This window comes from Aphis gossypii, chromosome 1 (assembly GCF_020184175.1).
Source record: "Aphis gossypii isolate Hap1 chromosome 1, ASM2018417v2, whole genome shotgun sequence".
NCBI lineage: Eukaryota > Metazoa > Arthropoda > Insecta > Hemiptera > Aphididae > Aphis > Aphis gossypii.
The window spans coordinates 9,346,995-9,419,083 of record NC_065530.1 but is presented as its reverse complement, the minus strand read 5'-3'; the positions used below and the strand labels follow the sequence as shown (position 1 = coordinate 9,419,083).

Genomic DNA, 72,089 nt, shown 5'->3' with positions numbered 1-72,089 from the left:
ATTTTATGCTATATGTGTTTGGGTATAGTATAATGTTATTGTCAAGATATATTTTTTTATTGATTTGAAAATGTTATCAATATAGATTGTTACTATACTAACTCAATTAATATTACAGAGTTTGAAAATAATACAATCTAATCGAAATTCAATGATTATATACAACATGCACCGTTAGCAAACTTATAGCTATAAAATATTTTTTTAAATGTCACTAAAAAACGAAAAGTGCAGTATGACATTGGAATTATTATAATTTATATAAATAACGGAGAAAGTTATTTTGTATTGATTTAAATAATTGGTAATAATTTATCACATTGATGAACCAAATAAGTGAACATTATTTAATCTAAAAGAAAATTCATTGTCATAAAGGCAAAAACATTATTTACAGTTTGTTTAAAGAAAAAAATCTAATCAAATATTATCAACATTTTATTTTTTACACATTTTAAAATGAGTTCGGATTAACAGAGAAAATTGAGGGAAAAAAGAGTAGGTATTATAATTTTTTTTCTTATTTCCAAGATATTATTATTGTCTTAAGATGCATAACATAATATTTATTAATGTATCTTTTTTATGAGCAAAATAAATATTTTAACATTTGATTTCATTCTATTTATGCTATTCTAATTCAAACATCAGAATGTAAATTAGTTACATCCTGAAAAATAAGAATAAGATTTTAAATTATTTCTGAAAGGAGAAATCTACTTGAAGATTATAAGACACGGGTTGTGTCGTGACTTGTGGCTCGTAAACAATAAACAAGAGAATATAAAATATTATGGTCTCCGTGAGATTTTGAGATAGTTATTTCAAAACTGACAAATTTAAAATAAAAATCTTTTAGTTTTGCATTTTGCATCATTGTTATGAATGAATAAATGCACGTTTGATTAAGCTCGTCAAGTGTTATTTGTGACGATTTAGTAGACCAATTTTTTTATTCGTAATAAATTCAACCATTTAAAAGTAAATCAAAACATTGTCTTGTTGAAAAATATAACACATTATAATAATAATATACCAGTGTCGGTTTCATTTAATTTAATATTTAGTACGCAAATGTTTAAACAGTCTACTTTATTTTTGAGAATAACACTTTACATCCATAACTGAAAGGAATCTATAGCAAGACAAAATACATTATATGCTATAGAATTTCAAATATGCAAATCTATACATTATATGGTTCAAATTATTTCACTTTATTTATCTCAATATTTCAACAATGATAAAAATCTATTAAAAATAATTTTATGTTATGGATCTAGATATTTAAAAATGGAAATATATTCTCGAAATCTAAAAAATAAACCAAATAAAGGTATCAAATTTAATAGGTAGTTGGTTAAACATTTAAAAAGTACTTTCAAATGATAATGAATGAATAGTTGGAATTTAATAATTCTTAATTTTGTATTGAACCTATTAAAATTAGAAAACATTAACATTTTGTTCTTAAGTCATATTATAATTTTTAGACTAGGTATACAGCTATATTCAACAGCGTAAAAGTACTAATTTATAAGACATTTAATACACAATAATAATAATTATTGTTTATTATTATGAAACGGTACATTTTAGTTTACAATTTCCAACTTTGATTTACATTATAATAATTAATTTATTAGATAGTGAAAACGAACGTTCTTTTATTGAAGCAGAACTAATTGTATTAGTTTTCTGTACGGTTTCACTACTATGTATTGTATTATCATTGTTAGTTAGGTAGGTATATTCTTTAAAAGTAAATATAATTTTACGAATCATAATTACATTAAAATAATTTTATATCATTGAAATGAAACCAAACGTCTAACTGTGTACACAGAGTTTTAAATATTATCTGTTTCTTATGGACAATTGTATACAACGATTGGTAAATAATTAGCTGTAAATACCTAACAAAAATAAGAGCACAAAACTTTTCAATTTATTTAAACGTGTTACCGTTAATGACGGTTCAATTGCCATCATAATTGAAATCATAAAAATCAATGTTCAGACTTTCAGATGTGGTACTTATTTACTGTATGATGAAATACTCGTAAAAAACTGATGATCTGAAAAGAGATACTAAAAAAAAGTAAGAATAATACTTTAATTACAAAGCATAATAGGCATTGTTTTAAACAAATTAAAATAACTAAAAATACAGTCAGATTAAGCTGAAATTCAAAAAATAAAATTTCCATAAAACTCAAATATTATGAGCATAGATATTATTATTATAATAAATCATAATAATCCGTATCTAACTTATTATATTATAATTTGTGGTGATAATAATGTCTGTTGTATTCATTTTTAACGTTATTCCCTTGTGTCGTTTGAACGGTGTTTGATTGTGTGTAAGATTTTTTAATACATACCTAACTTATAAATAAATAACAATTAATAACTATAGATAACGTCAAATACATTAAACTATGTTGATATAATTCTACGAATATGACGCGCAACTCAAAAGAAAGTACCCATGTATTTTAATAATTATTTAGACACACGCAGTTGCTGTTATTGAGTTATTATTATAATTATTAAAAATTCAAACAATGTTTTTTATTTTTTTTTTTTGTTCACGTCCATTAAGTTTTCGTTAAAATATATTTCTAAAATAATGTCCTTTATTTTTTTCTTACTACGCTCGGTTGAGTATACTCGCATACTATCTATAATAATATTATAAATATGCATACACGTACATTATGGTAACGATGCAACAATGCCGATTCAGTAAAATGTCTATCGGTATAATAATTTCGTCTGTGATGACCCATGGTCATAGTCGTTTGGTCGAAGTGAACGTCCCGTTTAATTATAGGTATCTAGAGGAACATAATTTCGTCGACTAGACGACGAGTACACCTATTAAAATGTATCGCTTAAAATCGATCACAGGGTGTGGAAAACCGCATGGATCGTTGAGCTCTTTGTGTAAACACTATTCGCGTGTATTCTTTTCTGCAGATATTATAATATATCATACTTTATATAGCCTACTTTCACGCAGGTCGTCGCATTCAGTCGGTCTTAAAGATAATGATAAAATATATATTCATATTCATATTATTATTATTATTATTGCTATTATAGTCAACGCGTCTGTGTAGCTCAAGCAGTCAAACTGTGGGAATAGTGCACGTATACGGATATTATTATACGAGTACAGCCAACAGCTGGTATAATAATATGTACGAATCTCGTCTACTTGGCCAATTCGTTAATTCGATACGTCGTATCGATGAGTTGAGATCGTAAACACACGATCGATTTTGGCCAAATCATCTCCGGTATCTATGTATCTATAATATACGTACATAAGTATAATGACTACCTATACTAATAGCTAAGTACCATAATACGACCATTGTAGGTGCGATGCGTTCGTCGAAGTCGCCTCCGGTGGAACTCGCGATTTTCTACCACTTGTCTACAAGGTGGGTCAAAATTATTAAAATCTCCAATGAGGCCACTGTATTCAATTTTTATTCGATTTTAATTAGTATTTTAACCTTTGTCGTGTGAAAAACTACAATTAAGTGGAAACAATTATGTGATCATCATCGATACATACACATTAAAGTTATTGGTGAAAACATCAATTAAACTGTTCTACGAATAATAGAAAATTATTGTTATTTTATGCGTGCATTTTTAATTTCATAAAAATTTAAACTTAAAATACAATTTTAAAAACCAGAAGCCTCCCTTGAAGTTTTAAATTAAAGCGTTATTTCGATAATTTATACTGTATGTGTATACAGACAAAAAAAAACACACATCATTGTAAAATCAATATATTTCTCACTCCGTTCAGAATCTAAAAAAATGTCATTATAGTGTTATTATTTATAACATTTACATAGGAAAAAATCAAAAATTTTAAAATACTAAAAATAACTAAAAATTTGTCTCAATATTTTAGATTCTGAACGAAGTAATGAATGTATTGAATCAAAAATAATGTGTTATTCTTGTGTACAACAAAATTTGTCGAAATATTGCTTCAATTTCAAACTTCGGGGGTATTTTCCGATGGAAAAGCGAATATTCTTGGTGTATCATAGCATTATAGAGATCAAAAGTAAAAATTTTAAATAGTTTTTAAAAAAATAAACAAAAAAAAGTGACGGAAAACTGGAATTTTTACGCAAAACAAAGTTTTCGACAAAATTGATTTTTTTATTTGGTTATAACTCAAAAAATAATCACTGTAAATACTTGACAATTTTCACCAAATGTTTATATTAGTGTTATTTATATACAGTTAAATTTTTAAAACATTTTGAATTTTTTGAGCTATGTATAGACAGCTAAAACTTTCGATCTTCTGAGTATTTATTTTTTTGAAGTGTCGATAAAAAAAATTTGGGTGTAAAGTAATATTTTAGATGTACAATGGATTAATTATGACAAGTAAAAAATAATATGTTTCTTTTCTATCACAGAATTATTAAAATAAAATTGATAACATACAGGTAAGTTTTATTTATCTGTGTAATATAAGAAATAATTTCAATAGCCTTATTTGAGTTAAAACTACCCATTTTAACAGTATAGGTAACTAATATTATAATATTAATTTATATGTATTAATTATATTTAATTTAGCTTTATGTGTACACATATTATATCAGTATTGGATTCAATAGACAAAAATATATTAATATGAACGAAATAATTTATCAATGTTAATATAATATAATATTTTAATTGTCGAGTTTTTAATTTACATTTTTTATAAATTTATAATATTTAATCAGATTGGAAAACGACGATTACCGTTTATTAGGTATAACCATTAATATAATATACATCTTGAATTCAGCACTGAAAATGAGGATAATAGGAGATTTTCGGTCACATAAGAGATACTATTTCATTAAAACAAAAATGTATTTTGGACATTATCATTTTAGCTTAAAATATGCATAACACTATAAATCGTGACAATTTCATCTAATATAGCTCCCCGTAAGTTTTCCATTATCCTTTGTGTGGATTAGGCCTAGAGTTTATACTCGGGGAAACCACATTAAAAAAAACGCGCCACATGCAATACCTCATGTAACATTAAAGTTGATATTATATTATCGATTTTCATAATGTGCTAAGGTGGTGAGGAAACTTGCATTGAAAATTGAATACAAAATTTTTCATAAGTTAGTCTTATAGTGATTCAAAAATTATAAGAATACACAGGCACATTTTTTATTTTATTAGTGTTGGGAGTTCAAATCTTAGCAAAAATTTGTCAACAAATCATGAATATATGCAAATTATTTTGTAGTTAAAATTTATAAAATAATGTTGTATAATTTAAATAAGTTAAATAAATTAAATACGTTGATTGTAAATAAGTTTAAAATTTAATACAAGATTTTCCATAAGTTAAGCTTACAAATGTTATAAAAAAATAAAATTTTGGGGTATTCAGGTCATTAAAATATAAATCACCATTTTCACCACCCACTGGAATTATATTATAGGCTGACAAATCGTTTCCTTTCAGAATATTTTTTCGGATCTTATAATACCTATTTATGATTAGATTTAAATTTAATACATCAATTATAGTAAACTACAATACTGTAGAACGTTACTCACTTGACCGCCTTTTTTTATAAATAGTATTTGTAAAAATGTACGTATAAAATGTAATCCAATCAAGGTTCCGCTTAAATAGCTAAAAAATATTAAAACGAATTTTTATTAGACATTTTAATATTCAATTTGGACAAAATTAGATACCAATTTAATGAAGAAGATTGATTTTAATTTGGAATTTATTTGTGTTATATTTCATAAGTATAATACTATAATAATAATTAAATATCAATAATATAATAAATGCGATTTTGTAGTCAAAAACATATCGTAAAACATAGTAGGAATAATATAATGAAAAAATAAAACATGAATGTATAATAGTAATTTAAATGTTTCATAAAATATACTTAGTTATATAGACTGATAATGATTGTAACCGTATGCAAAGATTAATCATTAAATTAAAAAATGTATTACAGTGACTTCCTCATAGATTAGGTACACTCAACACTTACTGTACAACAGAGTGATTACCTACTTTTCCCAAATTTAAGCTTTTTGTATACCTTTTCATTTTACATCTAATGCTTTTCACAATCGTTGTCTACACTAAATATTGTACCCGATTCAATTAATATAATTAATCGTCAAATCACATTATTACACATGAGAATCTGTCCGAAAATTATCTTTACGGATATTGTATAGTGTTTCCGCTAATACATTTTTATTGGAAATTGTTTTCACAGGTAGATATTAAAATATTAATATCGATTAACTCGCGTATATGATTATCGGGATAATATTTTACATCGTGTATGTCTTGTAATTTTCAACAAACAATTTTAAAATATCAACGGTAAAAACGACGGGCGCAACACCTTCGTTACGGTTTCGCCTAAACGCCACCGCCACTGGCTACAGTCACGCGCGGTCTTCGCGGGTGTCGCTTAGGAAGGGGAGTAGGCCACAGCCACTATAATACTAGAAGACCCGCTCCAACAGTCTCATAAAACGTCTTGGGCTCGTGTCCGTCGTAGTTATATTGCTCTGGTAACGTTCGTGTTCGGTACCCAGTGATCTATTGAAATTCGTCTTCGTACACATCTCTTTCGTTTCTCCGGTTTGCGTTCACGATTATTATATACATTTAGTTTTCGCCAAATACATTTTTTTACAATACATAAACTCGCCATCTTACTTCCGTCTCCGGCACGACGTACGATATTACTACCATGGTGTCGTGCGCTGTGTCAATGTTGTTGACCGCGGCGGTTTGGTGCGCATCTGCCAGTGCCCTTGCCGTCCCGGAGACCATGGCCGAGACCGCGTTAGCGAACGGCTCGTCGGTGACCGCAGACTGGACCACGCCGTCTGTGATATCCACACCAGAAGTCACTGAATCCACGCCGACCATAGTTGTTTACAATAGCAGCAGTGTTGACGACGATACCAGGGACTCGAGGTTCCTGAGTTTCTCGATGGGCTCAGACCAGGCTGCTGGAACGGTCACCAATTCGCTGTTGCAGGAGAAACAGGATGACCCGACCACCGACCCGAGTGCCCACCTTGTCGACATCTACACCGATTGTCTTATGCAGCTGTCGTTCCCGTGCGTCCAGCGCAAGTTATTGTTGTTCCTCGACAAGCTTGGCAGGATGAAAGGTAAGTTTCGGAGGTTGTTGTAACTATATAATATCTACTATTTGGTACCTAATCGGCAGTAACAAGATCAACAGTTCATGATAGTCTTTAATTCAGACATAATCAATTCGATAAATTCTTTAGTCTTATATTATTACTTTTATAAAGCATTTAAATGCGAAGGCCCCGAACCTCGAATAACATATTAACTAAAATGTGTTTGTCGTCACTCATGCTGACATGGTACACTTCTAACCTGCAAAAGTACGCATATAGCTTCGTCTGATGATCGAGCGAATAATAATAAAAAAAAATTATAGATATATATATATATACATAATATGTATATGGTTGTGTGGCGTTATGCCGTGAAAACGGTTTTGTGCGAAATCGGTTTCTGGGCGTGTAACGCGCTTTATTCGTTCGAAACACAAATTATCGGTCTGTGTATTCCATCCGTGAAATCTGTTAAGAAGTTTTTTCCATCCACCACAAATATATATATATAAACAAAAATAATATAAGTGTCATAACACGGCGTATCACATAAAAGTAAAATAAAGACGACGGTAAATTTTATTAAATTAAAAATATTACCGTTTAACCAGCGAATACCTATAAGTACAAGTTCTTATCCAATATGATATTTTGTAATAAATTTGAAAAAATTAAAATCTCCCATCGCTAAATTATTTTTTCTCGTGCATAATATTCAATATGCTTAAAAAAAATGTAGACAATAAAAGTTTAATTCGAGTATTATTAGATTAATGCCGTTAAAAATTTGATACGTGTTTACATTATAATCATTATAGGTATAGGTATATAATATATTATGTAGTTTCAAAAAATCAAAAATAAATTATATTATATCATCGTAAAAAAATAAATAATAAAACATAAGTATCGTTGTAATAATATTTTTTAAGCAAAAAAAAATGCTTTTTTTATCTATTTAAGTACTTAAGCATGAATACGTAGAATACATAGACCATAATAATAACGAAGTTACACGTTCGCCCAATTTGATGATATTATAGAAGCATACATGGTAACGTTAGGAAAATCGTTGCCCATTAAACACGGTTGATATGTAGGTATTTAATATATTTATATTCAATCTATTTTATTGCTATTATAAAAATTATTAACCTTTCACCACAATATTTTTCGTAATTTGCGTAATTTTTTTTTACATTATCAAATTACGATGGTATATATAATATATCACGTTTACCGATTATAAAAACTTTTTAAAAATATTATTAAATATCAATGAGTTTTTTATATACCTATTTACTTACATTACCCAAGTATAATGATAGCATTGGCACTTTAAACATGTCGCATAATATTTACAGTTTTAAAAGCCTACATCAGCCTAATTTGAGGGTTATTTTAGTACCTTTATGTACAACTTCTAAGAAAATTTACATTGAACATATTATACTATAATATAGTATACAATATATATTCATTTTTTTTTAGTACTATTTTTATTAATGTATAAATTGCTCTACTTTTTTGGGGTGGAGACGAATAAAAGGAATATTGATTGGAAATGCTCGTCTTATTATAAATATCTCAGATAAAAGATAACAATAACAATAACAATATGTAACTTACACGTCTAGTGTTTGTTTCTAGTTTATCAATATTTAAAGTCATCGCATCATAATTTTTACGTGCTTTGATATTCTTAGTCGAATTTTACCGTCATGTTTGTCTAAATGTGTTATTCTATGACAAAAAAAAAAAATGTATAGAAAAGCCAGAAAATATTTCAAGTAACGTATAGTTAGGTTATAGTTAGTTGTTAAACTAGTACCAAAATATCTATTCACGAACTTGACAATAGATCTTACTGAAGTGAAACGCTTAATACCAGTGGCCGAAATATAGGCGTAGAATTCAACAGTTTACTTTCGGATAGATCTGAAAATCTTTTTTTCCGACAACAATCATCATTGACCAAATTCGATTTTTCGTTTAAACGATTAGAAAGCCATGGAGTAATATTCATATATTATTATCAATATTTTATTAATACCTAATAATATTATTATCAATGTTTTATAAACAATTTTAATGTAAATTAATTATTCAGGCCTAGAGAAAAATTAGCACGTATCTACCACTCTTTAACAGATAAGATGCAACCTGACAAAAGAAAAAAATTCGATTGAATTGCGTAACAAAACAAAATGTATAAATGACTCTATAATTTGACACTAATTTCAGACGAATCCATTATTTTAAACAGTAAATACACAATGATCAATTCAATACCTAGTCAAACAATTGTTTAGAGACAGACGCAGGTTCCCGTGGAAAATGTCAGAATTAAGTTGAAAGCATGGTGAAATCGGCCTTGGTTTTCATTTTCGGTCGAACCAAATGTAAAACATTTAAATATCATTCATGATGTATATATTATATATATTATATTTTTTTAAGATTCAGCGTGATTCAATTTTAAATACATATACATAGGTACGTCACGGTTCCCCGCATTCATTTTACTAAGTCAAGCGCACATTTTGTAGTTTGTTATAATAATATATACGACGACGTTCTGATCTTTATTGAACGTGATTTAATATTGTTGTGGTCAAAGAACAATATATTATTAAATATTGGTATTAAAGGTGTATTATATTTTTCTTTTCAAATAACAATAATGATGACACGTTCCTACAATATTCGTTATACTTAATAATATATTATTTACTACACACAATAATCTCGAGTATGCATTATAATATTATAATATTTGTAGGCTCGTTTAAAGCGTACGACGACGTGACGTCCGAATTTCGTCATACGTGACGTGTCGGATTTGTATAACCGTCAATCGCCGAATTTTATTTCATTATGGAAAAAATAAACACACGTTTTGTACACAATGCGATGTCCAAGATATTAGATAATACATCTCAAACGTGTTGTCCGAATAAAGACTGTAGGTATTTGGGCTTATTTTTTAACACCCGATTAATCGTTATTTTTTCTTCAAATAATATTTTCAGCATTTCTATTATAATATAAATGTACAATATAATAACTCGTTCTCGTTATAATAATGTTCTGTATTTACAATCGATAAAATAAGCACAATGACGTATTTCAGTGTAAGGTATGTTTAATATATAATATAATGCACCGAATGTTTTATTGTGTTCTGTGCCATAAATTACTAGGCTATGGGGTGATGGAATTTTTATATAGTTCTCTCACCACTGGAATAGGAAGAGTGAAAAAAAATCGAAACATCATCGCGTATATGGTATTAAAGAGGAATGAATAACATAAAGAGAGGACTTAGGTATACTATGTCTATGCACTGCAGGTCTGAGATGATTCATATCAAATGGTATTTTTATTAAAATGTGTTAAATTGTAACAAATCAAAAAAAAAAAGTAGAACTCTTTGAATACGAGTCGGTTGATAGGTATTATTATAATTGATATATTATATTTGGGTACTTAGAGGTACTTATAAGGTTTATCTGAGAAAAGATTAATTGTGATTAGATCGAAATTGAAAGATGTTTAAAACTTTTTTTTTATGATGTGGTAATGGTCGTCATCAATAATTTTTAATAATTGATTTATGATGACTTTTATTGGAACATTTCGAGATCAAATTATCTTAATGCATTGAAAGAGCAAGAGTGACAAAACCAAATAGAAATTGAAATTGATTTTCCCGACAAAATAAAATATAGGTACTTAAATGTCTTAAACACAATACCTATGAAACTCATTCAGCACTATTATAATCGAACGATTAAGATCAAATTAGATTTCTACGAGTCGCGTTGTCGAGTGTTAAATATTGAATGTTTATAAATAAATGAATTAAGCAAAAACAATACGAATTGAAAACGTTATACTAAAAATACATGTAAAAACATATATTACACTCGTAATTGTGCATATTTGTCAATGGAAATTTAAAATACAGTGTTATTATTAAGAAAAAACATAAATCTTCTTTCCTATTTGTCAATCATTCCATTGATGCATTTAACATTGACACTGTAATAATAGACGATTGTAATAAACTATGTAAATACATACACAAAGCAATGAATAATATGATAGCGCGTGTCTTATTATTCCGAGAACCTATAGAATTTAATTAATAATTACTGCTATTTATATAAATTATTTACTCTGAACTGACAAATAATAAGAAATGATGTACTCCACGCGATAGTTGGGCATCATAATGGACCGTCATTTTAAAAGGGTCTACAGAAAATGATAGAAGAGTTTTAAAAAAAAAAATGTATTATTATTGTTTTCGCCTCCGGAAATTAGCAAAATCTGTCAGTTTTCCCGGTGAATTAGAAACGCCTAAAAACTGCAAATATATATATAGAATTCAGCTAGACGATATTGTTGTTATTATTATTATAAGCGTTGTTGTTTACTTTTGTTTTCACATTCAATACTATATTCTAGTTTTCGTCTATTTACCGCGGACCAGGCCATTAAAATATAATATAAAGGATCCGCTGCCGTCATTCGCGACGGTTTCTTCTATGGCGAGCTGCGATTTCGATTGCCGCGTAGGACGCAGGAAAAACAGTCGGGGAAACTCCGTAACCCACATCGGCCGACATAATACGCCGATGTCGGGTCCTTATAATATGTGATAATGATAATTATAATAATAATAATATATTATAGCTATATTTTCATATTTATATCGTCCACACGACTCTGTACGACAACTATTATTTATCTACTATTATTATTGTCGTTGCTGTTATTATCATCATTATCGTCATCATACTGTCACCTCTTCGGATCCAACGTGTATATAAACACCATTAATGGGTCACACGACGCCGCAAAGACGAACCATTGTGTTTTTCATCCATTCACATTATAGCACTAAATATAAATCCCATTTGCCGTGTCTATAGCAAGTACAATAATATTATTATGTAGTGTACACGCGTGTGTGTACAAAACCCTTTGTAATGGTAATTTCATCAGCTACTCGGTGTGGAAGTTTTTCTTTATTTTCTTTTTGGATTTTTTTCCATACAACATAAGTTTGCGTCCGATCTTTGACCAGTCACGATGTCGTCGTTCCTTCGCTCTTCTCTAAACCTATATAATATTATAATAACGCATTACTCTTCAACTTTCTTTTTTTTTTCATGTGGGAACCCTATGGACGCATCGCCATTTTCTCAATAAACGTCCGCCGGATGGTATAGTCAGCCACTATAATATTGCGTCCGTTCAAATAACAATTGCACAATTTTTTCCTCTGTCGAGATGATGGGGAAAAAACTTACTTGTTACGTCCAAGAATGTTAAAAAAATTATGTAGACAAAATACAGAAATAACATTTATAGAATAATTTGATTAAACGGGCGTAACAAATCTTCACTCTAGGGCAAGGTTATCGAGCCGTTTCTTTGAAATATATTTTATATTTTAACAGGAAACCCTCTAGGTTGATAAGATTTCTCCAACCAAGAGTCGCGAATCGAGATTATCGACAACAATACCACAATTCTAGTTGATAATAGTATTAATACTACCTGACCGGTTCGACGTTTTAAATCTAGATCAATAGTATTAAAAAATTATGACAATAGTCCGATTGGTGTCATTGTCGGGATCATGCGCTCAAATCTAGTAAATTATTTCTTTGAGTCACGTATTAATTTATATTCAAATCAGTCAAAAGCTGAAAACTATAACCACTTGTTCGTCTTTCATAATGAGCTGTATTAAAACAAAAGAATAACACAAACTACTCATAAGTTGGTTTGTGAATTTAATTAATTGTAATTATAATCCTAGTCAATTTTTATGACCTTGCAGTCAATAATAATTATCATTTGTGAAATACGTCCTAAAAATAAGAAAAATGCGTTTAAACAATTATAATAAATTGAAAAATCTATACCTAGATAATTTTATGTTATCTAAGTTTATATATTTTGTTGTTTATTTACAAACGGTGATATTTTTACAGGATTCAGCGTTTTGGGTGATCTATTATCAGTGGTCAGGATCAAGAGAGACATGCGACCGCCGTTAAACGAGACCGACTTAATGGCCAGATTAAACACTGTTGATGAACAGAGCGCTCTGTCTGCTCTCATGGTGCACACCCTCGATCGTTTTATCGCGTCGCACATACTCCGTGTAACTTTGCCATCTGGAATCACAGCGGCACTAAAAGGAAACGCTCGATCCATTGCCGGCAACACTTTGGACATAAACTTGTCTAGGGCTCTTGGAGAAGGTATGTGAACGAATTCAATGTAAGATATAAAAAAAAAAAAAATAAGTCACTAAAGACATTTTTCCGATCGTGTAAATTCTAATACGCATAGGCGCCCAAAGGTAACATTTTAGGAGGGGTCAAAATAAAAAAATCTCAAATATAAGGTAATAAAGATAATTATAATGTTATGGTAATATTAATTATTGAGCTACAAGTTTTTAATATTTTTTGTCAAGGGTTGCCCTATCTTGCCCTCCCCACAATGGCCTCCCATGCTAATAAGTCAATAGTATAATTAAAACAACTATAGGAAGTATTCTCAATATCTAGAAAAATAGGTACTTACATGAGTATGTAGGTTAAAAATTAAAAATAATGCACAATATAATGAGATAAGAGATTGACAAATAGATAATTTTTTTACCAAGAAGTAAAAAATCATATAATCAAACAACTGAATTAAACGCGAACATGTCAAACAAACGAGTATTATTATTTTTTTTATTAAAATTTTACTTTTATTTTAATAATTAATATATTGTTAAACATTTTTTAACTGAACATAATATCACAAAAATGTTTTACAAGAAACGATTTGTATTATTATAGTATTTGTTCTCACACAAGCCACTAAGAGTTGCAGCGTCACACTGAAATTTCACACCACTGTTCTTTAATAACGTGATAAAAATAACATTTCCCACATTGTTAAAATTAAAGCTTTAAAATTTAGTTTTTTACAATGCCCGTGACATACCTTTAGGAACTAAACACATCTATTGTACCATTTTATATTTATACGTGTACATTATAAGTTGTCTCTTACGTCCGAAACTGATAACACGGTCTATGACTGTGATTTTGTTTTACTATTAAATTCAACAAATATCAGTTAAGTATTTGGCCGGCGGGGAACCGTTTTAACATCTTAATTGAGACGCGCGCTGAGAAAGTCTTTAACACTCGAACGATAATCGTGAACCGCGGCCGTACGTAATTAGTAGTTAATAATAATTACTACATTCGTATAAAGTTTTCAGTGGGTATATACACTTAAACACCATATTTTGTATTTTTATTTTGCTCTTTTCACTATTAATTTTTTTTATTATTCCTAGCTATCGTAGAATAAAATTATATAATTATTTGACGCGATATTATCTGACCTGGATCCGACTTTTACAGGCCACCGATCACATAAATTACCATCAAAGTATATTATATGATGTAGTTGTTTGGTACATAGTATGGTACTCACAACAGTCACTTGATTACCGCTTTTTAATCGTCACAGTTCTGTGTATCGTATAAAACTCCATACATTTTGTCAATACGCCCTGACGAATTGAGTCGTTAAATTTTTGACGAAACGTCAATTATTTTTCCTTAATCGACCGGCGTGCAAGTAAACGACTGCGGTGGTGTCCAAATTATCGATAAGCGTCTCCCGATCGGCTCCAAAAGAGATGAAGAAAATAAAACAGACGTAATCCACGACGGCGATCGTCTTGGACGATGGACAAACTACAAATAATAATATGATATATTTTACACTCAATATTGAATTTTCACTTTTAGGCGTCGCTGCGATTGGATTCGGAGTATTAAAGTTATTCGAAAACCCGTAGCATACGAAGACAACGACGACGGAAAATTACTGATATTTTTCGTATAGCTTAATTAACGATATTATTAGGAAATTCTTCAACGAAAATGTAAAATGTGTTACGAATTGCAACACATTATAAGGCGAACGACGTATACTTTTTGCATAATTATTTTAATATTTAGGCACACATTATATTTTTAAACACCCATTGTACTTTCAAAAAAATAGCTATGCCACAGTACGTGCCAATAATTGCAGTACCTAAATAACATACGAAATTGTTATTATGATAAAACATATTTAATTTCATACTTAATTTTCAATAATACACTATTATAAAATTCCATTTCGCCAGTACCTACTTGAGGAATAACTATCATCAATAAACGCGCATTAATGATTACTTAGTAATTATTAATAATAATACACATACCAATTGAGATTGAATACATTAACTCTGTCAAACTATTGTAATTACTTAATCGTGTTTTGTATTTGTATTTTCATTTTTGTTGGAATCAGGTCGAGGAAAGAGTAAAAAGTACAAGAAAATGATGCACATGATGATGATGGGGCTGATGGGTAAAATGGCACTCATGGGTCCACTCATGATGTTGATGATCAAGATAAAGGCCATTAAGGCACTTCTTTTGAGTAAACTTGCGTTGCTGATGAGCTTGGCCCAGCTGATGAAGGGCAAGAAAAGCGGTGCATCTGGTAAGTACATATCACACGCGGGTAGTAAAAACGACAATGCCGGTGACAAACTTACGTCAAACGACTTAGGCAAAGAAGTGATCATCGTACACGACAACCACGGGGGAGGCGGAGGCGCGGAGTATGGTGCTGGGACTGCAGCAGGATGGGTGTCCGGTCACACAGCAACAGGTTGGTCGACGGGCGGTGGTGGTGATAGCTACTCGGCAGGATCACACATCGGCGGTGGCGACAACACGTATGCCGGCGGCCAGGATTCCTATTCATCAGGTACGAGTGAAAATAAACCATGATTAGCATTTTACACAGACTCATCATAATAGCGAATAGCCGTCCCACTAATTGATGTGATTAACATTGTTAGTAAAAAAAACATTAGTCATCTCGCTCGAGGTGTATAAATATTTCATTTTATTTTAATATTTCTTCATCAGTTTTTGGGGAGAAAAATTATTTTTAATTGATAAAAACGATACTAAACGACTATAAAACCTTAAATTTCGATAACACCACACACTTCAACAATCAAACTAAAAATATTTTTTGGTACATTCATATAATCACTTATCGTATTATAATATATAATATTGTGTCAAATCGATATTATTGTTTACCTTTATAATAATTTAATTTGTTGTCATTCAAAACCAATTATTACGTGCTCAACATCTTAATTATATAATTATATATTAGCGAAAACAAAAAAGTCACCATTGGTAAGACATAATATATTATTATATCGTACCTTTATAATAGCATTACACGACCCTTTCAAAAATCCTTATTTCGATAATATTATGTGTATTACAAAGTACGCTCACATATTTTTTCCCCAATCTGGGGTAGAGATTAGAAGTGTGAAGTCGTATTGATATTGGTGGATTTTCTTACACCGCAATGATGATTGTAGATTATCAGTGGTCTATTTTAATATTATTGTTGTACAGTACATCGGGCCAGATCTCAGTTTTCGTATACGGGTGTCGGGTACATTATACCTACTTAGCTTCATCATAGCAATCTCCATGTAAACCAGCGCGGCTGACGTGACAATTTTCTAACTTATTATGGATTTGTTAACTTTTAGGCGCAGGAGTGCCAAGTGGCTGGGCGGGCGTCAACGGACACGGCGGTAGCGGCTGGGCGAGAAAGTCCATGGTGCACGAACCACATTGGGTGGCTTACCGAGCTTACATTCCTACGCCCGAAGACGACCACGCCAACGAAAAATAATTCGAAAATTTAGACTAAGACACATGAAGCAATGCATATTATATTATTGTAGCGTATAACGCGTACATCGTATTATCATTATTATGTACGTATTATTCGCGATCACGCAAAGTATATACAACATTATATATAAGTTATTTTTTTTTTTAATGGTCAATGTGTACGTGTATGATATTATAATTTATTTATGATATATGCAGTATGTACGATTTGGATGAAACGGGAGACTTTCAAATAGGTACATACCACGGGCGTTGGGAATTAAGCGACCCGTGTAGTACGTCGACAAAAATATCCTTTTCGTCATGCCCCATATATTGTTATAATTTAATATTATGCATTATTGTGACTACGTCGATTATTATTTATTTTATATTTATTTGTAAATATTATTTTTTATCTATATACTCTCAATATTTATTATTTATTGAAGTAAACCATATTTATATATGTAAATTATTTATTAATATTATACATATCGTGAAAATTACAAGCTCAATTTTTGTTATTTTAAATCCGTCGGCTTTTAGTACCTATTATTAGAGTTGGTATTCTAAAAACCGACATAACAATATTATTATATACTAAAAGTTTATACGAAATAAATACAAAAATACAAATTTTGCCGTTAAGAAAATTGTGTACCTACTAAGACAAATAGTTGATAAGTTTATCAATCATTTTAATTTTAAAAAATGATAGCGATAAACGCAAACGTTACACGTCAGTTTAATTCTAAATAATGTGCAACGAATTTTTACTTAAATACATGTCCTGGTATATTATAGGTACTCATACACAGTATAGACAGCACTAAAAAAACATCACCTGTACCGTGACATAATTTTAATGAGGATTAACTTTATTAAGCCTATTCGTTTTTTATACGCATTCCGACCATTATTGATATGTTGACATAACGGATTTAGCGGTATCGTCGATACCAGCGTGTATTTCATGATAAATTCTATTATTGGTATTAAATATCCAACATTAGGTATCGTGTATTATTTATTGATTATTCTTGTGACACATCTCCAGTAACAGTAGTGTGGCAATATGACATACACACATTCAACGCTTCAAAAAATATTAAATATAAATATATCATATTAGTCTGTCTTGTAAAAATCATTTATTTCCTTATGAGTGTAAAACGTAATTACAAAATATTGGAACAATAAACATGATAATTTGTTACAAAACATTTTTATAAAATTTTTCGATCGTTACAATGTTTTCAGTGAACGTTGTCTGGTTTTTTTTTCATTACCGATGAAAACAATAAGGTCGTCGTGGACCATGGAGTTTGAAATACATTTATCCATTGAATGTTGTAAAAACTGTATCGTAAAATAATTATATCTACCTGATATATTTTTAACTAAAATTACAAACAAATATCAATAGTAATAATATTGCAGAAAGTTATGTTTAATAATAGTAGGTATATTTGGAAATGTATAACTATGAATGTTAAGTTATCGGCGTAATTTCAGTTGTTTTATGAATGCGAGATTTCAAAAAAAAAAAAAAATCATATAAATAATTGGTTGTTATACCAATAGAAGCCAATAAAAGAAAAAACGAATTAATCATTACTGATATATATATATATAATATATATATCAGTAATGATTCACCTTATAAATTTGCATTGCTTTCACTTTTATAATAAGATTACTGTTATGTTAAATCAAATAACAATTTCTTTAGATAAAAAAAAAAAAAAAACTATAAAAGAACCATAATAAAACTAAAATAAAAAAATAAAAAAAGTGTAAATACGTTATAAATTATTAATACTAAAATTAATATTAGATAATTAATTAATCACAATATAAAATATTATATAGGTAATTATAATAGTGTAATTTAATGTACACATAATTTTAGAACGCTAGCAGCATTGAGACAATTGTAATGGGGGTGCAACTGTCCAATCCAATCATAGAAATGTTAAGTCAGTTTATATAATATAATTATAGGTTTTAATATTTTGAAGTGTAAGAGTTTGGAATATTCTTTATTTGACCTGTAAAGACCTATAAAAACTTTTTCTCAGTGTTTTAATTTCAGCCATTTATGATAAATTCAAATATTTTAATATTTATTTTATATAAAATATTCAATTGTGTATAATGCGTATACAATAATACAATTATTTTTTGTTCAAATATGTAGACAATCGATTATTTATATATTTTATATTAAGTATAAGTAATACAGTCGAGTCTCGATAACTCAAATTTCAAGGGAGGTAAAAATTAATTCGACTTATGTATTTTTCGAGTTACAAATATTGCATTAAGTGTTTAAGAATTCCATAGGGACAAAAAGAAATTCGAGTTATAGAGGTTTTCTAGTTATCGAGGTTCGAGTTATCGAGACTCGACTATATTATTTTATAATATGTATAACCATAATATTTTAGATAATGGCTTCTTCCAATATTGAAAATTAAATTGAGTAGATTCTAATTTTAAGTTGTATTTTTTGTGACTCATATTACATATAATATTATAAGTACCATAAATATGTATATAATATAATTATAACATTAGGTATTTTAATTCTGTTGTAATTTCGATATCGAAAACTAACTTTATTGTTTTATCTTATTATGATCAACTATAAAAATACAAAGTATATTATTATTATTATTATTATTGTTTAACATTGAAAATCTGTTAACTTAATTTTGGTTTTTATACAACAAATTTATGATATAATAATAAACAATTACATTTATTATTATTATTACTTAATTCAATTACATCTAAAGACACTGAGTCCAGGTATAGATTAATTAAGTAATAAATTCGTAGATAAAAAAATGAAAATGAATATAAAGTAAAGCAAATAATATTAATGATAGATATATATTATTAATATCACTTATTTTAAAGAATTTTAAATATTAAAAAACTAATTAAGATGAATAAATAATTACATATATAAAATATACCAGTTAATAATAAGTAATATAATGGGGTATTATTTTTAATTCATAATTTTTATTTTTAAACAAGTTTTAACTTTTGTAGAGAATTGAAAAAAAATCAAATGTTTTCAGTTTTTTTCCATAACAGTAACATTTGATTAACCGGTGTAAAAAGACATACGTTTATCTAGTGCGTTGGATCGTGTAATGTGTGATTGGAGCATAGTATAAAATATGTGATACTAAGAGGGATAAAATACGTAACTTCAGGACAGACTATTTTGAAATTTAACAAGATTTTATTTTAAATTCGTTAGATGTCATTGTCTGTGGTAATATTCATCTTAATGACATTTATGTACTAACGCCTAACATACATAGAATTCGATTTTGATATTTTTCTTATTTTTTTAAGGTAATCATGATTATACTTTTTGCAATAAATAGTATTCCAGAATATACCATATCAAATTAATAATAAAGAATTCATAAGCACTTAGGATCATTGATGTCTAGAAATTTTGTTTTAAATATCTAAAGACGAAAAGAACTTTATTACATATTATATTAATATGATCAGTAAATGTTAAATATTTCATAAGAGTAATACGTCATACGTCTTTAACAGAAGCCACTTTAATAAGTTTACTATTATTAATGTAATACTGAGATACAATATTATTTTATATCTAGATATTTGTGAATATTAATTAATATTAAAATAATATTATTTATACCTCAAAGTTGATATTGATTTGAATCTTTTTGTTACTTAGTACAATCGTCTATTCTTAAAAGTGAAATAAAAAGTTTAAAAAACCATCTATGTCCCTGAATAATAAAAATTTGAAATAACGAAATGACAACCCAATATCATTGATAAATAAATTAAATAATAATGGCATATATTATAATATTGTATTACTATCATAGCACTCTAGACGATACAATGATATTTGACAAGTAAAAACTCTTTTAAAAACTTTTTACTTGTTGGGTTCTAGCAGATAAATAATTATACCTAACAATTTAAACCACAAAATAATTTAACCACTGACCACATTGATTTTAAATAATTAATTAATTAAAAATTTATCTACTATGTCAAAAGCTCTTTTAATATTTGTATAAATGATTGAATTGAATTATGGACATTATTACTTACTGATTTTACTAAGTCAGAGGAAATTATAACATAATATACAGTGTATTATAATGGAAACCATACGATAAAAATATGTTCTTGTAGAAATTATTATTTTGTATAATGTGTATCATTGCTTAAACATGTTTGAATAGGTTACTAAAATCAATGTAATAATTTTAATCAATACACTTTACTAAAAGTATAGTGAAAATAGTATACTACGCTTATATACAGTAAGTATATAAAACTAGTACTTATTATTTTTCTACTCGTTGGAATTTAATTTAAATATTATATTATACAATTTAAAATGTTATAATTTAGTCTATTTAATTTTTTCAATTTTGTTATAACTTTATAAGGGTTTGGATATAATGATTAATGTAACATTTATGGTAAAAATAATAATATCATGTCTTTCAAATATCATTATTATAATTATATTATCATGTTAATATCATATAAAATGAATCTAAAAAAAAATCAATTTGTAGTGCGTGGTTTATAGAATTTAGTTTTTATTATTATTATTACCTTGCCATTCTATAAAAAAAAAAAACAAATTTTCTATGTAATCTATTAATAAAAATATTTAATTTTTGTAGTTTTCTTACATATCTATTAATGATATAATATGTAATATAATACGTTTCATAAAATTAGTAATTTAGTAATTTTCATACAAATATACTCTTCAAATAAAAATAAGATTGAAAGAAATTAATATTAGTTCTATATACTTGGTTATAATTTTATTATTTTCAAATTGAATGATTTTAATATCATGCTTTTTGATTGAAAAAGAACAAATTACATTGAAAATTTTGGTTACATAATTTAAATATCATATTTCTTTACATAAATACATAAACCAAACAATTTTAATTTGTTTTTTTTAAATATGTTGTCTTTCGTACTATTAAGTATTATATCTGCAAGTTAACAGTATAACGATAGAAATGTGATATATTACAATAAGGACTGTGCACGAATATGTACATATGAATAGATGAATATTAATATAACCGCATTGCACCGTTATAAACTTCTTAAGTTGACAAAAAATAATAATAAAAAATACAATTGAATTCACTGTGATGTATATTTTTTTGTTTTATTGCAGTTACTGTTTTTATGATAAATCTGATGAAAAAATTTCAAATATGGTTGTTTTGTAATAAAATATGAAATAATTTTACGTATTTTACTTTAGTTTAATCCTGTTTATTATTATGCTGATTAGTGAAATTTGTTAGAACGCAGTCACGTTAGAATACAATATATCAAACTTTGTCTTCGTCGTCGAACGAACAACGCTGACATAACGTTATTTTTATATTGGACTCCGAGTTATGTAATTTAACTACATATATACTTACGTACTTACATTACTGTGTTGAAAAAGAATAAACATGTAAGTTTAACCATTTTAACCACCCTTTTCATAGGATTGTGCGCTTTGATGTCAGACGTTTTTTTTTTTTTGAAACGCGACGGGCGCAGGATACTATTATTGTAACAACACTATTGTCATAGTCACGACTGGCTCACTAGCGAATTCGCTCCACGCGGCGCACGTTGACTATAGAACGCGGTCAGTCGTTTGCACTGCACCGAACAATTGAAGGTACGATAATATTATTAAACTTTATGCCATAATAGCGTAGTTTTTGTGCAAAATACCACATCTTGATTGTGAATATTTTATTTTATTATTAATTCTATTTTTTCATTGTTGTACAAATGATAATAATAAGAGTGATCGTGGTAAAATTTATTTATTTATTATACTTTCGTCAGTACTCCGTAATGTTGAACGGGATAAGTCACGCCGGTTGTATACAATAATATTATTTAAGTATATCAAAATTAAAGTAAAGTAATTAATAATGTTATATCGATATTATTCTTGACGATAATTTCTAGTGATCACTATTATTGTTATCATAATACGACACTGCGAAAGTTTAAATTGTTTATTGCTTAATATTTAACGGCGCTATAATACAATTTATAGACTCTTGTGGAACATCGGCTGCCAGCTGTCACATCATCTCGATGTGTATTTGACATAAGAACTGATTAAAATTTAAAAAGAAATTGTTTTGACATAGTACCTGCTCGGTTATGTATTGTTTAAAAAACAAAATAATACTGTCGGTTTTATTTTTACAAACGACGCTAGATTTTTTGGTAAGCTTAAAAACAATATTTACACTCACTAAATTGCCTGTCTGTTGTTCATTTTTAAGAAACTCGATATTTCAAGAAAATCAATTTTAATCTATCGCGGTTTAATGTCTTATTTTTTAGAGATTTTTCGTTCAATTTATGAAACACGCTACACTGGTACATGCAATAATATCAGTGTTGAAATTTCTTTGCAATAGTTAAAATTTAATTATCTAAACATTAATTGTTGGTAAATAATTAAAATCAATATTCTAGGTTTACAAATTATACAATAATATGTACCCATGTTTACAATATTTTATAGAACGATTCAGAGTACTAACTAAAACTTAAAATAAAATTCAAAACCTTAAATGATTAATATTTTTTTTTCTAATTTAGTCGTGAAAGTAACATATTTTGACCTACTATTAAATTATTCACCTTGCACGTAGACTAATATTGTCGATGACATTCGTTTATGATTTATCCACAAATTCATGTTTTAAGCCATGTTGATAACAAAAAACATCAAATGTGCATGAGATATCCGTGTCCAATTCACAATGAACATTCGCGGGGCAGCTGGTGGGGGTGGCAACGGCGGAGATTCCGGTTCGCTTTCCGATGCCGGATACTCAGCCGCTCTAGTAGACGTTGGCCGGAAAATGTTAGCAATGGATGCGCTACAGCTACCGCCGATTAGGACTACAGGACCATCACCGGTCGCTCACAATGGACGTTATTGGACGCCGGACAAACGCAGGGACAATGCGGAAACAGTCAGGTACATTCGGTGTTTAGTGCAGACCTGTGAGGCCATCAAGCCGTGGATCGCGACTGATAACCAAACATCGTCACCACCCCACACCCGGACCAAGGTAACGATGGACCAGTTGCCAAAAATAATGCAAAAGGTAACTAACATGGTTTGCACTAAGTAGTGATAGGAACTTATCAGTTAGTGGATAGATAGAAATCATTATAGTCGCTAAAGAAATCGGACAAGTATAATGGATCTAATAATTTCTTTCTTGCTGATGTAATCTCATTACAAGTTATATACGATCTGCCATACATCAGACTATTACTAACTATAGTACAGACAATATTATGGTTTGTAAAAATGAACTCATGCGTTCAAGAATATTATTTAAATATCTAATACATGTTATATCAGAACATAACAATATACGATTCAGTGAGCAATTTTAATATAACTAGATAATGTCAATTTTTCATACTACTCTGTTTATAAATTCAATTTTTATAAATCATGAACGTCTAATTTAACAAAGTAATAACTTTTAATGTGTAGTGACTACATAGTAGTGAAAAAAAAAACTATAACACAACTATGTAACAGTTCTTAAGCGTATATTATTATTCTTGTACTAAAAAAATACTGTAATAACCATTTATTATTACGTTCCCATAATCTGAGGTCACATAATTAACTGAAAAATAAGGATTTCAGCACTCTCAGCTTTTAATCGAAATTTCAGACCTAACGATAGTTATATTTAGTTAAATTACATTAATGTATAATTACTGTATTAACATTATTTATACTTAACGACAACGTCCAATACAAAGAATATCAATACTCAAAATTAATAAATCTATGATATGCCATTGATAATATGAAATAAATATATTTTATTTATTATAATTTATAAGGTAATTAATTTTTTATATAGACTTAAATATAACATATATACAAGTATTATATGTATTCGTATGAGTAGACTTATTCAAAAACCGAGATTTATACATGGTGGTAATTTATTTGAATATTCTTATTTTTTTACCCCGGAAACAAAAATAATAGCCGCTGGTTTAACGACTCACGAAATCGTTTCAAAAAAGTTTGCCTAAAATCTATACTTTAGTCATGCAATGGTAAAAATAAGAAGCGTTTTTATTTACATTGCTTTTGCATGCCGATTATATAGGTAAATTAAAACGTTTCAACGTCACGTATAAAGTATGTATATATTGTGTATTTACATGCGTCACAATATTATACAGGATGATACATTTTTAATTATCCTTGTACGTTTGATTATTTTTTTTTTATTCAAATCTACCTTAGCGCATTCCAATGAATGTTCGAAAGTAGATTGTTATTAAATAATACTCCGGATAATACTGCTTTATGGAAATAGTTTAAAGTTTAAACAAACAAATTGTGAATTTTATTTAATATATCTGAGTAGTAATTTGATAGGATATAATTCTGTAGCTAATAGTTCTAAAGCACCACTCCGCGTATCACGTCCGATTTGGAAATATTGTTGTAATCGAAAAACAATAAACTATAAAAATGTATAGATATATAATATAATAGAAACATATAAGACACGTAAAATAATTCTCGAGAATATCGTACACGTAAATCGTAAATAGAAAATACGAATGAATAAATGCAATTTAGAAATGGTTTTATAACACGTTGAGAAATAATAAAAACGCTGTTGGTAGGTAGGTAGATGAATACATGTCATTAAAAGTAACGAGAAACAAAAAAAAAAAAAAATACACACTAAAATGAAGCGTCAAGAGTATAATAAATATTTCAAAATAAAACACGATCTATTTGAGTATAAAAATAAAAAAAACACTATAATCCTATTTAATCAGTATACTAATACGCGTTGTATTACAAAGTAGTTTTAGATAAGAAAAAAAAAAATACGAAAAATTAACACGTCGACTATGAGATAATATTATAGCCCACGCGAGTGAGCTCGTGTAAAGCGTCGTGCACTGCGCCTGGATCGCGTGCGCAAATGGATAATATAATATAATAGGTACATGTAGTTATGTATTATATTATGTATATTTTATTTGTTGTTATTATAACCAACATTTTCGTTTGCTGTAAAATAAGTGCGAAAAATTCAAGGTCTCACGACACAGAAGAGCCATCTATTTGTATAGTACCTGAAACACAATATTATTGGTGGATACTTTAGTAGTTTAGTGGATCTTTTTAGTACCTATGCATAAATGAATACTATACTATTATCATTGTTGTATGGCTCGAGTTATAAAGTATTATTCAACACTCCGTATTGGAAACGTCTCGACAATATACAAGATATCAAAGAAAAAACGTAAAATCAAAAATTATTTAAATCCTAAGTTTTAAAGACCTATTTTTATTGAAATGTTTAAAAAAAAATCGTCAAGAATTATTATCATTTTACTTACAATGAAAAGTTAAAAAATAGAAACTTTAAAGGCAGGAACCTTACGATCGTTTTCATAGAATAGAAACGTTAATAATTTTAAAGTCATAATATTAATATATCAAACGACACTTAGGTATTATTAAAACGTTTTGACGTTGAGCTGTGCCCTTCTAGAACGAAGGTACCTGCAATTACCGAGTATATTCTATTCATACTACTCTTTATCGATCGTTGCGTAGTATTGCAGTCGATACAAGATTTAATTTTTCATTTAGAACTACCGAGCAAAGTGTTTCTGGATCAAATTTATTTTAACTATAAAATTATATATGCAGATCAATGATGTATTCATTGGCTATTGTTTACAATGCCTTGAATAGGTACCCAACAAACGTTCCAATGCTTTTTGTTTTGTATTATTATACCTCTGAGAGCTACACAAGTATACCATACTATTATTGCATTCTACTGAGCCAAAGACGATTTAGGTTTATTCGTTTTTAGCACGACGTCCCGTTAACTCGTCCAACCGATAGTGAACGACTGGTCGAAATAGCGTGCCGTAATTTTATCGGCTTGACGTTCGTCCTTATCTATTTTTCCGTATAATCTCCTTACCTTTAATATTATTATTCAGCTGTTACGAGGTGCAGTGGATTGGGGTGCATGACGGCGCCACACCGTCCCCATAAATCACGCGCGGTGCAAGGTCCTCGGCGATTAAAACTACCTACGCATATATGTATATTGTATATACTATATATACATTACCTAATACCTATATATATATGTATGTAATATACATGTATTATAATATATATTATACTCTGAATATTATTATCATCATATTATATAATTATTATTATTATTGTAATATATTATACACTGACCTTAAGGGTATAATGTTCATGACTGAAAGCAATCACGGTAAAAAAAAAACGTGGAGACCTCTATTTATAAAATATAAATTAACGTGTAAGATATATAACTCACCACAAATACCTCACTGTCGATTCTCTGTTTGCTAGTATATGTAATATCCAATATAATAATTGTTTTCGTTTTATGAAGGTACTCGGGAACAAGATCCGGAGCAACAGGGATCACAAGTTTGTCAACTACTGGACGCCCAGTGATTTCGTTAAAAACTGTTTGTTTTGGCACAATTTCTACAGACATTTTCATAGATCAACCGAATTAGTCTTGAGTCCACACGTGAGTCGTAATCTTGAGGGTAGGGGTACGTTAATATATTACAAAACAAACAAAATACCGAATATTTCATAACTCATGGGTAATGCGTCTTGTTTTTGTTAAAATATTTAAGTTTGGTTTTATAACATCGCCAATATTAGTTGTAACAGATGATAATGTGTCGTTCAATTCAATTATAATAATTCATTGATTAAGTTAATTATAAAATAAATGTAAATGTTTACAAACAATTAAAATAACATGAATTTTCAATCTAAATACACTGAAAATATTTTTAAATCTAATATATTATTAATTTACATAACCTTTAAAATATTTTATTATAATTAATTAAGTTGAAAAAGAAAAGTAATGTTTTGTATGTCTTAGCCCTATAGTATAATACATAGTGTTATTATTATAAGCATCAAACTCAGTTCAATGGTTTATAAGTAGATAGGTACATAAAAAAAAACTATTTTTTTCTAGGTTTATTTTTTTTCTATTTCATAGGATACTGAATAATAGTATATTTATTAATTTTAGTTAACAGGAATATTTGTTATTTATATAGTGTTATGAAAATATAATAATTTGTCTCAAAACTTAAATTATTATTTTTACGTTATATCATAATTATATACCATAATAATAATATAGAGATTAACATACATTATTATATAAGAACACGATAATAGATATTAAGTACTTAATTAAATTAAAAATATAATATACGTTTATATATAATATTATTCCCTCTAAAGATAAATTAATGTAATTTATAAAATAAATATTTAAATGATTATCCATCTTAGATGTACTCGTGCAACCATGGTCGAGAATTGTACTTATAACTGTTATTATTATATTTTAATGTAAGCGTGGTTCGAATTGCTATCTGGTTTCATGGAAATCCGTTTTGTTATAATTTAATTCGCTTAAATGTGATTTAATTCCACACGCACCATGGTTTTCTACTAGGACACGCCCTAAAAAGGTAAATCGAAATTAAAAACGGTGACTACACGGCTGTTCAAAATATAAATAGTAAAATTTAGACGTTATAAAAATGTTAATAACTGCAAATATCAATTAGGTACCTACCTTGTGGAAAGACAATCCTCACAACTTTATAATGGTTAATGATTATAACTTATAGAACTGTTAAGTGGTTAAAAACAATAATATTGTGTTAGTTTCTCTATGAATAATAGGGGACCTATATTGTAGTAGATGTTCAAGAGACTGATAATTTGATCGAAGCATAAATAATTTAGGATTATAATATTATGTCAAAGAATAGTCTATACATTTTTAACAAAGTTTTTAATTATTATATTGAGATGACAACAAATCACCTAATATACATGTTGTACTTACTATAATACCGATTTATTATACCTCTTAAATTAAACTCTTTGGATTTTATAGTTATGCGAAGAAGCGCAAAACTGGGCTAATCATTTAGCTCATACGGATACTTTTGCTTATCAGAATAAAAGCAATTACGGACAGAATCTATTCTGCAGGAAACCGACTACAACTGAAATCGAGGGTAAATATTTTTGACGCAACGCATTAAGTTAAGACCAGGAAAAAATACATATTTGTTAAATTATATTTTTATTTAACTGAGACGCAGGAAAGGACGTGGTTCGTGAATGGTATTCCTCTTCGAGAGTTTATAAGCCAAGAAAAAATCCGAAAATGTACTCGGCCAACATAAATTCGGGTAAATCAGTGTCGTTGATCTACGGCATATATTTTTTTCTTATCATGAAAATAGTTTTAAATAGCAATAAAAAAATCATCAATATCAAGATATAAATTAATACATTATACATAGGTCCTTTTACACAACTCGTTTGGTCGAACACGAAAGAGTTGGGTATTGGAAAAGCGTGCAGTCGGTCTGGTCGGATATTCGTAGTGGCTAATTATTACCCGAAAGGAAACTTGAACGGACAATACGCCAATAACGTGCATATGAACCAATATTTTTTGCCAGCCAACAAGAAGAAATTAGAATTCATAACTAAACATGGAGAATAAAAATGCAGCAGCGACGCTAATGGACTTTACGCTCAAACACTGTTTAGAAGTCGCAAAAGAAAAGAAATACATAAATATCATCAGCTGTTTTCGAACATTGCTGTAATGCAGAGGTTCTCAATCTGTGCTCCATATTTTTGTGGACACATCTATATTAATTTAATTTAAATTATTTATATATTATATAATATGTTAGTTAAATTTTTATATTTATATTATTATTTTTATAAATTATTTTTGTCTCAAATAGACATTCCTGATTTTTGGGGCTTATAAAATATATAATTTTTTTTTGGAACATAAGGTCTCCGCGAAAAAAGAGTTTGAGAATCACTGCTATAATGTAATTATGATTTCGTGAGTTTATACAGTAAATTATCAACACCATTTTTTGTGATTATTTTATGTTTATGTACGTCCAATCAACCGGAGGACCCGACACGGTATTACTTCATAATCGATTTCATACAATATTGTATTATTATTATTAAATTTAACATACGACTGATCGATACGTATTGAGTTTTATATTATGTATAATATGTACAATATACAATATACATAAACGACTGTTATATTCTTAAGTCTTAAATATTATTGTATTCTTGTATCGATCGTAGTTCTTAATAACTAGTTTTTACAAATATTTTATGTTATTTATTGATCGTATAGTAATGTATTTTAACCGTTTTTTTTTTTTGTGAAAAATCAGTCACATACACATAAAAAATAACATTTTGTTTTCAGTTGGTCTAAACTGATTGGTTTACTAAATTTTATGGAATGTATCTAAGTGAAATATTTTGTTTTTATGTTCTTTTATAGAATTTAATAGATATCTCACACTTTTGAAACAAGAATTTCTGATCATTCGTTTATGTTGCACTGTAACCATAAATTTATGTTTAAATATTGATATTAACCATTTATGATTATTATTTATTAAGTGTTTACTATTAAAATGTGATATGGAATTATTGAAAACGTATTATTAAAATATTTAAATATTCTGTAAATTTTAACGACTTGCATGTAATCTGATCTACTCTATAATTATTTCTTAGTTTCGTATAGGTTTCCCTCCCAATATTCCATGAAAATATATACAATTAATTTTTGTTATAAATACAGTTTTATGTGAGAAAGTGAGAAGTATTAAGTATAAATGTATTTAATATTCATAGTATTCATCAAGTATGGTATTATAAATTGATTGTGTGGTAATGATGGAATCTCTCAAATAATAATGAATTTTCTAGGGATCATAATAATATATTTTGTTTTATATTAGACTTATAATATATTATACTAAGATAAGTGAATAAAATCGAGTACTCTGTAACTTTACTGATCTTTTAAAATCATTAAAAAATCGATAAAATTACAACATGGCGCATTGTATAGGCAATACAGGTACATAACATAGTATTAGTGGACAATATTTTTGGTTTTAAACGGAGCAAAGATTGTATTGATTTTACAATCTACATTCTACATGCTATCTATTTTTATGATAAAATATAGTAAAATACTTTGATCATTAACTTTGAGAATAGTTTCATATAGTAAATTGGATTTCGTTTGTATACAAAAAGGTTAAAATTAAAATATCCCTGTATTTTTCAAAGTAATAAGGAAAAATAAACAAGACAAATAAGGAAAAACGAGTCTTTATACACACAATTGGTTTTTAGAAAAATCAATTTCGTTTTTTTTTTTTTTTTGGTATATTTTAAAACAAATATTTTTAAATCAACTAAATATTTAACATTTTCACCAGTTGTTTATGTTAGCTTAACCTTCATATAGTATAATTGACAATATATGTTGATTATTTTTGAGCTATTTATACATATTTTTTTTTATAAATTTTTAAAATAAGTTACTATCATGTATGTATACATCTTTTATGTCTGAATTTGGACGAAATTTCATATTTTTATAATGAAAAACAATTTTAACAATTTTATTATTATTTAAAAACATTATTCGAGGAGGACTATTATTTTTCGTGTACTATGATTTTTTTTTATATTTGGCCATGTTGTTAATATATTAAATAGATTAATATTAAGATATTAATTAATTATGCTATGGACTTATTTATTTGACTTTAAGGTAATATAAAATTAAAAAATAAATACAATGAATAGGTATAAGGTATATTATTCATTTTTATAACAATTAAATGGTAATAAAAATAAATGCAATGTTTTTGACCAAAATTAAATCAAACTATTAGTAAAATGAATTAATTTAAAAGAAATATCAAAAGGCATATATTTAAAATGTACTTGTAAAGAGCTGATAAAAAATTTTCAAAATTATTTTTAGTATACTATAATGGTATTTAATTCAATTCAAATTAAACGAATTCATTACAGTGCTCAACGCAATGCATATATACTATATAATATATAGCATAGTAGTAGCAATTTGCTAACCTAATCTAAAAAATAACATTGTATATATTATCTGTGAGAAGGAGTAAGTTTTGACTTTTGGAACTTCACATTCATGCGGATAAGGTGTATTACTTAAAAAATAAATGTACATAAAAACGAAAAAGTAAAATTTTATAAAGAGTGTTATTCCAAAATCCAAATGCATGCATTCTACCTCTTGAACTTTAAAATGTGTCATATATGTTCTTTTAAATTCTCTGTCTGTAACTTAATATTAAATGTAGAATTCTTAGACATACAATTAAAAAAAATTATGGATTTCTAAAAACAATAAATAATTTATACATTTTTGAAATGTTGATAAGTTTTTTAAAGTTCTAACTTTAAACTCTTAAAAAAAATATTTTGATTGTAGATTTTTGATATTTCTTAATAGAAAAAAAAACTCATGAAGAAGATCGTTGTGTTAAATTTTCAATTATTTCTATAAAGCAAATAATTTTTAAAAAAAATTTCAGAAAAAAAATGTAAAAAAAAAAATTCATGCTGTTTTCCTTATAATTTTAGGAGATTTTTACTACTGATCTTTCAAAACACTAACTAAATAAAATTTTCTATCAAAACCCTGCTTTTCATTTTAGAAGATGAAAGTATTTTTAGACTACTTATCGTGTTATAACAGACATACACACACACACACATACACACAAAATAACACACCATTGTAAAATCAATATATTTATCGCTACACTCAATATAAAACATTGTAAAAAAGCATATTATCTACTTACTAAATTTGTATGCTTAGTTTGATGTAGGTACCTGATGTACCTTAATTTATATATATATATATATATATTTCGTATACATGGAAGTCTACGTACAATTAATAATATAATAATAAAAATACAAGTATAGCTATTTATTTTGGTGCTGGCTGAAAACAAACAATGCGCAACCAAATACTGCCGATGGTCGGTTTCTACGTAGCCGTATATAAATATTATATTCCTATTGGTCATAACAGTCTAGTTCTATAAAATTATTTGTTTTGAGTTCCGTTAATATAGTGTTTATATTTAAAATGGAATATTATACAAAAACATTGTACTTCCTAAAAAGGAAAAGGCAAATAGAAGACGAGCATAATTATCCCAAAAGAATAAAAAATATTGTGCAAACTATAGGTAAGTAATATCTCAACGTTTTCGTTGTTCAGTAACTAAATAGTTTATAGTTCAAATTTGAATGACCAGAAATTCTCAATTATAATTTGGATTTTATTTAATCTCCGCAAGTCGATCAGAGAATTAAGAATTAGATTAGTCTATTGATAGTAGTGCTATACTATTTTTTTTTTACACACAACCAATGACACAATTGGAATATCATAAAATAACCGTTTTAGGAAAGGGGGTGCATCACTGTACAAGACATAAAGTTTGCTTGTGGGGTTTCCATCCTATAAATAAATAATTAAATATATATTTAAATTATAAATATTCAATGTTAATTATTATGTTCTATGCTGCAAAACATACACTTGAAGATGAGGATGATGTACTTCTAATTGATTCGGATTACAGATTTTCCGATGAGGAAGACAATATCGAATATCGTGATCTATTAAATAAAAAAACACCCAAGGAGAACGAAGTAAGTATTTTTACTTAAATATAATATATTAATCACTTTCTGAGTTGATACTTATTTATTATTTTATTATTGAATTCTAACCATTTAATTCAATTATTTTGTTTTTATTTTGTTTTAAGTGACTTATTATTTTACCATTAAAAATTATAAAATATATTTATTATTATTATGATAAGTAAAGGTAGTCATAGTAATACTATAATATAGTATAGCATGGTAAAAGAAAAAAATACAATGCATTCTGTTCAAAATTTATACATACAATAAAATTATCAATTTTTGAAAATATTGAATTTATAACGCTTTAAAAGATTAGTAAATGCAGATAGATTTATTCAGGGCAAGTATTTATTATATGCACTCAGTAGATGAGCGTTGTTCATTAGGTGTGCTTTCAGGATACATTTTTGCCAAAATATACCATTTTGGTAGACGAATCTTACGCACTTGTGTAAGGTTAAAAATTTTCTAATTATTTATCACCATCATTTCATTTTTGAGATTTAAAGACTATAATATACTTAATATAACTTACATGAATGTAAAAAATCTACAAATAATTTATAGAACGCTGCATTAACAACAATTAAATCACGTAAGTCATTAAATATTGAATTATGAAATTTAAATTACTAACCTACACATACCTATCTAGTGTAGATACGAGTAACTTTTAATAATGATCGTGATAATGGAAGCCTATATTTTTATATATATTTTAAATATAATATGTATTCTTAAAAAAGTAAAAAAAAAATTACAAATATAGGATTCAGAATATTATGTAGTCTGCGTATAAGTTGATTCCCGGGTACCTGTTTACTTACACCAATACAGTTAAATTGTTTCCCGGATCATTTAGAGATATGAAAGAGTAAATTTGCTATTGTTAAATTTCAGTAACGAAAATGGAAAAAAAAACAAATTTTTTTTGAGAGAAGTGATGACTAAATATATTATGACTGATAATCTCATTACCAGTTACCAGTGTTTAAAAACAATATATTTTAAATAATAACTTAACTACAAAACTTTTTTAATCAATAATAAATATAATACAATAAATAAGAATGAATGACGCTAATAGGCTAAATATTATATAATAATATATTATAATATTTCCATTAATAGTACACTAATAATAGGAGAATCAATTCATATAATATACCTCAACAATAGCGATAATGTGAACTAAAAATCTCTAAGATATGTAATTTAAATTATTAAAATAAACCACCAATTTTGTTAGTAAAAAAAATTAATAATACAAAAAAAAAGGAAAAAGTCTAAAATAATTTAAAGTTTATATAATAATTGTGGCCTAGAGACCTACTAAAATAAAAAAATAAAAATATAATAATTGATAATTTATAAATTTATGTTGAACTATACATATTTGTTAATTTTTTTTTTTTTTGGTGAAATGTATCAATTGATTGCAAATAGTATAAATTAACCTGTTAATATTAAATAAAATTTCTGATAACATATAAGAATTTGTTACATATATTTTTTATCATTAATACTTCAAAAAAAAAAAAAAAAGATTATTATATAATATCAATCCGTTACTCGTTGGTTAAAAATCTAAAATAATAAAATTAAGATGGTTTTCAAACTATTGGTTTTACTTGAATCTTAATAAAAATTGAAATATAAAGAAATAAATACCATAATATTATCTACATGTGACTGGTGAGAAGGGCATAGGATAGATGATAATTTATTGATATTGTCTTAAAAGGATATAGTGCCATGACATCCTCCCTGAATGACAAATCTATATTTATATTATGTTTTAAATTTCATAATGCGAAACGGAATAGGCTTTCCAAACAAATTGTCATACATCATAAATTATAAAATAACAAAATTATAAAAAAATATAATACACTTTCATGATAATGATTTAACACTTATAATAATTATGTTATTAAAAAAACAAACAAGTATAAATTAGACAACATTTTGAGATTAATATTAGACAAGTCAATTTTCATTAAACGCAGTATCTTTTATTTTCAGTTTTTCTTTATTTATAATCTAAAACAATTTAATTTATAAATTATTTAAAATGGCATGTATATAGTGGAGTAGTGCCATAAAACATAATTTGCAGTTGATACACTCTAGTATTCATAATCTGCGTATAAATTTATCAAATCTAAACAATTTAAACATTTACTTTTCTTTTCCAAAGTTAATCAATATTTAAATATATTTTATTAATTTGATTTTGAATATGAAATTTTAAAATTTTTAGATTATTAGATCTTCTATAGTCGACCTCACCGGAGATGACGAAGCCGGATCAATTATTTCAATCGTATGTACCTGTATTATTCTAATATTTTATTAAATAATAACAATAAGTATAATAAGTACCTAAGTATATTTAAAAAAATGCATACAACTATAATTTGCACATGTTTGTGTGTGAATTATGCAAAAAATAATTCTTATCCTGAATTGTATAAGGCACGAAGTGGTAAATACATCGGAATTCAAGCTGTACGAAGGCGTTTTATAAATCATACCTACGTTTGATATTTAAATATAATTCTGTAATTTGTACACCAAACGCAATAGATTAAATACTTAATAATTTTATTAGTTAACTTAGTCATGTTTTCTGTCCGATTTCATTTTCCAATTAATTATTTGATTGATTCTTAGACGTAGTACTAGGCAATTAAATAAATTGTATATTTAATTTTAGTTTACGGGACCATATTTCCTAACCTAACCTAGTGGAGTGATGGAAAATTTTTGCCTGCGGAATTAGTTACATTATAGTTAAAATAAAAAAATATTATATTAAAATTATATTAAGTCATAATGATATTTGTTTTACTAAATTATGTTGATTAAGCGTAGGTAGGTTCTGAAATATAGGTATATCTATAAATATATTTGTAAACACATAATATATTAATATTTTTAATAAATATATATTATATATATTATAAATAACTTTTTTTTCTATAAATTGTATATATATTCCTATATTAGGTCCTAAAAATAATTCTTGTAATAATACCACAATTAGAAAAAGTCACATGTTCTCATTTTGCTAAACTATTATTTATGATATATATTATATTTTTTTGATATTTTAAATTTAATTAGACAAGCTCAGTTGAGGAATCTTCATCTGATGAAGATAATGATGATGATGATTTCAGTAGCACATCAAATACTAATGATTCTTACAACGCACACGATATAATTGATCTGACTGTAGAAGATGATGACATTATATCAATCGTATGTACCCATATATTATTCTAATATTTAATTAGCTAATAATAATAACTTTAATGAGTATTTATATATAAATATAATTAAATACTCATATAACTACAATGTACAGATGTTTTTATGTATGTTATATAAATTCCATATGCTGAGTTTTATAATGCTCAAAGTTTTAAATACTTCAGAAATCAAAATGCACAAAGGCGCATTATGAATCATATACATTCGTTCGATGATTAAATAGATAATATAATTCTGTAATTTGGTCACCAAACGGCAATAAGCTTAATACAAATACATAAATCGATTTAAGATATCTTATCAGCCGTTAGTATTTTCTTAAAACACGAGTAATTGGAAACATTTTAATTTACGAACTTTGGTCCCAGTTAGTGGAGTGATGGAAATTGTTTACCTGGGTGATTGGTTATATTATAGTTGTCAAAATTATATCAACTCATTATAATTATATTTATTATACAAAATATAGATGATAAAGGGTAGTTAGGTACTAAAATATATATTGTGAATCATGGTTTATACTTGTAAATGTTTAACACGGCACCGGACTCTAAATAGATCAGTCTAACAGATGTATGATCTTAATAACTAACTAATAAATATAAAATATTGATACGTTTTCTTCTATAAATATATCTGTAAATACATAATATATAAATATGTTCAATATATTTATATATATTATATTATAAATAGATAAGTTTTTTTTTATAAATTGTATATAATATAAAGTCCTACAAATAATTCTTGTAATAATATCATAATTAAAAAAAGTCACATGTTCTCATTTTACTATACCTACTGTTATTTATGATAATATATATATGTTTTTGATATTTTAAATTTAATTAGACAAGCTCAGTTGAAAAATCTTTTTCTGATGAAGAGGATGATGGCGATGATGATTCCTTTAACGCTGATGATGCATTTTGACGACAATAATACCAATTTTGACACTTCTAACCGATTAAGACGAAACCCACCGATAATGACAACCCCCCTTCAATTTTGACTCACCTTACCTATTTTGACAACCCTAGCCAATGATGACTTATTTTACCTATTTTGACTACCCTCACCAATGTTGACTCACCTTACTTATTACAAAAACCCCCACAAATAATGACCAAACCATACTGAAGAAAAAGGATAAAGGATAAATTACGTACGGATCGGTTAGTAAATCCTCTTAGAAATATTTATTATTATTTATAATTAATCTTACTGTCTTAAAACGAAGGAGGTTAAATAAAACATACATAGTAAGTTTTGAGTGTGTGAAAATAAAAATGATTACTCAATCATTTTAAAATAAAATTACTTATTATAAATAATCATTAGATTAATTTAACATTTAAATTTATTGTGCAATATTAAATTATATAATCAAAAATATCAGTTCTTACGTGTTTTGTTGCAGATATAATTTAATGCAAACATGTTGAAATATACAGCTTGAAAAACGTCAAAAATTCAATACTTTATACAAGTTTTAAAATCATATATGTACTATATAGCTATATAGTATACATATTATTATGCTATGACAATTTCTGTTTCTTTTCTAATTTTGAAGTGTTTATACTTTTTGTTTTTTTGTAAAGTTTTTTACCATTTGCCCTTTTATATTTATATACCAAGAAACATTTTTTTTAGTATTAATGTTGTTTGTTTAAAATTTAATATTACGATTGTAAACACAAATTTTTATTATGTGTTCTTCTTCTTCTTATTTTTTTTTTATTTTTTATTATTATATTTATATATCAAACAAAATATTTTTAATATTGATGTCGTTCGTTAAAAATTGAATATTAAAAAAATAAAGTGAACTGTGTTCTTAAAAAAAAAAAAATGTATGTATTTTTTTTAATAATTGAATTATTTTAATAAATAGAACTTATAAAATAACAACTATACGAAACTTTTACCATACAATATTTAATAAAAAAGTAGATAAATTCTACTTCCATTAAACGGTAGATAATGAGTGGGTTACTGTAGTAATGAGTATGTTTACTTTGAATTTGAATATTTGTGATTTTCAAACTCTGAATTCATCCGTAAAAATTTAAATATATTATTACATACAGTTGTGTAAAATTGGTCTATTTTGTAAATTTCACTATGGGTATCTTACACAATATGATTGGACGTAGATGACTTTTATTTGAACTATAAAAGTTATAATATTAACATTTGGTAGTGTACTAGTGTCTATATATATTATATATACATAAAGGAAAGTGTACTTTAATAATAATAAACGCAGAGCCGTTACCGCTGAAGATGTGAGTATGAAATTTGGTCAGTAGTTTTGTGATTCAGACACCCACTAAAAAGAAAGGATTTTTAAAAATTTTTGATTTTAAAGGGTTGAAATTGGTAAAAATAAGTTTAAAAATAAAATAAAAAATAAAGAAATAAAATAAGCCAGGTTGTTACACCAAGTTTTTAAAAAAAAGTTAAAATTGAAATACTAGTATTTATAATAAATTATATAACCAACTTAATTGAGTTAAAAAAAAATACAATACCGCATTCGAATCGTTATCAAAATGACACGTCATCATCTGTGTCGCCAGTATCATCATCAGAAGTGTTGATATCAGTAGAATCATCAGCATATGATTCTTCAAGTATGTTTGTCTAATTAAATTAAAAATATTAAAAAAAAAATTATATTTTAATTTTGATTTTTGTATTTATAAAATATTTACATAAGTACACACTGTCTTTCCCAGCAATGAGAAGAAAAAATCAATTTATTAATTTGGCAATAATACATATAGAACATGTATTAGTTAAAAGATTAATTGAATCAAAGCAAATTTCCTAAGATTTTGTCAAATGTTGTTCAAGAAGAATTCAGTTACCTAACAGATTAATACTTAATAATTTATATTAAATTTATATATATATTTATATATATAATTCTAAATAATTCATGGTTCATTAACTACTACTCATTTATATTTATTTTGGGAATTATTCTTTTATCATCAAGATTCCAACTCCTAATTTAATTATTATACATTTATTTGATCTAAATGTTTGTTTATTTTTATAAAACAAAAATTTTCTACAAGAAGTTAAAAATACAGTTAGGGGTTAAGTAAACATTTATGTTAACTTGTTATTTTTAGTTTTTTAGGACAATCAGTGGTGTGCAACTTGGAGGTCGTCAATAACTTCCACTCCACTTCAGATGTTCAAAAAATAATGTTAATAAGTAACATTAATTTCTCTTATCACTTAAAATGCAATGATTGGCATACTATTATCATTATTTGTTTTTTATAATTTTTAATTGTATAAATAATGTATATTATATTACAAGTATTTATAATTTAATGAAATTATTTGTTGCAGAAATTATAAGAAAGTGTGTTATGCCAATGTTATAATATTATACAGTACTGCACTTTTTAAAAGAGATGTGTTACAAAAATAGCTTATAGTTTGGTTTTTCTTTTAACATTACATAATCTTAATCCAAGTGAAATTCAACTAAAATTAGTGTATTTGACCTTACACAAAAGAAGTAGTGCCGTGACAATATGCAAAATTTTACATCTAAGTCCTCTAAAAAAAAAAAAAAATATTTTTAAAACTAAAATAATTCAATTAATCAAGTCATTAATGGGTGGCTACTTAAATTATGCTTCTCATATTATGATATATTACTTCTATAATATAAACTTATTTTGCTAATTTATATACAATGTTCCTGCCTAAAGTTTTTTTTTTTGAAAAGTTGTGATTTAGTTTTTATATTTTTACATTGACATTTTTTATTCAATGTATGCGTTCAAAAATAAATTAAGTTAAAATGAACAATAAATGTTTTGACCAACTAAGACAACATTACAATATTAAATATCTAATTTCATCTATTCTTGAATGTGCGATCTGATGGTTTTGAACACGACACATAATTTCTCAGTTATTTCTAAATAACAATAAATTATGGTGATTCGATAATGACTTTTTTTTGCCTGACACACATGGAACATAAAAATTTATACATATTTAAGTAATATATTTATATATATACATATTATATATTATCCCATTTTTAGTCACTTTTTTATTGTTTTTCCCGAGTTTTTTTGAAAACTGCTGAAAACTTCTTACTTTCGACCCCTATTATGCATCAAGGATATTCAAATTTTCCACCGAAATCCACTCCTGAATTTTTAAATTGAATTTTAAATTTTGAAAAGTTATGGTGTATTACCCAGAAACAAACAAAACTCACACACGTCATTGTAAAATCAATACATTTATCACTTCGTACAGAATCTAATAGAATATAATGAGCTATAAATTTGTTTTATGCACCAACAACTACAAAAATAAATCGTAATTTTTGCATAGGTATTTGAAGTATTTTAGATTTGTAATGAAGTTTTTGAAATTTTAGTGCTATTGTTTGCCAAAATACACAATATTGTAATGTTTTATTTTGTATTTTTCATAAACCATAAACTTGCTTACTACACTGTAGACATAAATCAGCATAGTGTCACGGTATAAATAATAAATATTATCAAACGGTTAATAAATAATAATAATAATAATAATAATAATAATAATAACGACGTACAATATAAAGATACAATAATATTAATAAATTAGAATTTGAATATTGTCTTTGACGTATATATATAAACAACATAATATAATATCAAGCGATAATAGTACAGGTCAAACACGAATTGGCCGGGTCTTCATGTTATTATTACAAGGATCAGCGGCGGCGGCGTCGGCGGCGGTCTATGATGGGTATGTAAATGGGCGTCTTGTCGGAAGTGTGGATGCGGTACACGACGTGGTCGGCGTCCTCGGCCGACGACGGGGCCGGCACGTGTTGCAGTCCGACGACACCGCCGCTACTTCCGCTGCTCGCGACACCGCCACTTCCGCCGATCGACCGCCTGTAAGCCGGATTGTTCTGCGAGCCGGCGGCGTGCGTGTCGTCGGCCGTCGAGTGCGAATGCGAGTACACCGGCTTGGTGACGATCTCGTAGGTGGTGCTCTTCGGCTCGGAATGTCCGCCCCGGAAGGAAGCGAGCCCCGAAAGCAGCAGCGACATCAGCGCCGCCATCAGCGCCTTGCCCGCGAGCACGGCGATCGCCTTCATGCCGAGCGCCAGCAGCATGGCCCCGGTCACCCATCCGGCCAGCAGGATGGACTGCGCGTACTTTTGCTTCTTGCCCCTGCCTGCGAACAGTGCAACCCGCCCGGGATGTTGTTATTATTGTCATTGTTGTTGTTGTTGTTACACGAATTACTTTGTGATTGTGATTTTGAACGATATTATTTTCGATTTCGCGATCGGACGCGAATAACTTGGATGCAATAATGTGTAATTGGACGGAAAATGAACGAAGACAATATCGATTTTAAGTACGACGTAATTTTTGTTCATAAAAAAAGTGTGGACACGATGGTTTACTTCTTTTCAAAAAAAAAAAAAAATAAAAAATAAAAATAAAAAATACGCGATTGATCCGTTGAAAATATATTATTTCAATAAAAATTATTACGATTCTATTCTCTTTTCCCGGAATTATATGGTTACGAAAGAAGTTCTCTTCTAGAAAATGCGTTCTCGAATTCGATGCCGTGCATAATATTTTCACTTATTTAATCGCCGTAAATATAATTTTCCGAATAAGATGTTTTTATTTAGTAACGCACAAGTAGGTATAATACACGACACCTACAACAGGTTTATAACCGACATTTACAAATTGTACACGTGTGTTTATTCGGTAAAACGTTCTGTTATCGTGCGAAGATTTATAAGATCTATACTAGATTTATAAAAATGTTTTGCGATCTCGTTTGTAGTATTACTTGGTGTTCGAAAATAATATCATAATTAAAATAGAACTACAATATTATTATATGACCTATTGGGAATGTCTAGCTCTGATTTTTTAACATTCAACCGACATCCTTTTATACTAAAAATATTCGTAACTATATTCCATAAACAAATAATATGAATACAATGAATGATGAAACTATTTTGATTGATAGAAATTGAATTGTTTCAATAGGATTTGACTATATTAAAAAAATCTACGATATTATTTCAATGAGTTCTAAAATAATTACAAAATCCACGTAATCGTCCACAATTGTACGTAATAAAAAATCCAAAGGTTCGAAAAACAATCGTGTGTATTAAATCTCCTAATATACACTAAGTATATTTATTTTTTATTTTTAAAAAATTAATAATTTTTAAGCAATAATGATTAATTTTTCTAAAAACGAACAAAATATTTAAAGTTTTTAATAATTTTAAATTAAATTTTTGTTTTAAGTTTTTAAACATAGGTTTAGAATACCTTATAAAGTTTAAAGTTACTAATCTTAATTTTATAAACTCTTATAACCCCGTTATATCTGCCAATTAGTCACCAATATAGATTATTGTGATTATTTGTGTTAGGATAATAATTTTTACATTGTAAATTTATTCATTTTTTATTAACTGCATTAGGTATATTAAAATATCTTTAGAAACCAGCTGGGATTTAGCACTCGAAGAGTAAATGAGTTTAATTATTTGATTATTTTTTTAACAAAATCGAGATTTTTTTTTTTTGAGCTTGAATATCGAAAAATAAACACACAAGGAGAATAAAACATCCAATTATTATTACATAATAATCCAAAAAATAAGTGAAATGATTAATAAAAGGTCATGTTTAAAAAAATCGTACAGGAAAGGAATGCGATTTTCGTTATTTTTTTTTTACTATTGTCAACAACAAAAAAACAAGTCACATACCCGATTGAAGGGACGCGTCGGCTGCAGCCTCTCCCAACTTCCGGACCGACTGAACAGTCGCGTCGTCCAATAGCTTGACGTTAAGCGTAAGCGTGCTGAAGTATCGACTCAACTTGTCTACGATCAATCGGTCAAAGGTCTCGGACGAGTCGCGGTCTGTAATTGTTTTCGCGGCTACGTCTCCACCGCCGATGTCGTTGACATCCGCGTGGTACTTTTCTCTGGACACCGTCACACCAGACACCAGCGAATAGCTGTCGTTGGCTCGTTCCAGACGGTCCACGAGATGCACCAGCGCCAGCTTTGCACACGTCACGTAATTTTTGGACGCACACCTTTTCCACATGGCCTACATTCGACGATCGTAGTGAAAACATGATATTAACAATAGAAATAATATATTAATGTTACGATGATATATAAAAAAAAAGTATAACAAGAGACGACATCGATCAATTAATATATAAATTATATATCGGATGTACTATCTAGTATCTAATATAAAGTAGCGCTAAAGGGGCGGCCTGCAGCTGCGTTTAGGCCTATAAAACCAAACAATAATAGATCCGATTTTTTTTTTTTTGTTCACGTCGGTTGAATAAAATATCGATTTTCCCGACTGTCCAGAATGAATGTGTGAAGAATGTATATCATATCATATCAATAGTTATATCGAACTGTTATTTTAAAAACTGTAAATAAATGGAATATTATAGTGCACAAATATTTTGGATGCGTGTAAACGATTTTATACAGCATAACTTCACGATTGGATTTTAATGTAGAGATAAATATATCACCATTAAAGTCAATTTTGTTCACCGTTCTCTGAGGATGTTTAGGTTATTAGCTAAATAAATCATATTATCATTAAAATAATATTTTGAATAATGTAAATAAACGTTTAGAAACTGCAAAATATTCATAAATATAATATACTTAATACTGCAGTATTTGTCAATAAGCATGCATAACATGATTATATATTTCGATAAACAACACTGTCTCTACATAAAATAATTGGGTAAACGAAAATTTTTGGGTGATGGAAAATAAATAAAAATGCAACGATTTTGATCGACGGTGATGGTGTTTGCGCGCAAACGCAATAATCGTCGTGTGAAATCATCAAATTGTCAGTAGCGAAAACCTGTCAACTTGGCACGCTGGCGATCATTGTTCATTTTTGTCGAAAACGAATTTATTGGAAATTCACAGCAGCTCGCATAGGACCACACACGCACACTCTAGTTTCATTTCACCGATTGTCCTTAGTATTGGAAAATCAAACGCCCCTTACGACACGCATTATTATAGGTACGTGACAGGTATGCTCGATAATAACAATAATAGTATAATGATGATCGAACACATACGCACAATTTACGGTCGACATCAATTTACAGGATTGATAAACGAATCAATATTCGCACGCATAAATATAAATATAATTATGTGGAAAAATCGGTGTTCCAAATAATTTCCATTAAATGTATTCTATATAGGTAAATATTATAATATGTTACGACAATATTGTATATTAGGATAGATTCTATAGTTTCCGGCAGCGTGTGCTTCGTAACGAAAAAGTTTGTTATCGTCCTTCCCAGACACCGATTTGACTTTGATTTTTTTTTTCAATAATCTCTAAACGAAATATGTTTATAATCATTATTGTAACACGTTTAAGACTAACCGTGAAAAAACCATTTAGAGATGATCCGGAGATAACAAATTATTTTACAAAAACACTTAAACACCGATGTTCTACGAATGCGTCAGTACAAGTGGGTCGAACACTCGTCAAAAAATAACGTCCACATTTGACGTTAATGGGCCTACAAAATTAGTGTATAAACAGGTGTATTGCAAAAAATTATGTAAACAATTTTATTTTATATAATATTATTAGTGACTAATATTCGACACTGATGCATTAGGCAATAAATACCTATATATTTTTTTATCGTCTCTGTGGCCACATGGTAAACGTTTGGGAAATAATAATAATAATAAATTAGAAGAATGTTCGAAAGGTTTTTACACGGAAAACCATTTATAGGTATTTCATCGTTCAAGTATATCATTCTTGCGGTATTTGACTGTGAGATAAACAATATAATAATCGAGAAAAACATTTTCAAAAATCGTTCAAATGTATATCGCGCAAACCTACATTTCCTTACGACGGACGCTCACAGTCACAACAAGCATTGTCGTCTGAAAACCTAAACGAAGCATGTGTTAGCTGTAAATCAGCGGGACATCATGGTCGTTGTATAGGTTTCATTCAAGTCAAAATACGAAATATACTGTTTGTAATACGTTGGGTGTGTTATGATCGGGTGATCGTCGAAAACGGTCGTCGGTGGAATCACCCGAAGAAAGCTGACACGGCGTGTATTATACTACGTATACACTCGCGCAAATCAAATCAATGGATATGATTAGGACGTGGAAAAAAATTACAAGAATTCCGATTTGGTGATAACGGATAGGAAGTTATAATGTTATGATTTTCATTTTTTTTTAGTTTCGGTTATTTATAATAATATCGTTACATTCAAAAATCGAAATCACATTCACAGCACACACGTGCATTGTTATAATAACGAGTATCTATATGTATACTTTTATTTTATAATCGGATTTCCTCGCCGTAGTGATCGATCTCGACAATAATCGACACGTGCCTATTTATTGTAGGTGATACATGTAATTGGTACGACTTGTAATTGAATAACGGCCGATATTTCGGATAGTTATAATATAGATGGCTAACAGTCTTCACTTTTCGTCACCACCACCGGCATTATGGTCACGTATTTGAGACTGTGTATTGTATGCGACCGTGTGAGTGTGTGACTTTCCAACCCAGATTTCGCTGACAAAAATTATTTGAAATCTATAATTTTTAGGTTAAACGATAACATACGACGCTTCGTTTCTTCGACTGTTCAAATTCGAAACGCGTCGCTTTCGGACATATTATTTTATGAATAGGTTTCTAACATTATAACGTTTTTGAAACTATATTAAAACCCTCTTCGAAGATCGTTTCGGACTGATCGTCTCTTAACAAATACAGTGATAAAATAACGGATCTTTAATGTCTCGAGATATATTAAAATTTGCAATGCAATGTTAAAGATGTAGTGTATATTAAAGACTACACACTCAGTGTGATGATAGAGAATTTTTAAAGTATGGATATAATTTTAATCATGTCATTACGATTCAGCTACACGTATTTGTGTGCGTTTACAACTAATGTCTTGAATGCTACTATTGTAATTTTTATTATTCATATGATTAAGATAATGATAATAATGATCTTTAACTAAGTTTCTTACTCAATGATTATCAACATTTGAATTAGGTATGCAAAAAACTATTAAAATACTTCGTGACACAATAAAACAAAAAAAAAAAATAAGAATATTAAAGGCAACATTTAATTTTAATTAGTGATGTAAAATTTGAAAAAAAAATGTAACATAGATATAATGATAAATATCGGTAACAGGTAACTTATTTTAAATCGCCATAGAAATTATATCAAGTATAGGTATATGTACCCTTATGTCAACTTATTCGGTGACACACTAATTAAAAACACTAGTCTAACTATTCAGTATAAACATAGTCAATGAGTTAATTTTATATTTTTTTACTTCTTTAATTGTAATTAATATTCAGAAAAAAAAACTATTATTATAATACATTTTATGAATAAAATCAATAAAACTAATAAAAAAAAACTCTTTTTAATTCATTAAGCTTGCATAATAACGTAATTTATTTATTTTTATTTTAGTGTACTCATTTTCCAAATAAATACGCATAAAATGATTCGTACATGTAGGTATATATGAGTATTATTAATAGTTATTTTAAAAATATTATGTCTACGATCCCACGGTTCTCAATGATTCTTAGACGATTTTAATATTAATACGTAGATAACTTGAATAGAAACATATAAAAAAATATATATAAAATATAATTATATTATTATGCATAAATACAAAGTTATAAAATTATAAATATCCTAATTATCGGAGTATACTAACAAAGATAAACAAAATGAGATTAGATATATTATGTTTAGATTGTGTGTATTAATATTATAGTGATTATAATATCTTAAGAATATTACAATTTCTCAATTATTGCTCTATTTTTTTTTCAAATTAGTTAACTTTATTTTAATATTTTATTATAGTTAAGTTTTTACGTCATATGTATTCGATTGTAAGTGCTCAGGTATAGTAGCTTGATTAAAAAAAAAATTACGTTTTTATAGATTTATTTTAAATCTATGTTAACTCGATAAACTTAAATTTATGATTTGAAAAATAAAACATTATGGTTTTAAACTCAATAATAAAAAAAATAATAATAAAATGAAAATAAAATAAAAACCTATACAATTTAATTCAATATTATAGAAAACTATTCACCAACATAACACAAATATTATAATATTATAATACAATTGTTTATTATTATTATGTCGTTTTCATTTTTTCGCTTTAAGTGAATAATTGATAATATAATTTTCGTTAGAAAACCAATTTAAAGACTTACACATATTTAAAGAAAATCGATACCTCCTAAAAAATTAGCCTCTTCTTCGGCTAGTATATGCTATTTGAAATATTTGAATGGTGTGAACAGTCCGCGCGGAACGATCGTAATGGTTCGTAATCGTTACAATATTATTATTATTGTTGAATTGGTCATAATACATGAGTTATTGTTATTATTGTTGTTGTATTTTTTTTTTTAGAAATTATACTTATAACATGAAAGTGCCGATGTCGCTTTCGATATGTACGAAATACGATCAATGATCGGATCCGTATTCTATTGCGGGAATAATAATGATGAGAAAACGGATTTAAGTGTAATAATAATATTATATGTATCATAACTAATGTTATGTTTTCTATACCGTTGAAATTGGAAACGTCTTATGGATTAGAGTTTATGAAACCGAAATGTATGAAAAATAAAATAAACAGTGTTTAATAATCAATTGATAACATTGTAAAAACCTAGTATATAAAATAAGTCGATTTATCTAAAAATAAAAGAAAAATGGATTTCATTCGATGTATCGATAAAAACTTATTTGAAAAAGATCTTTTCAATACATTAATAATTATCGATCATAGAGTGTTATAATTATTTCAGACACCATACTATAAGTTTCTATTTTTGTTCCTCATCACTTATCAATTCAAAAAAAAATAACTCTCTAAAGAGGTATTCGTTAGATTGATGAAATATAATGTCACATTAGAAATTGATGATATGAGAAACAAAATAAAAAACATTTATTTATTTAAAATACTACTTTCGAGTAATTAAGACACTATCTCTATCCGTAGTACATCAAAATTCTCGCAATTTATTATATTGTCAATAATGTGTTTCTGGACGCCCGTGACTATTATTATCAGAATAAAATAATGATTTAAAAACGTCCAATCAGTATATTATATTTTTACTTATAATATAATATGTTTCCTATTCAGTAAATCACAATATTATTATATTTTCTGTATAATATTAGAAAAGCAGTGAAAAAGTTCGACTTTACCGTTTGTTCTATCCTTCATAAGAAACTGAAATCTAACCCTGAACACGGGATGTTTTTGAATAAAGCAACAATTTTCTCAGCGTGAGTCAACTAAACAACTATACATTTTGTAGTAAACTGATTTAATATTTTCTTTTGATGTTTTGCCATAGTTACTTACGCGTGAAACTGCCAATTTGGTCATATCTATCATTTTTTCTTTTTTTACAAATTTAATCATATTATCTGCGAAATTATAAAAGCGTTCTGGACGAAGGTCACTAATTGGGCTCATAAACCGTAGGCGTAAATGTAACAGCTATCATTTGAATACCCGCTGACGTATTATTTTGTGTCAAAAATCAAAAACCATAAACCCTAAAAGCAATTTCCTGTTTTCCACGAACATCAAATTTGAAAATACTTAAATTTTGGGTATACCAGCGATGACAAGGCACCGGCAATTGTTATAACCACCAGTTTGTTACCTCCTAGCAGATCATGATTTATTTAAAGAATTATTTTATTTAATATTGTTGATAGTTTAGTCAAATCCTAAAAAATCATACCGACCACCATTGTCGTATTGTGCTCGGTAATGGTCTCGCATTGTGGTATTTCTCAAAGCATTTTGTATAAATCATAATAATATTATGCACATAATTCGATGTTCATATTATTGAGAATTTTTTTCTTAAATCACGGTGTGCACATACTCAGACTTAAACGTAATCCGTTTGAAAATCGATTAACGGTTAAGTACACAACATAGACTTCATAAAATATACGGGCATGGTATAAAGTCTATAAATGTAAAAATTATAATATAACGACAACCGTGTGTATTCTGTAGATGTTTAATTTTGTTATTCGAGTGACTTAAAACGCAGTATACTTGTATACTCGAGTTATTCGTATAGTTTAATTAATAATTAATATTCTTGTAACCGACGCAAAAATTGAAAAAAAACCTTACGAAACGTTTTAACATTTTAATTTAAGAAAAATTCAAGGTACCTGTATAAACCTCTATAATTTGTACACATTAATTTATTATTATTATATCATGTACTATATCGAAATTTGAATTACCCATACATAAAATATATGAAAGATGTGCGTGGAGAATAAACGCTTTCGTCGTCCATAAGATAGTAAAGATAGTTATTACACATATAAAACAGCGATTATACGTACTTTTTTCATACTTTCGGTTAAACCATTTTCGGGTTTGAAAAATGTGGTGGCAGTCGGGTTGACGGAGTTAATATCAGCAGCAGTCTGGGCAGATGCCGTTTTTTCCGGTAGTGCAGGGGCATCGGATGTCGGTTGGCCCCGAGTTCCGGACAGTGCCAACAGCACCAGAGCGATCATCAGCACCGCGAAATCGCGGCGTCCACACATGACGACGGTTTGATGTGATGTGGTTCTATATAAGTTCACTGAACCACAGGCCTCAAAATTATACAACTATATGGACCGCAAGACCGTGCGTGAGAGATAAACAACGTCACATGTACCTACACAAAAAAATTATAATCTTATGACGTCCCGTATAATATCGCGGGCAGTCTATATACCACGGTTGTGAGCGGAGGGCGATCGAACGCTGCGATGGTCTCGATGTTGTCTGAAGCATCGGGATGCTGAGAGATCAGTTATAGGCGGACGAGCGGGCCGGCGATTTGGGTCACGCGGCGACTGTCCATCCCCCCGCGCGAAAATCCGCAGTAGGGAAAACGGCCGTGTGCATATCAATAAACTGTATGTCTATATCACCATATTATTTCTATAACAAGAAAATGATACACGATTCAATACTATACCTATGTGCATTCGTATAGTAAGTATGATATACGATGTATATTAGTTAAAACTCAAAAGCAATTAGAAAAGTTGATAGGTTATTCAGTAGATCGAACCTAATCAATAACCCGATTAGGTATATACTAATAGGCAGAAACTATTGAAAATTAATACATTTAACTTAAACTATTAAACATAAATGTGATATATTATTATATCGACTAATACTACACTAAACAATGTCCTAAATATAATTCAACAGTATTAGTTAGCTATTTAACAGAGTATTTATCAAGTACGGTCACTCCCGATTTTGCATTAAATAACAAAATAGTATTATATTCATCTGATATTAGTAAATGGAATCCTAAATAAAATACTATTATGTGGAAGAACTTGAAAAAATTTAACTTTGTGTTTTGAGAGTAATGGATTTTAATCTAAGTAAGACTGACGTGGGTTTTAAAATTATAGCTAGGGATATTGAATTAGAATCATTGACTTTATTTTTAAAGTGAAAGTTAAATATTTTTTTTTGTATCTTTTATTTATAAAGAAGGTAATAATTAATAGATCATTAATCTACTATTAAAAAAAAAAAAAAAAAATAGCTTAATTTTTAGTTTAATAAATCATAGGTCAAGTAATTTAATTATTAATATTCCGAAGTGTTGTTTTTATATCATTGCAATAATTTATCAAATTTTAATTTTTGTCACCACTCATTAATTAAATTAAAAAATATTTTTAAGAATATTTTGGGAAATATTTTTATTTTTTTGTATGTTTATATAGTGTTGTACTAGTTTAATAATTTTGTCTGTAATTATTACCTCTTAAGGTCGTTAAATTTAATAAATAAATAAAATTATGAAAATATTTTTAAGTATAATACATTAAGGCTACCTATATCATAAAATACTTAGAATCATATATAATTTAAGATGTGTCGGATTGCAATACCAACTTTCTACCCTACTTTGCTATAAATTGTTAAGGAGATGGTACTTATTGATATAAATCGAAATTCGTACGAGTAGTTTTTATATTTATTAAACTTGAAGTACAAAGGATATATTTCATAATAATAGATTTAAAGTATAGAAAATAATAAAGGCTATTAATTTTAAATAAGTAATTTATTAATATATTAATATTGTAAAAGATATCTTAGTATAATAAGCGCTTTACTAGGTACTTATTATATATATTTTATTTTTTATGTAAAAGTGTAAAACCATTTTGAGGGCTATTAGATTTATTTTTAGTCCTTAGTATGTTATAAAAATAATGATTTAAAATATTACTAGTTCAAATCTTGACTTAGATACCTTAGAATGTTCATAGAAATCACCTCATTAACAAATAGCAATTAATTTTAAAAATGGTAGTTCCGTTTGAAAACATAAGTTTGTCTTAAAAATAGGTATCTAACTATTTAAAAAAATTAAAAACTTGAAGTGTATAATATGTGTATATTGAACAGTTCTAAAAATCATAATATTTTAATACATTTATTGTTTTAGAATAAAATATGGATAAACGTAAGAAGTGAATCACCTTGTGTATGTACTAAATTTAGTATGTATTTGTTGATATTGTATATTTTACTGTACGAAAATGATTCTAAAAAGTGGTAATGATGAGAGTATGCTAAAATGTATCTCAGAACTGCTATATTATCACGCTTAGCTGCTACATTCTAGGGGTCCATTTTTGGAAGTTGCAAATATTTCAGATAAATTATTGGGTTCACTTAGGCATACTTATAATAAATTACACGTATACACGCATGGTTAATGGTTATTGCGCCTACACGTCGGAAAAAGAAAGGAAAACACCAAATCATATCATGACCAGACTGCCCCATTATAGCGCATGTGTTTATTGTTGTCGTAGTGTATAGCATAATATAATAATAATATTATTATTTTTATTATATTCACGTAGCACAAAAGATTTAAATTTACGCGCGCGCGACGTGCGCTGACCATTTTTACACGCTCTGGGCCAGAGCTCATCATTCGCGTAAATATGTTCCGAGTACGACTACACATTATCTATACCTATACAGCTGCTTCGGAACGTCGCGTGACAATGATATCGTTTTGCTTAATTTAATATCACGTTAGTACGTCACTCGTAAGCAGCTACCGAAAACGGTATCTCCACGTGACCGTATAACGACCACCGATTTAATCACTTTGGAAAGGTCAACCTTAATAAAATTATCGTTAAATTGTTTAAACTGATTATATTATTTTGAAAAAAAAATTACGATTAGAATGTTGTAGCGGAATTAATAAAATATTATTTATGCAATTTATTTATCTGTACCTAATTATTATCTATAGGTACAACACGATATAAAGTATACAATTATTATTATTTATTAGGCATTGATTTTCAATAGATTTTACATTAGGTGAGAACATTTGAGTTATATATATATGAAAAACAATATATTTATATAAATACGATAATGAATAAAAAATAAAAATACCACTTAAATTAGTTTTTGAGTGTATAGCGTTTTCCATGATGAATCTCAGATGAGGTACATAACAGTATTAGTATACGGCATCTCAATAATCTCATTATTTTCTTAAAATATTTTCTGTTTTGTACTAGTAGAAGTCTATTTATTCGAATACACATACATATTATTGCGTTTGATTTTAACCTAAAACAAGTATAAACACTCATCTCGCATGTGCGTCTTAAGTCTTTATTAAGGTCTATAAATTACGTACGTAAACGAATATACGATGTACGTGTGTAGATGAAGAACACTCGTAATGACAACATAATAATAACATGTAATATTCTCGCTTTATGTATAATTGCCGTGTTGTCTGATTTTTCAGCAACAGAAATAAACTACTGAACTTTATCATAAGTCACGTCCGCTTCGGTAAGGTCTGTCAGGTCAGTTTATTCCAATTATCATACATTTTGGGATCTAAACACGAGTAGAATATAATGCGCATGTCATGACTCGTGATAATAGTGGTCGGATTTAGAGTGTTGTAAAACAAAACGGAATATTCGTACAAGTCGTTTGTTGATACATAATGATCGTTATCTTAGCGCCAAATATAGTAAGCTATGATAGTTAAGTTTATTAAGCTAGTAAAACGTTGACAAATTGACAAATTAAGATTCAATTAAATTATCATTCAGGATACAGTGAATAGAGGACGTGTGGTAAATAGTATATACATTTTTTTTTTAAAAGGTCGTGTGATTTTTTTATGAACCCTAAAAATAAAACTAAAATATTAAGAACTGAAATTTAATTCAAAACAAATAAAATGTATAATAAACATATAAGTTCGACATTGTTGTAATTTTTATTTTAAATTTATTAGAAAATATTATACAATATGTAAACAACAATTACAATAAGTATATTAGCGTAACACATATTATATAGAATATGAACAGTTGAGAAAAATAGCTACCCAGCAGTAACACTCAGTTTTAAAAATAATACGATAATAAATATAAGTATACAATACTCGTAGATTATTTTTTATTAAATTATCAGTCGTATCTCACAAATATTTCCAACGAAAAATAAAATTAGAATCAATTAAAATATAGTTTTCATAATTATACAAATAACATAAATCTTGAGATAACAAAGATATTGAATTACTCATCAAAAGTTTAGACTTATCTAAAAAATAATTAATTAATTTATGTATATAAATACGTACATTTAAATAGCATAGTATAAAAATAAAATAATAAATATTATCTGGTTTGATATTTTGTGTATAGGTATTCTGCTTCAATCATAATACATTTATATTTGTTTTCTCTTCATGTAAAGTCGGTATAATATAACATTGAAAATCTCATAGATTACCGTTATTATTTCATTTTTAGAATAATTTAAACATTTTAAACAATATTTTATATAATTAATCAATCGAAAACACTAAACGATACATTTAACTACAAAAAATGAAAAATAAATTTGTTCAAAACATGATTTAGAAATAGAAATTCGATCAAGTGTTTATTTTCACTTTTATTGACTATTAATATTTTTTAACATTTGATATTTACTGCATATTATTAGTTTGTATATGTATAGACAGATAATCCCAAGATATCGATTTTTTTACCAATTAGAAATTTTTTATTTGGACATTAGGTGTATTTTTTTGACAATGGTCCTAGAAATCTGGTATTCTCGATTGCTAATTGAGCATATGCAATTTATAAAATCAAATAGTAAAATATGCGCACATCAGTATCTTATAAGTATTGTATTACATGAATAGCTAGTATTATATCGCTTGTCACGTTTCTACAATTATTATTTATTTAAACCGCATCGAAAAACGTTATACGATTATTAGGATACTAGTAACAACTAACAAACCATTAACTATATAATCACAAGTCAAACACCTCTGAAGAAAGTACAGCTACCTAAAATTATATTTAATAAATATTTTTAGATAATATACATTATACACTAATAATTAAAAAATAATCACTTGTTGAACATAATTTGTTTTTAAATTAAACATAACTATTAACTTTAAATTAAGTTTAACATCACTTATGAAATTTTTGTTCAATATCCCATTACTATATCAATTGATTTTAGTTAATTTATCTTAAAAATGATTAAAGTATAATAAAAATTTAGCTATAAAGATTGGTGCCTTAATATCATAAATATATTTTATTTGATATTTTCCTAATAAGTTATTTATGGTATTCTGTATAAGTCAAAAAATTATACGAGTGATAACTTAATCAGAATAAAACAATTATAACTGTTTTATATGATTTATCTAATGATTTTAATACAATTCATTATACTTGCAAAGAATAGATATAATTATCGTCCTAAATTCTAAGGTTCCATGAATGTTTATAATACTTTTTTAATTAATAAAAAAAAAAAAAAGTATAAAATAATTAACTAATAGTTACTATTATTTCTTAAAATTTATATAAAGATACTTTATTTCTTTGAGAATTTCTTTGATTTTAACATGTAAATGACTAGTAAAAAAAAAAAATGATTGGGTAAAATAGACAAGCTTTTAAAGATAATTCATTGCCTAAAATTAAAAAATTAAATAATACCTAATAATAAGTTTATTTAGACTTTAGACTTAGCTTGAGAAAATATTATGCTTAAGAATAAATATAGTTTTCTATAAACCACATATATCTACCATGATACATCGAACACTGAGAAAAACATTTTATTATTAGATTAGTCGTACTTGAGTATTAATTTAAAAATATAAGATGAGGTATGTATGCACTAATTATATTATAATTACCTATGAAATAAAAAAAAATATACGATGAAATGGAAGGAAAAATAGTGAGTTTACAGTGGATTTATTTTAAGTTTTTTCTAATTTTAAATTATTCGTAACAATATCCATTTAAATTAGCAAAATAATTTTGAACATCATGAAAAGTGGTCACTTAAAATTAAGTAAAATAAATGTGGTTTTTGATTTAATTTACTTAACTGAGAAAATGTAAACAAACATTGTATGAATGTTTTAAGTTTCTGATCGAACCACATTAGAGTAAATATAATCATAATAGTTGTATTTATAATAATAAGTATTCATAATTTCCCTAAAAACAAATAGGTAGAAAAATTAAAAAAAAAAAAACAGCAATACCATCAGTAGTAATAACGATCATCTCCATTGATTCTGCAGGCTTCAGTGCCAACAGTGAAAAAAAATCAAATGGCCACTTTTTCCCACACAATTTAACTTTCTTTCCCAGTATTAATACTTCAAGTAAATTGTTTGTTTTGAAGTAAACTGATTATTGGGCTTACCTATATAAAAATTAAAGTTTAGTTTTGTTTCAAATAATTATTCTATACTCCTTTTTTTTTTTATAAACAGTTCAAATGACTTAAACACGTATAGGGACTAATGTAACAGCTCTATAACATACAATGTATGTCATATATGTCAATAAATTATTAAAAAAAAAATTGTTAAACTCTTGTTCAACTATTGTAACTTACCGTGCATGGTAACAATATATTATGATATTACATAATATAGATACAGGTTTTAAAAATGTAAACGAATGCTGTTAAAACACCTATTTTTCCGTTACGGTCGATTGAGTTAACTAAGATTGCAGCGATAATAATTGGTGAGATTACGCGGCATTGTATTATTCATCTCTACATCGCTGACTCGATTACTGCTGATTGCCTACTATTGTAAAACGAATATAATATTATTATAATATAGGATACTACTGACGACGGACCTATTTGAGTATCTTGACGGACATTTAAATGAACACGTAGGGATAGAATACGCGCCCGCAAATCGACAGCTAATAATAATAGTATGATAAATAATAATAAATAATATTTTATACTGTACGATTAAACGTGATGATATTCGACGAGAAATCACATTGTTTTCGAGACAAAATGCGTGAAATGCAGTCGCTGTCGGTCTAATATATTAATATTATGTGGTATAATGTACAATAATAGTTGAGCACGAATTTAATATGGGAGACGTTTTTATTATTCAACGGATATACTCCAGACACGGATGGAACCAGAGTATAGTCGTGGAAACTTGTTGACATCGTCATTGTCGGAATGCGCATAAAAATCGGTTATAATATTAATAACAATAAAAATCTCATCGACGAATAGAATAATAACGCATGACGATTCACCGAGTTTTCTACGACTCGATTTTTGCGAATATTCGACAGTCGATTATTTTATAAATTGACGTTTTTAGACGCGTCGACTCGTAAAATTCTGGTCGTCTCTGCAGTCGTTTGCTGTTTCCTAAAGGTTTCTTCAACCTCAACAGACTTATAGATCAACTAATTTAGATTGTCTGATTGAAGATAGATAATAATATTTTCAGTATCACCCCACAAGTTCGGTTTAGTTTATCAAACATCAATTAACAATTAGTTTTGATGTAACTCGTCATAGATCCGTATATTATGTTATTTTTTCGGGTGGGAAGGATATGGAGTACAATAATTTAGTAATAAAAATAGTAATGATAATGATAACAATAACACTCTCTATAGGGATAATAATAATAAATAGTGATAATAAATAATAAATAATAATCATAATCATAAACGTGATGTGTAGTTTTAAATAGGAGTGTGACGTCAACGATGCTCTACCGGATATCCGCTGTAGTACTCTCCGATTGACGATTGTTGCGGATACCCTGCAGAATAAGGCTCGTGATGTACTTCCGACGAGTAGCTGTGACCGTGCGTGATCTGTGGTTTGGCGACCACTTCGTATACAGTGCTTGCCTTGTTTCCAAACTTGTGCCATCCTGTCATCGAGCCGGAACTTAAGCACGTCAATATGATAGCGCCGAACGCGAACAGCAGTGCTTTGCTGGCCATCACGACCAAGGCTAGTGCGCCCAGTGACAACAGCGTGCCGCCAGACATAAGCGAAGCGCCCACCACGTGCTCCATGAAATCGTCTTTTTTATCTGCAAAATTAAAACATATTTTTAACAACTTATAATGATATTAATATTAAATAGATATATTTTATATTAAAAGACGGCAATACTTCCGAACACACTTCTGAAATCCAAGGTGACGACGAATGGACAAAATATTAATAACGTTCACAATGATCCCACCTAATAGTCATAGTAAGATAATGCATTGTTTGTATAAGACGTAAGTAATAAAAATCTAATTTCATAATATTATATTCTTAGTTCTTAGTATTTTAATTGCAATCTTAAGCAATAGTTAGATTTTATTTATTTATGTCGAATAATGCACTTATTTAAAATAATAAAATTAATAACAATTCGTAAGATAGGTACATTAAATACACCAATACCATTGAGTTTAATTATGCCAAACAATATCAACATACATATCAATTTATTATTTTTATATAATAAATATGTATGTATAAAAAAAAAAAATGTTTTATTTAAAATATCAAATGAAAGTTATTATAGTGTGTCAAAAGGTTTGCCTATTTTATTAAATTTCAGTTTTTTAAAAATTGAATATTTTTTCATTAATATTTTATGTATTCTCATTAGAACAGTAAAAAAGTAAATTTATAGTTTATACATGAATATTTAATAATAAAAATAATATAATCTTATAATATAATATTTTTAACGCATTAATAGTTTTATCGTACTCATCACAAAATGCATAGAAAGAAAAAAGAGGTCGTGTGTATATTTATTAGTTTGAGGTAATAAATAAAATTATTATAATATTTTAATAACACAATTTAAATTAGTGAAAAGTTAAAATTATTAAAAACTCAAATTATTTGTAATAATACAATTTTGGAAATTGTGATCCTTGATTTTTTTATAACTTAAATATAATATTATTTATATTTACAATACAATATAATAGTAGTAATAAAATAAAACAAATATTTAACTAATATTTATTTATCCAGTGATATAGTTTACAAAAAGGTAATACCATAATGCTATAATGTTAACTTATTGTTGTAAAAATAATTATAATAATTATTGATGTTTTCGATTGGTAATCATTCGTCATATCAATAACCAACGATCAATATGACAAACTTAAAATATTAATCCTTTTTTTTCTTTGATATCAAAAACATATTTTGATTTTTCAGTTTTTTAAATTTTATTTTACTTACCAGTAGATTGATGTTTCTTCTTTCCCAAAATATGTGTGAATGGGACACCGTAATGTTGTCCGATTTTCACAATTGCCGGTGTAATTTGAGTGACAGTCGGTGGATCCGAGTTTTCTGGTAGTGGCATACCATCAAAATCTTCTGAAAATCCAAGTCTATATTAATTTTTTATTCAAAATTATTAATAATTTATATGTGATTAAATTTAAACAGAGAAAAATAGTGAATATGGAGAAAAGATCATTGTTTCTAATGTTATATTTCAGTATGTTTGGATGTTTATTAAAACAGTGAAGCCCAATTAAACTCATCAGCTATAAAATAAATATAAATAAAACTATGTTTAAGTGTGTAAGTATTAATAAATTGTAAAAATAATATTAGCAATAGTGAAATGTATTATTTTAGTTCGTTTTTTAATCGCTAGAAAGCACTCTGATTATATTAAATCTATTTATTTTGAAAGTATAAAATCGATAGCAGTTAAACCGAATAGGCAACTATACTGGCAGGTAAGAACGGTGTATCATCCAATAGTTTTAAAATTCGGAGCAATAATTATTGTTTTGTTGTTGGGAAGTATAAAATTGTATCTATCATACGTAGACAATAGACATATAAGTAATATTATAGTATATAGTAGTAATATCTTTCAAATTCTTGTCTATATTTCCTGATACATAGTTTCTTTTTTCATCTATTTTGCTCAAAAAGTATAGTTTTAATTAACTACTATGTCGATGAATACGTGCACCTGATAGATCTAACCTTTTCCACCAATTTTTTAAAAGTATTTACCTATCTAATCTTAAAATTATGTTTAATCTACTATTGAACATTTTTAAATATACTATGATGTATATAATTTGTTTAAAAAAAAACAAATTAAATATTATGTTCACACCACTATATTTTATATTCTATATTTTAAATGTACTGTTTATAAATTGGTCAATTTCCCTATTGCGTTTTAAATTAAATAAATATTGAAAATTTAATTTTTTACCTAATTGCAATGGTCTAGTATTGTTAACCACTAAAATTTCTACCTCTGACTCTTGCAAAATAGTTTCCGGACAATGAATCACAAGTGATATACTGATACAATACATAGGTAAATAAAACTTATGGTATTACTAATCATTTCAAAATATTTTCAACGATGTCCATATAATTAGTTAAAAGTTTAACACATAATGGGGTTGAAATATTTAAAGGCGTAATATATTATATATATATTTATAGTTTTTAAAGTTAAATAAATTATGTTTATAGTTTTAATTTTTTTTTTTTTGAACACTATGTTAATTATCTTTTAATTATTGATAAATTTACAATTAAAAAAAAAAAAAAAAAAAAAATATAGTTATAATATTTCGATAAACATTATAATATTATACATTATTTTTTTTATGTACTAATCTAATAATTTAAAGCAATTTATCGAATCGTATGCCATTCAACTTTCAAATAATAAATCGGCTTTCATAGTAAATTACAAAAATTGAAATATTATAGCATACAATACCAATTATCAGAAATAACATTCTTTACTGTAATACCTTGTTTCATCGATGTTTCCCATATCTTGTCAAAGTCAGAATCTTTTTTCGTTGCACTATGGTTAAACGCTGACAATGGTATCACAGTAGCAAGAGTAGCCACAAAAATTAATATCAGAGCCATTATGGTTCGAAAACACATTGCCATCGACTATAATAACACCTCGATGAAGACTGAACACAATTTTTACATGTCCTTTATTAATAAAACTTACCAAATGCTAAGTCAGGTTGTGTGTGAACTGTTCGTGTCTTATTAGATTTTTTACGTGTGTCTTCACGTAAACAATTGAGTGTATGTTTTTAGAACAATAGTGCACAACTTCTTCGAGTCAAAACAGTCATCTTTGACTATAATGTTTTGTTTTGGTAATTTTTTTTACCTTTCCTCTTGTTAGCTACAGTGAAGAGTTTGGAATCGATTACTCGTATCACACGTTTGTAATGTAAATGAGTGTTTTGTGTTTTCTATTCAGTTGTATAGCGTGGGCGTATTATATTGTTCTATAACGACCCATGCATAATATACACAACAATAATTATAAAGGAACAAAATGTGTCTATTGAAAACTTATGTAAATATTAATGTTTGAATTTTGATCAGTATCTAAAATATCATATTATATTATGCCATTATGAGTAAATGTATGTATGACGTTATTACGAGGATATTACAGTTTTAAATAAAAATCGTTTATTTACTAAATAATTATGTAAAAAAATAACTTATTATGACCGTTTATAATTATCATATGGTTCTAAAGTCATATATTCAATGAAAACTTGTAGTATTATTGCCTAAAAAGATTATTTCTATAACTGGCTATGATTTAAAGCTTATTTTTTTAAATAAAAAAATACATTAATTATATTACACTCGTATGTGTACCTATGTGTTACATGTGTGTCAATCCAACAACATAGTATTTACAATACATCGATACTGATATAAAAAAATATAATTTCTTTTGATTTGAATGTATTTTTAGTTAATCGAGTACTTAAAAAAACTATCAAATATATATAAGTGATTGGCAAATAATAATGGCATATTATTAAATAAAAAAGCATATTATTACTACCTATGACATATTAATTATTGGAGTAAAAAAAAAATGTGAATATGATATAAGTAACTAAATGTTAGATCAGAATATGAAGAAAATGTAGACTGTAGATATGTACATTTTTGGCGTGAATTTAATATTTTATTTTTGAAAAATATTAATATGTATATTAATGATTGAAAAAAAAAATTGAAGTTCTAGAACATAAAAACTATGTTTTATCTCATAGGATTCTTATATTATTTTGTTCTCTATTAGTGAGTATTCTATAATATAAATCTTTTATTATGTATTCAGACTTTTCCAGAGGATCATAATATACTAAACAAAAATTGAATTACAATAATATTATAATATAATTTATATAACTATAGTAGAATATAAAAAGAAAATTATATTATTACAAGAAAAACGGTAATATAAAGCCAGAGACGTATAGAATCAATTCTATAGCTAGGTGTGTCTGTAGGATGTGTATACGTTTTATATCGGTACATAATATATACCTAACCCACCTAGTAGCCGCGGTTTATTCACACGCGCGCACGCGCGTTTAAGGAGAGAGAAGAAAGTGCTGCAGGTGCCTGATGGGCGATCGACGATGGAAAGTAGTCTGGAGGCCACGGATCGATGTTCTTTTTATTTATTTCATGTACCTAAAATACCTATATATCTATGACCGTATAGGGACTGTGCGCTCGCGACTAGTTTCTCATTGTGGGTCAACACAACCTTGGCCGTAACATTCCGACGTACATTTCCCATCCGTCCAATGAGTATACGCACACTCACACATCAAGGACACGAATTCAGGTCATATATATATATATATATCGTCTTTACACGGCTTATTGTAATTATTTTAGATAGGTTAATAGTTATACCTATGCTACCTACGCCCGAATAATGATTAAAATAAAATAAAAGTTATTACAATCGTTTAATATTCGACGAAGACGATTTATATTTTATACGATGTTATACACCAAAATATAATGATATTAATAATATTATACAGTATACCCGTAACTATAGATTATTAAATAAATAAAATATTTGTCTTATCTTCATTAAAATAATATCATAAATAAGTGAAAAATATTTATTCGAAAACGTGAGAGTCGTTGTATATCTGATAGAGATTTTAACGCACGGTAAAATATGACGAAAGAGATTAAAATTCGTGGACACGTGATACTTTTGTTGGATTTCAATTTATACTTATCGAAACAACAAATATTAAAATATTGGGTTAAAAATCCAATTATAATAGATTAAAACTATGACTGTTACAATTTATTTGGTTTATTATTATAAATTATTATAATTGTTGAACTACTTGTAAATACTGAATTTTAGTTTATATTATAATAATTGATATTTTGCGACTAGAATTTTAAAATCCCTGTTGGAAATGTCTTTTTCTGCTAAATAAATTTAAAAAAAAAATACATGAATATCTTCAGCTTGACCTCATAATACTACCAGACATTAGTACGTTCTTTAACCTTAGTCTTTTATCCAAAATAAATCTTCAACTTATATATTTTATGTCAATTCCGTGGAATATCATTGGCATTGCTAACCAATCTCTTGAAACATGCCTATACCACTTCTACAGCTATAATATGTAAAACAAGCGTATTGTACTTGGCCATAAAAAAAACTGTACTATTGAGATATATCTATATAATTAGAAAAAAAATATTTATTTAATTAAATTAAATAAAAAAAATCCTCATCTATAATAACTTCTCTGGAAGACAAGAAATAATTATTAATTGGTTTAGAATAGGACATTCATTATTAATCTACAAATACTTTGTGTCATAGAAAAATCCAAACATATACAGTACCTATGACGTATAATACACAGTAAAATAAAATATCTTTCCTAAACGAATACTGCAATCTCCAACAATAACGTCAAGAAACCTTCTCCTCTATTCACCTTAAAATAATCCTCAGCTCAAACAAAAACTACTTAAAATGCTTCAATATAACTAATATCTACCAAGAAATATAAAATAATAATTTATCTACTATTTCATTTTTATACATATATTTGTACATTTTCTGTTGTTACGAATAACCATTTTTATCGTGGATGTATATTTAGTAATAATAATAATAATAATAATTATTATAATAATAAGAAAATAAATGTTAATTTTCTAGTTTATATATTACAAATATACATAACTAAGTAAGTCGAAATAACTGTGATTTTTATTTTTTTGTTGTTCAAATGTATAAATTTAGTAAACTCCCTTATAGTTGTTTTATATATTTTATAAAAAAAAAAAATTAAAAGTTTAATTTATAAGGATTTCAAATCTATTTCATTTTCAATTGAGGGCTACACTATAATAAATAGTAATAGAATTTATTAGTTTCACACTTCTACATCTTTCGAGTAGGTAAACAATTGTTTTATTCAAATCAATTTTTTTTCAGTTTAAAAATTAAAAAACTATAATTGTATAACGATAAGAGGAATGTTATGTTTTTCACATTAACTGTAATAAGTAGGTATACATTTGTATTTAGTGATGTTTTTTTCATTTAATGATCTACAAACATAAATTCTATAGAAATTTCTTAATTTACTTCAAATTGTATTATGTTTTAGACATATTTTTATTTAATGTTTTAAATAATAAGAAATTTGTATATATATATATATATTTAAAATATTTTTTTAACCATATTAATAACATCCACGAGTAACAATTATATTTTTTTATGATTCTCTGAAACATTTGGGTACACTACACATATTATCATTATAATAAAATTACGAAATACTATCTTATACTAAGTGTATACAGTACATTGCTATACCCAATTATTATACTAACATTAAATATTAGTTGATTTTATTTAGTGTACATAATATAATTTTTAAATTATGAAATAAACACATTTTTTATCCAATGTCTGTATTTTAAAACTATTCCATATAGATACAAACAGGATTTAGTTATATTTTGTTTTAGGAAATAATTAAATATTTTAGCATTCTATTTCTGAATACATCTTTTTAGTTAAATTAAAATATTATAATACCTTAACGATAATATTTCGTATATCTAAGAATTTTATACTTTGAAATAATTTTATTCTATTATTTAAGTTATAATAATAATAAGTTAAAATAATTATTGTGCGTTTTTACGAGTTAAAGTTAAAGCATAAAATAATATATAATATTGATAAAATATGTACACAATTTAATTTTATTTTATTGTAAATAAAATAAATAAAAATTTTTTTTTAAGTCATAATTTAATTACCTATTTCGCTTATTATTGTACATTTAAATATTTTCGAAGAAAACGAATGAGTAGGTTATTACAATTAATAGTCTATAGTAATATTTAATATGGAATGATAACTACTTGTGATGTATTTATAATACAGCAGTGGACCCGGATCTAACGATGTTTCACCATCAAAACCACTTTAAGGAAAGAGAAAGTTTAAGAATAATCCTAATAGAAAAAAAAATGAAGCCTGATCACCCGAAAAAAATGTTAACATCATGGATTTCTTTATACTTTTTTTAAAATAATAATATCTTATGTTATAATGCTTATATATCTACTGATGCATACTAATTTATAGGTATCTACAATCTACACGAAACTGTAGAAAATTATAATGTTAAATAAACTAGTTAAGTTTAATAATAATAATAATAATAATAATAATAAAAAAAAAAAAAAAAAAAAAAAACAGTATTACAATAAGTAAAATATTTCATAGTTCATCGTTTTTACTTGATACATTTATTTAACATTTAAATACGTTTTTATATCAATTCATTCATGTGTTCATAAAGTGAATAATTATTAAAATATTAAATTGTTTAAGTTGTTATATGTGTAATTAATTTATTATTGTATTATTAATTTATACATATTATGTAGTACAAGTTATATGTTATTATTCTATGTATATATAACCATTAAAGTATTTTTAGTTTTATCATTATCTTATACTAAAAAACCATGAACTATGATTAATCTTAAATAATGTAAAAACAAAACAAAAAGTTGATATTAAATGAACAAGATGTTGATTCTTATTTTTAGTAAATAAATACTGTACTCAACCAGTAACAAATATTATATTATTATGCGTAGGAATTGTATTGATATTGATTTAATTGAAAATATTCTGATATTTACTACTGTAAATGTATTAAAATAAAATAAATATAAATTATTAATGATTATAATACATTTATAAACATATTTTTTTCAGTGATGGTAGAATTTATTTTTATTTTATCTCTCTAAAAATTGCACGTGTAATAAAACAAAATAATTTTAAATATGTGAATCACAGTTTAAAATAATACTGAACAGTATGATAAAATATCGGTTGTTTTATCATGAAATTTTTGAAATTATTATCCATTATTACAATTAATTAATAGAATATAATTTCTCAATATAAGTTCAACCATCATAGATTAAAGGCAACTGTAAATAATAAAAACTATTAATATTAATTATAATCGTATTGTAATAATTTCTCATAAATAATTGTAATTAATTATTTATCAAAATAATAATAATAATAATAATACAAATATGACAATATCTAGTTTCTACAACGGTATTGAAATATTCACTAAAAATAATTGTCATATTATTATTTACTTTATTAGGGAGATTTAATTCTGGAGAGAAAGCGGATTAGAGTGGAATGTGCCTGGAGAAATTCTATGTGAAGCTGTTTACGTGCACAGCTATCCGACCACATACACATTATTATTAACGGAACTCGATGGTCATATGACCCACATTTATAATTCCCCACGTTGTCAGTATAAACAGTCATGCAGTATAAAATACAAGACCGATACGAGCTCAGTGTTCACTTCACCGAGACCCATAGTAGACGTTTTCTAGATCTATAGAAATATATATTTACCAATTTTTCAAATAAGTAAAATCGTTTAAATAGATATTTCCCTAAAAAATAGAAATTATAATCCCAATTTCTATACAATTTTTAAAAAATGTTTAATTTTGCTCTCTAAAAAAACGCTCTTACCACAGTAAAAAGTGTTTGTAAAAATAACTAAAATAAATACAGAACCAAAACATAACAATTAAGTTCATTTTGAACTTTATTATGTTAAATTGAAATCATAAACTTTATTCTTAAGTTTTATACAAACAATTATATCATTTATATTTAATAAAACAGTTAAATGTATATTTTGATATATACAATTTAAGTAGATTCATGTTAGTTAATCATCATAATCAGTATATTTAAATTGTATTATAAAATTATTAATACTATAATAATATCACAATTGAAAAAATCAGCCTTATTGAATTGTATAATACTGTAAAATAATAAATAATAATAGTTCAATACTAACAATACCTAAGTATAAATGAAAACCTAAAATATAACGTCTTCTCCATTATTATAATAAATAAAATCTTAAATATTCTATGCAGATTAAATATTATTATTTAATCACACTTTTTGGTTTGTAATCATCCCATAATTTTTAAATTATAAAAAATACTTTTTATAAACAGTTTTAACTGGAAATAAGAATACAATGATAATTGTTAATATTAGTAATATTTAAATTATACTCTAAACGTACCTGATTATGGAAATATAGCAGTAAACTAAATTTTAAAAATATTATTACTAGTGTTAAATTTATGAATAAAGTTAATGTTTGAAAAAAAAAGTTGCATTTATACGTTATGTAAACTATTCATTTCTTATTATTCTTTATTATAAATATTCATGATTTTATAATCCCTATATTAACAAGAATACTCGCAATATTCACAATTTCTTGTAGTATAGTGTTGTACATTATAGTTTACATTAATAATTTAAAGTATATATGAAAATTAAAAAAAATCATAACATTATAATTTGATTTAAATACATTGGTGCATAATAATTATTAGTTGTAAATTAATAATATTGAATACGTATTGAAACGAAATGTATTTAAATGTTTTTTTTTTTAAAAATTCAAACTTCAGTAATGCATTTAATGAATAATATTATTATTACTTCCAACAAGTGATTATGTAGAGTCAGATTTAAATAATAGATATTTTAAATAAAAAACATATAGATTTTGTTTTATATCTTCCTTCATTAAAAGTTATAAATATAAATGTAGTATTATACGGGATAAATACGTTTTTCATTGAAATAAATTTCTTGAAATCTCCTTTTTTATCAAATTTGTAACGAACATAATTTGTTGAACAAGGTATATAATCATCGATACTTGAATAATTGCAGATATATAATATTAGAAAGTTTAAAAAAAAATGATATGCTTATTGTACCAACCTTAAATTGTATAAAAGAATAAAAATGGAAAATAGTATATATTTTAAACGTTTTATAATATTAATTTATGAAAAATGTATTTCGTTAACTTTTTTTAACAAATCTTTTTACGCGTACTACAACAAAAATACGACATTTTAAATTATAATAAAAGCACATTTTTACAATAATTATGTATATTTATATAATAATATATTAATACATAATTAAAATTAGTCAAAGTGGTATAGATAGTCATGATATTATATGCATGGGCGTGCATTGTTATATTTTATTAAAAAAACACTGAAGTTGCATGAGTCATTGTTAAATAATTGTCCCAGTAATGCATGAGGTATATCAGGTACATTGTACAAAGGTAAGGTTTGGTAAATAGAAGTTTATGTAATATTCATTAATATGATACAAAAGATAATCAATTAAAAACTTCACATTGTATTTTAATGTTTTACAAACTATTATGGCTGCATTTGGTTGTTGCTCCGATAACTGAATATAATATTGTAAATGTTTATTTTACTCCTTGTACTGTGGTTACCATTAATATATGCCTTACACACGAAAGGATATTTACAATCCACACGCTATTTTGCAAGGCGTTATTTTGCTAGAAAGTATGAAAACTGGTCAGGCGAAAAAAAAAGCAACTCAAGATGTGTACAGTTGTAATTTGTTTGCAGCTATGAACAGTAAACGGCGACAAGATAAGTTTCAATAATATTGGCATTATCCAATTCAATATTATACAATATGTACAAAGAATGAAGTTAAACATAAATGAAAACAATACTAAATAATGTATATTAATGGAGAATTATTATATAGGATACCTCTTTGCTGTAAAATATATGTTAAGTGGGTCACTGTAATGGGTGTGTTAAATTTGAATATAACATTGTAAAAGAAAAACTATTCTGAGCAAAGACAATCGTCAGCTTATATTACTAAGTATATTTTATGATACAGCCATTTAAGTCAACTATTTTACTGTTAGTATTATGATAAATTGATACAATTTTTCAAAAAAAATAATATTTACTGTAATAAAATTAGCATTTAATCATTAAAATAACTAAATTTAAATCACAATATAATATTATTGTTGTTAAAAATCACAAAACAATATGTATAGTTATTTAATATAAATAAATTTATATTATACTTTTTAGATAACAATATCTTGAAATTAATCAATGAGCTTTTAAAATACTATTAGGTAGTTTATGATACATAATACACAATATTTTGTGTGTGTACAAAATAACTAGTCGAAATAATGTTTTAATTTCAAACTAAAGGAGTCTTGGGGGGTTTCCAATGGAAAAGTGAATATCATTGGTGCATTATACAGGTCAAAACTAAACGTTTTCCAACAGTTTTAAAAAAATCGAGAAAAACAAAAAAAAAGTGACCGAAAAACGGTAATTTTTACGCAAAACCAGTTTTCGATTTTTTTTTATATGGTTATAGTTCAAAAAATAATCCCTGTAAATGCTTGAAATTTTTACCAAATGTGTATGTTATATTATATACAGTTAAATTTTCAAAGAAGATTGACTTTTTTTGAGTTATTAATAGACCACTGACATTTTTGATTTTTATGAGATTATTTTTTTAAAGTGTCAATAAAAAAATTTTGGATGACCAAAAAATTTCGAAAATTTAATATAAAGTTTCTTATGAGTTGGTCTTATTGTAGCTAAAAAACAATAAAAATCGTTAGTCACAAATTTTTTTTTAAGCCTTTATAGTTCAAATTTTTACGAAATCTGTCGAAAACGCAAAAATGTGCAAGTAATTTTGAATTTGAAAAAACATAAAACTTTTTATGTTAATAACTAAGGATCAAAAATACAACACTAAGTTTTCTATAAGTTTTCCTTCAAGTAACTATAGAGAAAACTCGAAGCATCATTATAGGAAAAATTTTAAGTACGTTTGAATTTTAAATTTTTACAAAATAGCGTAACAATAACGATATATCCTTAAACGATTTTAAATATTTGTTATTATTCAAAAAGTACAAGTCGTAGATACTTGAACATTTCACCAGTAATTTAGGTTGGCATTTTTTTACATGATTTAATTTTTAAAATATTTTGACTTTTTTGAGCTATTTATTGACAACTTAATTTTTAATTTTTTTTGAGAATTTTTTTTTTGAAGTTTCGATTACATTTTTTTGGCGGAGTCGAAATACTTAAAAAAGTAATACAAAGTTCCTCTTATGATATTCTTAAAGTGATTAATAAATTATAAGAATACATAAGCACAATGTTTTTTTATTAGCATTTGAAGTTCAAATATTGACAACAATTCGTCAAAATCAAGATTATTTGCAAATTATTTTGTAGGTATAATTCATAAAAAATGTTACATAAGTAGCTAAAAGTTGAAAATTTAATACAATGTTATCCATAAGTTTAGTTTACAATAATTATAAAAAACTTCAGGTGTATTTAGGCCATTAAAACATAAACCACCTTTTACACCAATCACTGAAAATTATATTCTAGGCTGACAAATCATATTCGTTCAGAATCGTTTTTCGTAAACAATGAAACCTATCATTGGATTCAAATTTAACACTGCTATAATATATAATAGTGATCCACACGGAACCTAATGTACAGCGGAGTGGTACCCACTTGCCTGCTTTATTTAATTGGAAAAATGAAAAAATATTTATTAGCAACCTTGTGTTAGATTTTTAAGCATTTTTTAACATTTATAAATCGTGTATCACAATTTATGTATGAAAAAATTCAATTGCCTATAAATAGTTTCGAAATAGCATAAATATCTTGAAAATTATTAATAGTTTCTAAATAATTCATAATTTATTCCTGAATTATGAAAAAAATTGATTTTATCGAAAAATGAATTCGTGTACAAATTTACGTTTTTCCTTATTTTTTTGTTTAATTTTTTTCAATTATTTAAAATGTACTGGTTATTTTTTACAAAAGAAATTCAATTTTCTATCCTATATATATTTTCAACCATCATTGAAGTTAAAGAGCATACACTTACAAAAAAAAAAAAAAAAATTAATAATAATAATTAATTACACACAGCATTATATAATTAATATCTACATATTATATCATCACTCCGCTCAGAATTTAAAATATAC

The 72,089-nt window shown here is 26.8% G+C and overlaps 5 protein-coding genes across 8 annotated transcripts; 3 read left to right on the top strand and 2 right to left on the bottom strand.

Annotated features, from left to right (window-relative positions):
• Positions 1-6,569: 6,569 nt before the first annotated feature.
• Positions 6,570-17,527, top strand: LOC114131134 (uncharacterized). The gene is made up of 5 exons (XM_027996279.2): positions 6,570-7,233; positions 13,221-13,493; positions 15,607-15,801; positions 15,871-16,071; positions 16,889-17,527. The coding sequence occupies exons 1-5, from the start codon at positions 6,804-6,806 to the stop codon at positions 17,032-17,034; spliced, it is 1,245 nt and encodes a 414-aa protein (XP_027852080.1). The 5' UTR covers positions 6,570-6,803; the 3' UTR covers positions 17,035-17,527.
• Positions 17,528-22,450: 4,923 nt separating this feature from the next.
• Positions 22,451-30,649, top strand: LOC114123104 (uncharacterized). 3 transcript variants are annotated; one of them, XM_050210776.1, is made up of 7 exons: positions 22,458-22,752; positions 23,143-23,318; positions 23,808-24,214; positions 27,566-27,709; positions 29,120-29,243; positions 29,331-29,420; positions 29,535-30,647. In XM_050210776.1, exons 3-7 carry the CDS (start codon positions 23,864-23,866, stop codon positions 29,738-29,740), a joined length of 915 nt encoding a protein of 304 aa, XP_050066733.1. In that variant the 5' UTR covers positions 22,458-22,752; positions 23,143-23,318; positions 23,808-23,863; the 3' UTR covers positions 29,741-30,647. The 3 variants fall into 3 exon arrangements, with proteins under 3 accessions (XP_050066735.1, XP_050066734.1, XP_050066733.1); XM_050210778.1 differs by lacking the exon at positions 27,566-27,709 and having other exon boundaries at positions 22,451-22,752; positions 29,535-30,649; XM_050210777.1 differs by lacking the exon at positions 23,143-23,318 and having other exon boundaries at positions 22,457-22,752.
• Positions 30,650-33,168: 2,519 nt separating this feature from the next.
• LOC126555865 (suppressor of Mek1-like) lies at positions 33,169-38,793 on the top strand. Its single transcript, XM_050210789.1, has 6 exons — positions 33,169-33,332; positions 33,695-33,801; positions 36,065-36,127; positions 36,931-37,068; positions 37,933-38,255; positions 38,501-38,793. The coding sequence occupies exons 1-5, from the start codon at positions 33,230-33,232 to the stop codon at positions 38,011-38,013; spliced, it is 492 nt and encodes a 163-aa protein (XP_050066746.1). The 5' UTR covers positions 33,169-33,229; the 3' UTR covers positions 38,014-38,255; positions 38,501-38,793.
• A 2,740-nt stretch (positions 38,794-41,533) lies between these two features.
• On the bottom strand, positions 41,534-51,178 carry LOC114126630 (uncharacterized). 2 transcript variants are annotated; one of them, XM_050210772.1, is made up of 4 exons: positions 51,059-51,178; positions 50,676-50,998; positions 43,892-44,240; positions 41,534-42,306 (listed from the first exon to the last, which is right to left on the bottom strand). In XM_050210772.1, exons 2-4 carry the CDS (start codon positions 50,880-50,882, stop codon positions 41,834-41,836), a joined length of 1,029 nt encoding a protein of 342 aa, XP_050066729.1. In that variant the 5' UTR covers positions 50,883-50,998; positions 51,059-51,178; the 3' UTR covers positions 41,534-41,833. The 2 variants fall into 2 exon arrangements, with proteins under 2 accessions (XP_050066729.1, XP_050066728.1); XM_050210771.1 differs by having other exon boundaries at positions 51,062-51,129.
• Positions 51,179-58,248: 7,070 nt separating this feature from the next.
• LOC114126619 (uncharacterized) lies at positions 58,249-61,850 on the bottom strand. The gene is made up of 4 exons (XM_050210787.1): positions 61,745-61,850; positions 61,530-61,680; positions 59,968-60,108; positions 58,249-58,798 (listed from the first exon to the last, which is right to left on the bottom strand). Exons 2-4 carry the CDS (start codon positions 61,675-61,677, stop codon positions 58,458-58,460), a joined length of 630 nt encoding a protein of 209 aa, XP_050066744.1. The 5' UTR covers positions 61,678-61,680; positions 61,745-61,850; the 3' UTR covers positions 58,249-58,457.
• Between the last annotated feature and the right edge of the window lie 10,239 nt (positions 61,851-72,089).

Coding starts and splice junctions, on each gene's coding strand:
- LOC114123104 (XM_050210777.1), top strand. CDS start 23,864: ATGAACATTCGCGGGGCAGCTGGTGGGGGTGGCAACGGCGGAGATTCC. Junction 24,215..27,565: donor TGCCAAAAATAATGCAAAAG/GTAACTAACATG, acceptor CGTTTTATGAAG/GTACTCGGGAACAAGATCCG. Junction 29,244..29,330: donor GACTACAACTGAAATCGAGG/GTAAATATTTTT, acceptor ACTGAGACGCAG/GAAAGGACGTGGTTCGTGAA.
- LOC126555865 (XM_050210789.1), top strand. CDS start 33,230: ATGGAATATTATACAAAAACATTGTACTTCCTAAAAAGGAAAAGGCAA. Junction 33,802..36,064: donor AAACACCCAAGGAGAACGAA/GTAAGTATTTTT, acceptor TAAAATTTTTAG/ATTATTAGATCTTCTATAGT. Junction 37,069..37,932: donor ATGATGACATTATATCAATC/GTATGTACCCAT, acceptor AAATTTAATTAG/ACAAGCTCAGTTGAAAAATC.
- LOC114126630 (XM_050210772.1), bottom strand. CDS start 50,882: ATGTGTGGACGCCGCGATTTCGCGGTGCTGATGATCGCTCTGGTGCTG. Junction 44,241..50,675: donor TAACCGAAAGTATGAAAAAA/GTACGTATAATC, acceptor CGTCGAATGTAG/GCCATGTGGAAAAGGTGTGC. Junction 42,307..43,891: donor CGACGCGTCCCTTCAATCGG/GTATGTGACTTG, acceptor CACTGTTCGCAG/GCAGGGGCAAGAAGCAAAAG.
- LOC114126619 (XM_050210787.1), bottom strand. CDS start 61,677: ATGGCAATGTGTTTTCGAACCATAATGGCTCTGATATTAATTTTTGTG. Junction 60,109..61,529: donor GGAAACATCGATGAAACAAG/GTATTACAGTAA, acceptor TTGGATTTTCAG/AAGATTTTGATGGTATGCCA. Junction 58,799..59,967: donor GAAGAAACATCAATCTACTG/GTAAGTAAAATA, acceptor TTAATTTTGCAG/ATAAAAAAGACGATTTCATG.
- LOC114131134 (XM_027996279.2), top strand. CDS start 6,804: ATGGTGTCGTGCGCTGTGTCAATGTTGTTGACCGCGGCGGTTTGGTGC. Junction 13,494..15,606: donor GTCTAGGGCTCTTGGAGAAG/GTATGTGAACGA, acceptor TGTTGGAATCAG/GTCGAGGAAAGAGTAAAAAG. Junction 15,802..15,870: donor CAAGAAAAGCGGTGCATCTG/GTAAGTACATAT, acceptor CAAACGACTTAG/GCAAAGAAGTGATCATCGTA.